This window comes from Myxocyprinus asiaticus, chromosome 5 (genome assembly GCF_019703515.2).
Source record: "Myxocyprinus asiaticus isolate MX2 ecotype Aquarium Trade chromosome 5, UBuf_Myxa_2, whole genome shotgun sequence".
NCBI classification, from domain to species: domain Eukaryota; kingdom Metazoa; phylum Chordata; class Actinopteri; order Cypriniformes; family Catostomidae; genus Myxocyprinus; species Myxocyprinus asiaticus.
In genome coordinates this window covers 56717685-56781491 of record NC_059348.1, presented here as the reverse complement: position 1 = coordinate 56781491, position 63807 = coordinate 56717685, and the positions used below count along the sequence as shown (strand labels likewise).

The 63807-nt window shown below is 39.2% G+C and overlaps 4 protein-coding genes across 11 annotated transcripts in view; 1 reads left to right on the top strand and 3 right to left on the bottom strand.

The window, feature by feature from the left end:
- The window catches only part of LOC127441319 (myomegalin-like), a 133123-nt gene extending 131759 nt beyond the window's left edge, over positions 1 to 1364 (bottom strand). Inside the window, exon 1 of the mRNA XM_051698579.1 lies at positions 1195 to 1364. Within this exon, the coding sequence (XP_051554539.1) occupies positions 1195 to 1244 (50 nt within the window). The 5' untranslated portion in view covers positions 1245 to 1364. The remainder of the gene's footprint in view (positions 1 to 1194) is intronic.
- A 2440-nt stretch (positions 1365 to 3804) lies between these two features.
- On the bottom strand, positions 3805 to 11625 carry LOC127441366 (uncharacterized). Of its 3 annotated transcripts, none has more exons than XM_051698698.1 (4): positions 11422 to 11619; positions 7419 to 7637; positions 6423 to 6689; positions 3805 to 4043 (listed from the first exon to the last, which is right to left on the bottom strand). In XM_051698698.1, exons 2-3 carry the CDS (start codon positions 7627 to 7629, stop codon positions 6448 to 6450), a joined length of 453 nt encoding a protein of 150 aa, XP_051554658.1. In that variant the 5' UTR covers positions 7630 to 7637; positions 11422 to 11619; the 3' UTR covers positions 3805 to 4043; positions 6423 to 6447. The 3 variants fall into 3 exon arrangements, with proteins under 3 accessions (XP_051554658.1, XP_051554659.1, XP_051554661.1); XM_051698699.1 differs by lacking the exon at positions 3805 to 4043 and having other exon boundaries at positions 4858 to 6689; positions 11422 to 11478; positions 11594 to 11625; XM_051698701.1 differs by lacking the exon at positions 3805 to 4043 and having other exon boundaries at positions 4858 to 6689; positions 11422 to 11478; positions 11598 to 11613.
- Positions 11626 to 31078: 19453 nt separating this feature from the next.
- On the bottom strand, positions 31079 to 36707 carry LOC127441347 (uncharacterized). Of its 2 annotated transcripts, none has more exons than XM_051698665.1 (2): positions 36360 to 36707; positions 31079 to 32920 (listed from the first exon to the last, which is right to left on the bottom strand). In XM_051698665.1, the coding sequence occupies exons 1-2, from the start codon at positions 36522 to 36524 to the stop codon at positions 31772 to 31774; spliced, it is 1314 nt and encodes a 437-aa protein (XP_051554625.1). In that variant the 5' UTR covers positions 36525 to 36707; the 3' UTR covers positions 31079 to 31771. The 2 variants fall into 2 exon arrangements, with proteins under 2 accessions (XP_051554625.1, XP_051554626.1); XM_051698666.1 differs by having other exon boundaries at positions 31079 to 32939; positions 36360 to 36490.
- Positions 36708 to 57898: 21191 nt separating this feature from the next.
- The window catches only part of LOC127441332 (protein fem-1 homolog A-like), an 8048-nt gene continuing 2139 nt past the window's right edge, over positions 57899 to 63807 (top strand). The window contains exons 1-2 of one of the 5 annotated variants that reach the window (XM_051698631.1): positions 57899 to 60937; positions 61551 to 63807. The exon at positions 61551 to 63807 is cut by the window's right edge and continues 1946 nt beyond it. In XM_051698631.1, coding sequence (XP_051554591.1) covers positions 58052 to 59905 — 1854 coding nt within the window. In that variant the 5' untranslated portion in view covers positions 57899 to 58051 and the 3' untranslated portion in view covers positions 59906 to 60937; positions 61551 to 63807. The other 4 variants (XM_051698628.1, XM_051698627.1, XM_051698632.1 and 1 more) reach the window with 4 other exon arrangements.

Below are 63807 nucleotides of genomic sequence, written 5' to 3'. Positions count from 1 at the left end.
ACGCTTAGAACATGATGTCTTCTCATCTCCCAGGGGATTATGGGATAATACAGCGTCCAGTCGATCCGCACTTCAGAATCTCACCAAAAATAGTCGGTCATCTGGGTATTTCTCGCTTACAGTTTTATGAATACTGAGGATTCGGACACACTACTCCGTGGCATACTATATAGTTCAGATCGGAATTATACATGTTCGGACGCAGGATTTCAATGTCCCCACCACAACAATTATGCATTTAATTTATAGCAATATATTTTTTATATGGGCAAGAAAAATGTTTCCTTTACAAACAATACAAAGTTTTAACAAATTATACAGCTATAAATGTAACAACATGGCAGTGAAATTGATAAACACTTTTACTAGAAAATGATGGCGTATGATGCAGGATATCACTGATCAGTTTATAATCTTCAAACCATTCTTTATTACTATTCATCCTCACAAGTTTGGCAGAAACTCATCTGTTAGCCTGATGACTTAAGCTTGACAACGTATTCAATGAAACATCCTTTTGTTGAGCCATCTCTACAATATTGTTATAAAAGTGAGCAGATAAAAACACCAGCAGTTGCATATGAAATGAAAACATTTACACTGTAAACCAGTTTTTCCTCTTTAATTGTGATCATCATCATCATCACTTACAGTCAGCAGCACTGAGATGTTTCAATAAGAATTCACAGTCTTCTGTGAACAGTTGTCATATTTGTAATTGTCATTTGTGCTGTTTAAATATGACGCATTCAACACTGAGACATGAACCCTCTATAGCGAGAATAACAATCAAACGATGAATAAAATACATTTTAGGATTTAGGATTATGGTTATATGGCATTATCTTTTATCTCATCTCCACAGAACTCTTAACAGCCCAATTATTGATCTCTTGATCAACTGAAACTGAAAGAGCCATCGATCCGCTTTGAAAACACTGATATGAGAAACAGCACAGGCTGAATGTAGAATATAAACAGATAATATTTCATTTCCAGATCATATGATGTGCACAATATCAACATTAATACACACGAACGGCTCGTGCTGTGTGTAATAAAGGCCTTCAGTGATGTAACTGATGCTGATGAGAGCGCGAGCACATGTACAGCTAGAATCAATGCAGATGTGTTTTTATTAATGACAATAAAGAGCTCTGAATAAACCTGTAATAAGATCAGATTGAGTCTCACCGCTCATTTTGAGCCCAGTTCGTGTCGTCCGCTCCGGCGGTCCAGTCCATTGTGAAAACACCGGGGTGACCGTGTTCGGAACCCCGTTCTGTCGATCAATCATCCATCTGTCCGGCTGTCATTATTCCTCTCACAATGAAATCATGACCGGGTCCGTTGTGTCCGTGAATGATTCTGACGGTTAGCGTGCAGTGATTCTCGATCTCGCGCCCCCTCCGGTTCGGTTGGGTCTCACGGCTGTCCTACATTCACCGGCCCGTTTGTGAATCTCATTTGACCTACATCAGCTGAATTATGTGCCCGTTAAAACCGATGTGTCATTTCCCCGATATTAAAACACTGTCTCCTATCCAGTTCCCAGCTTCATATGCAGAGACAACAATAAAACATTCATATCACTGCCATAATCCTATAATACTGTCCCACTGCAGAACATAACAACATTATATGTGTGTTCCAATTACAAGTGACTGTCCCAGTGTCCTTTAAAGACTTTACCTTCCACTGTGAGAGTTTTGGAGGGCACTTTTACATTATTGTTCATTGTGTTTGGATCATACAGCAATCAGAAATCATGTATGCTGTTTGGAACACAGTATAAACTGTAAGTTTGATATTTTTGACCAGTGGCGTGAGTTTGGGGCGGGGCTATCTGTTTGTTGCTCATTGGCAGACAGGATAATCCGGAAAGTTGTTTGAAAACAATACTTGTTGTATTTCAGCTTTAATGCTTCAGAACATTGCGTTGTTTACATGCATGATCTTACACAATTATATTTAAACACCTTTACCAGTACCGCCGTTTTACCTCTTTACGTGCACTTAAGAAAACGCCTTATTCCAGAGTTTTTGCAGAAAGCAGCATTCTGAAACATCATGTAAATGTGAATGCTGTTTTCCATTCATCATATACGGGATTAAGAGAAAGCTGTTTAACACATCTCTGCTGGAGAACACAGCTTGTGCATGAAAAACCCATATAATTAAAGTAATGTCGTGTAGTAGGAATGGGGAAATGAAGGCTCGTGAAGCTCTGAAGTGTTTCCCTGATTGTTCCGGGAAAAGATTCAAAGATTCATTTTAGGCAAGTATCTGGTGCTCCAATTATTTAGTATTTTTTACTACTTGTATGAAAGGATATATCATAATTAAAGAAGTTTCTAAATGGACCTATAGTAAACTTGGCCTGGATTCGAACATTCTGACACACAAAAGGTGTGTTCGACTTGAACTCATCTCAATTTGCCGGTTGCAGTCGGAGGAAGAGTTGAAAACAGAGTCGTCAAACCGGACACTTGTGCTTCTGATCCCACAGCAGTCACGGAAGATCATGCAATGTTTGCTTTCTTTATCACAGATGAAGTGGAATTCAGATTTTTACATAAAAAACATTGTTCATTTGAAAAGATTATGTGCTGGAAAGTACAATAAACGCCTGTATTATTTTAATACCAATAAAGGAGTCAGTTTTTTAATCATTTTGATTTTTTTTATGAATAAACATGATATTACTATGAAAAACATAATAGTGCATGATATAAACATGGTGAACTGTTATAAAAACACAGAGCTGTGAGAGACAGACAGCAGAAGTAGTTTGTGCATCAGCCGGCTGCTCTCCAATCGCTCTCGTGAAGCTCTGATAGCATACGTCACGGTGACGTGGAGGACAACATTTCTAACCGACATGCACTGCTTCAAGTCTGCGCAGCGCTAATGTAAAGTGTGCACGTGACTGGAGAGAAAGTGAGATTTGGTTTTTCGTCAATCAAGTGATTTTCTAAAAACAGTTCATGCTCACAGATCAAGGAGGGTTAGTCCATCTAAAAATATAAAAGTTCTGTTATCATTCACTCACCCTCATGTTGTTCTAAACAGGGAATAAAAACAGTTCAAAGAACAAAAACAAAAACCGAACTAAATGTTTTTGCAGAATGTAACCGAAAACTGGAACAAATTGATTTTCAATTGTTCTGGAGTGAAAACATTATTTTTTAATGCTGATAACTGGTTATAACCGGTTAATTTTGTTCCGATAATTTTTTCATGAAACCAAAGACCAAATGGTTTATCACAGTGTATTTTTGCAACTACATCTCTTTGTGTTGCCTGAAAAAATGAAACGTGTGTTTTGATCCTGAAGGAAACTGCTGCATCACACATTTATTTCCCTATTTGCCCACTGTGGATGTTCAATCTGTGAATGAAGACCTTTTTAACAACTATATATACAGTAATTCCTACATTTTCTGTACATGCACTAACTTATCCAGATACAAGGAAAACATTATAAGAGGTAAAAAGTATATTTTAAGTAACTTCTATTGTTAGATCTGATGCATTAATACAGATTTGATGCTGTCAGGTTTTGACACAGAAGCAGATCTGTAATTAAAATGATACTTAACTGTTAATTAACTGTATGCTTGATATGATTTCTATGCTGATAAATTCACCACATAGGAAAACATTTTATTGCTTATATTAACTTATTTTTGAAGAGGCAAGTGGATTATTTTGGACTTGTTTTTCCAGACCAGGTCACTTGTTTCTCTTGTGAGATCTGGAAAAACTACAACTTGTATTTAAATAAATACATATTTTACAATAAATGCACCTGATGAATGGTGTCACAGAGAAACTCATGGAGGCAGGGATATGGACTCAATCGCAGGGTTTATTGAACAGGTGAAAGAAGCAGTGATGAAAACAACAGGTGAGTCAATCCAGAAACAGTAGAGGTGAGTAATATCCAGACAGGGAAGTAATGTGAAGTAGAGAAGAATGGTTAACTCACAGCTGTCTTTGAAATTTGCAGGAAACTTAAGCGACACAGGAGAGTCCAAACACTGGAGGATGAACCAACACAAAACACAGATGAGGAGAACAGTAACAAGGTAAGTATATTAACAGGTAAGTTAGACAAATCTAGGAAGTCCGTAGTCTCAGGGGAACCATTGACGAGAACAGACAAAGAGTGAGTGTGAAAGCTGGGAATAAATGCAGTCCTTGATTATTCATTAATGATGTGCAGGTGCATGATCAAAACTTCGGGGAGAGTGAGTGCTGTAGTGAGAGAGAGGGAGAGAGTCCGGTGGATCCGTGACAAATGGACATTAAGTAAATTAAATAAAAAAAGATAGTTAACAAACTATCATTTTTATGACATTACTTTTAATGTTTATTTTGAATACATTTTTGGGATCCCTTTGACTACCATCACTGCTCACAAACACATGTCTGCATTGCCTAAAATGAATGTAAAGCACAATTGAAGGTTTGAATTCATTACTTTTATTAATTCAATTCCATTTATTTGTATAGTGCTTTTCACAATTACAAGTTGTTTCACAGCAGCTTTACAAAGAATAGTGTCTTACAAACCCCACAGTGAGCAAAACAATGGAGATTAAACTGATAAACACAAGCTGAACTGATAATATATATATATATAAATATGTTAAAAACGTTTATGATCTTACCATATTTTTGGTATAGGCTGATACAGGGTTCCCACACCTTTTGACATTTCCAGTTTGTGATTACTCGATAAGAATATTTTTTTAGAGATTGCACTTACAAAGGGCAATTTCTAGCTAATTAAATATTTTAAAGCTGAGCTGAAGTTGAAATATATATATATATATATATATATATATATATATATAATATATATATATATATTCGATAGAAATTTCAATTAGAAACATGCATTGCATAGATTAAAATCGAACCCTTCTGAAGAGCGATCATTTTAGAATTGTGGTTCAAAATTCAGAACATATGCTTTGCTTAATTTGAACAAATATTTAATTCATGTGGTGTGTGAGTCTCATTTGAGCCTGAACAAATGATATGATTAAAACTGTTTTTAAAAAAACATTTGTCAATACACAATATACATGTTATACAGAAATTACTCTTGGAAGTTGCAGTAATGACCAGCAGATGTCTTAACAACACAATGAATGTACATGTGCTGTGTGTCAATATAATGATACATGTTTAAAGCTGAAGTGTGTCATTTCTGTGCCACCCAATGGAATTGCAAAAATAAACATTGTTTTCTAACAGCTTTCTTACATTAAACGATTAAAAGAGAAAACATAAACCCACATCGTATATATGTGTTTTAAAATATACGTTAAACCTGGAAATACATTTTTAGGATTCTGCAGGTGGAATTCACCGTAAAGGGCTAAATAGTTGATCGGCTCATGATGCACGAATGGCTTTCATGTGCTGCATGAGTCTGTTGGATATACTGCAGTCTCGTCACATTTTAACTTTTTGTTTAACCTCCCATTCAGCTGATGAAAACACGCTGCTTCATCATGAGAATTACATCAAGATGTAGATGGAATGCAGGTTGAAAAAAAAAATAGCCTGTTCCTGCTTGCGTGCTACTGATTACATGATTACAATGACATAATATAAGAAATATTTATGATTCCACACAATTTCACGATCAGTAATCAAATAAGCAAAATTGTGACATTAACTGTTAACTCGTTTTGTACAAAAGGACAGATTTTCTTTCATTAAAGCACTTTCACAAGATGCTCTGTGGAATTTTACATGCAGGATCACAATTATATCATAATCATCGGGTTTTGCACACATTTTTCACTCAGACTGTTATATGATAATATCATATGTAATGAAAAATAAACAATTAAATTAGAAAAATGCAAAATAGAAAAATTTTCGCAAGTGGACTCAAAGTTTGGAAAATCACATTAATGAACTTTGTTTTTTGTTTGTTTGTTTGTTTGTTTTTGTTTTTTTGGTTGGGGGGGGGGGGATAAAAAATGGCACTCCTTGTCAAAAAGGTTGCCAACCCCTGGGCTATTCTAATGTAACTGTCAGCAGCCGATAACTGAAGTGGTCACTCCATGTAGAGTCTGTTCCAAAACAGCCGTGTCGATGAGTTTAAATTTTTAGTGAATTAGTGAGTCATTATTTGAGTAAAATAACAGTTCATTTAAATTCAGAAATATGTCAATATTGGCCTGATGGCTGCTATACAGTAAATATTGATCACATTGTATTGACTGTACTTTGCTCTCTAGACATCAATACTGTAATCAGCCATTGGGAAACTTCTATCAGTGGATTCTAGTTAGTCCTGCAGTGATCGTCAGTGTGTCACTGACATGAGACCCATTACTTGTGAATGTGTGTTAGTTTGTCGCTGCAGGAACAGAGTGCTTATAAGTTATTAATACCTTCCAGCTGTAGACGCTGCACTTTTTATACATTCTTGCCAAATGCAACGCGCGGTCCGGTTCGTGGCGGTCTCGGCTCAATCCCATCAGAGATGATCCAGATTGCGGGTGTGTATTTGCCCCCCTCCATCACCACTCGGATCTCCTCGGCTCGGGCCAGTTCCTCAAGCTCTGGACTCGTCTCAGGACACCAGTCCACCATGAACTTATCTCTGGTCTCACACAGGTGGATCTGAACCTCCTCCGGCTGCTCCCCAAACAGATAGTCTACAGAAAGACAAAGAACATTCTGGCATCATTTATTGACCCTCATGTCAATCCAAAATCCTTTTTTCGTGGAACACAAAAGGAGATGTTTCGCAGAATGTTCATGCTACTCTTTTTCATACAATGAAAACATAGAGTGACCAGAAGCTGTCAAGCTCCAAAAAGGACAAAAATGCACCATAAAATGTCATAAAAGTGGTCCATACGAATAGAACACTATATTCCGAGTCTTCTGAATTCATACGATAGCATTGTGTGAGGATCAGACCCAAATTTAAGTCTTTATTCAGAGATAACTTCCCCTCCACTGAAGCTCTCAAATCTCATTTACATTCAGGTTAAAAACGGCACATCAGTGAGTCATGCCAGGTTTTGCAGATGCCATTGATTCTCATGTGTGATAACAGAACAAACCATCACAGTTCAAATATTATGGATATGGGGACACCTGCACGTGAGAATTATAAGCCAATTATTAAACTGCCAATTTCTCTTCAGTTTTGAGTCTGCTGCTGTTGAGAAGAATGGACGCTAATATTGAAGTGTTTTATCCAGTCAGATTGATTAAATACACTGTGTGAATGAACTCAACACATCGTCTCTCTGAGTTCTCTGGGAAAGAACAGTGTGTCACACACAAACTTTAATCATCTGCTTGAGTAGATTATATTCCTCAGGTATTTGAATGTGTAATAATAAAAATGAAGATGTCTGACATCACATCATCACCTGCTAAATCGTGCACCAGATCTTTGATGAGGTGACCGATGATGGCGTAGATGGTCGCCACTATGACGATGGAAGCGAGGATGATGTAGAAGATGTGGATGGGCAGATGGATGTCATCTCGAGCAGGTGGGACGTAGGTTTTAAAGAACACGTCATTCTCACCTGAGGGGGGCTGCAGAAGGGGCTCCCGGGGGCTGGATGTCACACTCATATCCACAACTGTCCAATCACATTCAACATACTGATTTAGTGCTTATGACATCACTGATTACTATTATAGATGATTTCATGGACGTTATAAAAGAGGCTGACAGTTTCATAGCACACAACTCACAGTTTACCAATTAGACCAATTACAAAAACACTTTTTTAGCATAAAAGCAGTTTTAAATGTTAGTTTAATAGATATCTTGATATGAACTGAAAATGGAATTGAAATATATGCATGCATGTATGAAATATTTGACAAAAAGAGATTTGTTAGGTTTGGAATTATAAAACAATATAGTGAATATGAAGACAAAAACTGTATATGAGTGTTTCTTCAGCTTCAGACACTTTAATGTCCCAGATGTTCATTTTTACTAAATTTAGCAGATTTCAACGTCATTCTTTTTGTTATATGAAGGTCTCATTAAAACTGAATTGGAGGATCTCAAGGGCGCCATTCGATGGTCAGACGTGTGAACGGCTAGCTCTGCGCACTTTGCTAGTTTTAATAATATTTGTGTCACAAACAGGTGAGATTGGATACACCCTGATCCTTAATTGTTTTGGGAAGACAATATGTCAAAGAATTCATCCTCGGGCTCTGGAGATATTAAAAGACACTTGCGTGCTCGAGCTGATTCCCCTCAGCGGCAGGCCGGAAGCCCCGGACTCAATTCGAACAGTGAACCAAAAGAAATCCGGCATGAATTGATGAATGTGTCGGCAATGCTGGCGAAGGTCATTGCTAACTTAGAGGATCTTGCTGTAATACGTCGATCGATCACTTCTATGGTGACAAAATTCACTAAGTTGGTTACAAGAGTTGCGGATGTTGAGAAACGGATCATCTGGAGTCATCAGAGAGGGAATTAGCTGCTAATCCGCTAGCGACCAAGACAGACTTGCAGCACGTCAGGGAAAAACTGGAGGATTTGGAGAATCGTAATCAACGAAACAACTTCCGAATTGTTGGAATTCCTGAGCATGAGGAAGGCTGAAATATGGAGAAATTCCTAGATGAGCTCTTCCTGAGTCTGCTCGACATAGGCCATAAGCTGGAAATCGAGCGAGCTCACAAAGTTCCGGCTTGGAGATCCACTGATGAGACAGGCCCCGATCAATTTTGGCCAAATTTCTGAGATCATCCGATAAAGATCTTGTGTTACACGAGGCGAGGAGTAAAGGAAGGCTTTCTTGGAAGAATCACAGCATTTTCTTGTTCCCAGACTTTGGAAATTCGACAAGAGGGAAACATGATCGAATCAAGGAATGCAAGAAACACTCACATCAACGGAACATCACTTTTGCTCTGATGTTTCCGGCCAAACTGAGAATAGATACTAAGGATGGCCGTAGAGAATTTACATGCCCACAGCAAACGATGTCCTTCATAAAGACAATGGAGTGAGTAAGCCATTTGGTGATTTTCATGTTGCTGCCTAGTTGACCTGACTCACTGAACATACACTTGACTGTCCGAGGAAAATGGGCACTTTTTTCGTTTCTTTTTGTGCTGGTTCTGCCTAGCGGCTGGGGTTTGTTTTGTGGAATAACACTCCCTCGGGACAGTTGTGGATGAATCTGCACGTTCTTTGTGCTTATGCCTCCTGTGGCCTGGAGTTTGTTTTGTGGAATATTTCTTGCAGGACATTGGAGTGATTGGGGCATCTGTTCCACTCAGGTAATGACCGAATGGGCCGGCTCACTGAACATTCGTTTGACTTTTTTTTTTGTGTGTGTGTGCCGGTTCCGCTAGCGGCTAGAGTTTGTTTTGTGGAGGAACACACCTTCATGCAATCTACATGTTTTTTTTTGTTTGTTTGTTTTTTTGTGCTTTTTCTGCTTATTGGCTGGGTTTGTTTTGTGTAATTCTGTCTCAAAATTTTTTTATTGAAACACCAGACTTGAGCAATCCAATGGCAAAGTTGTTGCGGGGGTTCTCGTAGGCATACATGGACCATTTGAGTTTTCGTTGGCGCTGTCATGCGCTGGGTTAATGCACACATTTTCTTTTTTCTATGTTTTTTGTTCGGGGGGAAGTTTGGTGTTTGATTGTTGCACTAATGTTGGAATGTGGTCGTTATAATTTTATTTTTGACACACAATCTACTTTTTCTAATATGTCAAAATGTCAAATGTTAATATGAGTGTACTATCTCTCTCCATGTGGAATGTGAATGGGTTGGGGCACCCCATAAAAAGAAAGAAGGTTACTTCTTTTCTTAAACATAAGAAACATGATATAGTGTTTCTTCAAGAAACACATATTTCCCTGCAGGAAGCTGAAAAATTTGGGAAGATATGGGGTGGACATGTTTTCTTTAGTGCTGGCTCAAGTAAGAGCAGGGGAGTCATTATATTGATAAGTAAACATCTACAATTCAAATGTCTCAAACAGATTAAAGATAAATTCGGATGAGTCATTATTGTTTTAGCTGAAATTCAGGGGCAAAGGTTGATTTTGGCTAATATTTATGCACCTAACGCTGATGATCAGGGCTTTTTTATAGATCTTGAAGGGTTGTTGCAAACCGCTGGCACCCCTCATGATATAATATTGGGAGGAGACTTTAATCTATTGATGGACTCAGTCCTTGATCATAGTGAAGCAAAAGTGTGTAAGCCCCCTAGAACAATGGTGACACTTCACAGGATGTGTAAAAATCTTGGTCTTACAGATATTTGGAGACTTTTAAACCCATCTGGTAGAGACTATACATTTTTTTCATCAGTTCATAAGATTTATTCTAGAATAGATGATGTTGTTTGAAAGTATATCTTTTTTTATGTTTATTTATTTATTTATTTTTATGTTCTATTTGTTGGTGACCATTGTAGTGCGTGTTTGTGTCAGGGAATGTTCGGGGGGAGGGGTTTAATGTTTATAATTGATTTCATATTTTATGTTATGTTTGTATGATTTATGTATGGAATCAATAAAAACTGTTAATAACAAAACTGAATTGGAGACTGTTCATCAGGTCATCATTTATTTTTGGTACTTTTCAAATGCCTTTATATGTCTAGATTTGACTATTTTATCCTTGACTTTCAATATTAAACTATGAAAATACATTATAAAAATACTAATATTTAAAACTATGACCATCTAAACAAAGAGTGAAATAAACAAACCATTTCAATATGTATTGTGGGGAAATTATTTTTAATCAATTTTTCACAGTTGTGGCGTCATTTCCAGCACACCAAATAATTCCCCCCAATACAGTTTTGTCTAAAGTTAGTGTACTTGATAACCAAGTGGACAAAAGTGTCAGTGAAGAGCATACTTGAGATGAAATATGACACAAAACAAAGAAAATATCACTTGTGAACAGAAGATTTTTATCAATCAAGCTGTAATGTTGCCAAATTAAGCAAAAAGTTTACAAATATATTATTTAATAGTTTGTATATAATGTATGATATTCTATTAAACAGTACAGAATTTGAGATGTACTGGAAATGAATTCTCATAACTTGAATGACATAAATCTCCTGTGATGCATGAACACACACTGATGAACATTGTTAATAGACAAATTAAATCAACTAGTGATAGTGTGAACAAATGTTTTAACCAGACTTTACTTTCTAGAAGTCTACAGTAATAAAAGTGTCTGAAGTTAAAGAAACACTGATATATACGGTATACTGTATAAGCCATGTAAAGTTCAATTCATAACAACTTTGACAACAGTATAGTATATTAACACTTTCAAATGCAAGTATACACTTTAGCGTGCTATAAATGTGTTGTATGGTAGTGAAAGAGCTTTATCTCAGTACTCACCACTCGGCTGATAGTTGCTTTACTGGCCCACATGAAAATCACCATGATCTTTTCTGTCTGTGGAAATTATATTCATAATGATGCTGCTGATGTCTTTACACGTAAATAACTGAGTAAAGCTATGAATGAAATATAATAGATAAATACACAATATCATTCAACGTTCACATACACACTATATCAGAGGAGCTGTGACTGGCTGACACTCTGAAGGTTAAAGGGTTTATCAGCAGTTATTATCTGTCTTTGAGACGGCTTACAGTCTGGTTATGGTTATAGTTAGTCATGAACGGATCATGTGACTGTATAAACACTATATAAGCACATATCAGGAAAAGCATTGTGCTCAAAGAGATGCAGGTTTGAATCTGTTCTGCGTCACATTCTCCGTCTGTCACTCTCTGATTTCATGTTTCTCAGGAAATGCTGGACATAATGTTTCCTCAGTCACCATTCACTTCTGTGGTACCTATTTACAATGAAAGTAAATGGTGACTGAGGCGGTCTGTTCTCCTCCTTTCATGCTCCACAGAGAAATGAATACTGGTTTGGAACTATATGAGGATGAGTAAATGATTACAGATTTTCCACTTTTGAATGATCTAACCCTCTAAACAATCACTGCATATTTTGAAATGATATCTGGCCATAAATCTTAAAGCACTTAAAGACACAGACACCACAATCTGTTTGTTCTGTTAATGAGAGCCTTTAATTATCATATGCTACAATTATTCTACATCTCATCTGCATCATTTATGCCTTCAGTCTTATACAGTGCAGAATGTGGAACATCCCAGAATAATTTTTCACATTTTTCAATGACATCACAAATCAAATGAATCACATTGATGACATCACAATGAACAGATTACTCACCACACCCACTTTTCATATATTAAGAGTATGTTCAGAATTAAATACTAACTTACTTCTTAGAGAATACTGTGCAGAATACAGTGTTTTCTGTCGATTTAAAAATAAATAAATGAATGAAATGGTGAGCATTATTCCACAGTAAACATTTAAAACCATAGTATGCAGTTGCATGCTTATGTTCGGAATAGCATACTACCATACTAAAGAGTAAGAGTAGTAAAGTAGTATGCTCTTCCGATCTTAGACAGTATGTGGCATGCAGTTATCATCTTGGAAATAAAAATTGTTATTTTGTAATCTGATTTTGTGCCAAAATCTCTTTTAACATTTGTCAGTCTGATCAAGTAATGACTAGTACTTCCTGTTTATTCATCACACTGGAAATAGGAGGTCAAGTTGAGCGCTTTGCATTGTGGGATCCCATACAGAAATCTGATATAAAGCAATATATGTAGAATATATTTGATATACACTACCGGTCAAAAGTTTTGAAACACTTGACTGAAATGTTTCACATGATCTTAAACATCTTTTGATCTGAAGGCGTATGCTTAAATGTTTGAAATTAGTTTTGTAGACAAAAATATAATTGTGCCACCATATTAATTTATTTCATTATAAAACTAAAATGTAATAATAAAAAAAAGTTTTTGAAATTGATGATTTGCTTAGCATCTTCAAAGTAGTCACCCTTTGTCTAGAATTTGCAGACATGTACTCTTGACATTTTCTCATCAACTTCTTGAGGTATCACCCTGGGATGCTTTTTAAACAGTATTGAAGGAGTTCCCATCTATGTTGGGCACTTATTGGCTGCTTTTCTTTATTATTTGGTCCAAGTCATCCATTTCAAAAACTTTTTTTTTTTAATTTAATTTTAGTTTTATAATGAAATTAATTAATATGGTGGCACAATTATATTTTTGTCTACAAAACTAATTTCAAACATTTAAGCATACGCCTTCAGATCAAAAGATTTTTAAGATCATGAGAAACATTTCAGGCAAGTGTTTCAAAACTTTTGACCGGCAGTGTATATGGATCATATATTTCAAAATACTACAAAAATTGTCTTTGTAATATTCATAACATATATTTTCACAAATACTAGTGGAATTTGACTATGTGTATATGCTCAAATAAATGAACTTTACATTTATATATACAGTATGTTCATATATGGCCATATATCAGATTTCTGTATGGGATACAGTTTCTCACACAGTAAATAATCTGTGTATTCCATGCACACTGAAAATGTGTGCCCAGTATACATACTATACAACAGAAATAATAAGAGTATTATATTAGTGTGCTATTCTGAACATAATCAAACACTGTCCTCCATGCTTTGTTTTTCTACCGCAGCAAACAGAGCGCCTGAGCTGTAAAAACACATGTAAACTATGAAAAACTCAGAGTGATGTGATGTAATGATGCTGGATATTGGACACTTCAGATGTTCTGTGCTCGGGATGTTGGCTGGTGTTGAATCCTGGCAGCAGTCCGGATCGCTCTTCCTCCCTCCACACGCTCTCCTCCTCTTCCTCCTCACGGCCGCGCTCAGCATCAGTGGAATCAGTTTTAGGGCCTAACAGCCAATCTGCAGACAGATATTAAAAACACAGATCAAAACACAGCAGGAGGTACAGTGGCGTAAACTAGCCTAAAGCGGCAGATACTCTGGGAGTGGTGATTACTGCTTTTGGAAAAGGTCATGAGGCATCAGTGTATTACTCCCTGCTAATTCAGAGTCTGGGGGACGGAGCTTTAATTTCTATCAAGAGATTATGGGAGAAAGATTTAAACTTGGTATTGGAGGAGGGAGTGTGGGCTAGTATTCTAAAAAACATCAAGTCTGCATCTAGAGATGCAAGGGTGTGTTTGATGCAATTCAAGATTTGACATTGATTCTATTGGACCCCCTCTCGATTATATAGGCTTGGTCTTAAAGACACGCCCACCTGCTGGCGATGCCAATCAGAAGATGGAGACACAACCCATGGCTTTTGGAAGATTCAGAGTTATTTGTGTGACATTTTGGGCACTCAAATTTTACTTTGACCCAGACTTTTTGGGTATTTTGGGCGATGGGGCAGTCATAAATTTGGGGGACAAATATATAAAAAATTGTGTTCTGACCAGTATTTTGATTGGCAGACAAATTATTTTAAGGGGTTGGAAGTTGGATGGAGCGCCATCATTTCCGGACTGGTGTGCAGAAATGGGGAGGGTGGCAGCTTTTGAGGAGGTAGCAGGTAGAAGGCTGGGGTTTGGGGACTTGTTTAACAGAAAGTGGGGTAGGTATTTGCCGGTTTTGGGGGACTCTCGGGGAAGGGATGGGGAGAGAGACGTTTAATTATGTATTATATCTTAAAAAAAAAAAAAAAAAAATATATATATATATATATATATATTTGTATTTTTTTTTTTGTTTGTTTTTTTTGTGTGTGTATTATTTTATGTGACCACGGGGGTGTTCATTGGGGGATAGGGTGGGGTTGGTGTTTGGGGAGGAATATTAGTGGTATTATTAGTTGATATTAATATTAGTATTAATATTAGTTGATTCGGTGTGTATGTGTTGTGTTTTTTGAATCAATAAAAAAAATTTAATTACAAAAAGAACCCAAGGGTGTCATTAGAGTGGTCTATGCGACTCGTGCATCATGTTCCGGGTCTTCTGAAGGCATTTGATGGGTTTTGGCGAGGGACCACCCGCAGTTTGAATCATTTTGCAGTGAAAATTCCCTTGCATTGTTTTTAGCAATTTTAGTGCTAGTGTGAATGAGCTTTTCTCATAGCACTCATGAACATGCAACAGACGTCAAGATTTTTGCTGTGGGATTATTGAAATTGTGGGGGTTTTCTGCAATTCGTATCGTGTGCCTTCAGGGGACTTGGAATGTGTCCTGCAATTTGCGTGGACTATTTTATGATACTTTTGGCTCCTTTTTTAAGCTTTAAAGATAGTCTCTGCCATTGTGACTTACTCTGTTGAAAAGAAGGTCCGTGATATTCATTAAAACATTTCCTTTTGTGATCTACATAATAAAGTTTAAGGGTTTAAAAAAAACAACAACAACAGATCAAAACACAGCAGGAAGTACAGTAGCTTAAACTAGCCTGAGGGGTTAGCTGGCCTCCCAGCATGGCACAGCTGGTTAGACTGGTCTGTTTTGATGGTTTTAGAGGGATTTTGGGCACTTTGGTCAGACAGTTGATCAGAGTCGGAGACCAGAAGGCTGATCAGTGAAACCAGCTAAACACCAGCAAACAACTTTAGTATGATTTTACGCTGGACATCAAGTGGCACCAGAAATGTGGAGTTCACAAAACGAAACAAAAATGTCCTTAAAATCAAATTGTTTAAAAATTATTATTATAACCATACTATCACCATGTAATAACCATGTTTCTCCTGCAAGTGCATCTGTATTTCATGTAATCTGGGTTGTAATTTCTTTGACATTGTGTAGTTTTGCTGATGGTTCCGTCTAATTTGACCAGCTTCTACCAAGTGACAGATGAGTGAAGTTATTTTTATTCTTACAGCCAAGTCATTTCAAAGCAGCTGTACAGAAAATCATACCTGAGTTCAATGATTCATATAGTCCTGGAGTGTATTAAGGTAAACATATTTGCCGTGCTGTCCAAAGTGGAGGTCGAGCTCGAGTGCGGGCCTGGGATTGAGCTTTCAGACCCCAGCCCACCCACTTGGACGCACAACCTTTTACAACAACAACAAAAGATATAGGATATCTGCTTCCATAATCAGGTGTGCATGTGTACTATTTCATTTTCTCAAATTTCTCTTGATATGAAAGCTTCTGGGATTACTGAAGACAGCGGAGGCCCTTTGTATGAACCTGCTAATTACAAGCATTCATTGAATATTACGAGGTTCACCGTGTTATCACGCAGCGCAAAATATGGAGAGGTTTAGAAGATGCACTTTACTCCCAAAATTGATAACGGTGACAGCAATGCATGTGCAGTGCAACACAACTTGTAGTGCTGGTGAGAGCGCCTTTGGGTGTCAGATAGTAAGTGGAGACGAGGATGATGAGCCAATATATACTTACGATTTTCATGCAGTTATTGACTTTCTTGATTTTAATTCATACAGTTATCAGCATCAATCACGCCACCTCTTTGCTGTTACTAACTAGTCCACACAAATAACTTAATTTGTTTACTAATTAATCTATTCATCCATTTATGTAGACTATCTATTTTATGCATTTCTTTATTATTATTATTATTTGATTTGCTTAGAAGACATATGTGAGTAATGTGACTCTGCAGTTTAAAACTTAAATAGGCCAAAATATATTATTCAAATATGATTAACAAAGGAGGGTGAGAATGTGCAATGGATGATTCAAATAGTCCTAGTTTGTTTACATGGCATGTCACAAATTGCATGCTGCATAATGGCAGTCAGGCTACAAGTGCACAGTAGAGCTGGGCGATATGAAAGAAAAATGTTCATGATATTTTAAAAAAAAAATATAGCCATATACAATTACATCATTCTTTCATCTGTTCTTCAAAATATAATAAAGTGTGTTTCTCCATACGTGTCTTTGTTTATATAGTTCAGCCTACTGATGTCCATCATTTTAATCCTGTTCTTTGGGCATCTGTTCAGGTCCCAGCCAAAGAAACAAAACTTTAGGCTATGTGAGAGCCCCTTATGATGCACATCACATACATTCATGTTACATGCATTTTTTTGTGTCACTTTTATTAATCTCCATGAAGTTGAGAATTAATACATTTGAAACACCATCTTACTAAAGCCATCATTATTTCTGTAATTAAATTCTGTAATAGTTAATTCATTTCTGTGCCTCGACAAGGTTACAAACAACTTCTATGTTTGTCAGTATTTCCACGTTATTTTCATTTTGAGAAGACAAACTCCTGGACATATTTTGACCAAAGTTTCAGCTCCTTTGGACCAGACAGCTCCCGTAACGAATCACTTTATGTTCTACTTTATAACGAGCAATCTACTGTGCTGGTTTGGGAGACAGATGTTACTCCATCTTATAATAACAAGCAACATTCGATAAGGTGATCATAAACGCTTAAGTTGCAACGTTATCGGAAAACCCAGCCATTGTCATTCCTTTCTGCGCAAAGACGCCTCCTTTCTATGTAAATTATGCTCATTGTAGATTGCACATCATTCACAAAAATTGCCTGGCACTGTGGCACAGTTTAGATTGTGCTATTGCCGCAAATAAAAGTAGAAAGTAGTAAAATGCATTTAATTTAAACGAAATGTTTGTGAACATTTTCAACCCATCATTTCAGCAGTAATTCATCAAAAACTGATAAAATAATGGAGAAAAGAGTTATATCCAAATGCCATGTGTAGTCACACATTTTTCAGCATGTTTAATTGATGATTTAGGTGTCTGGATCACGGTGAAGATGAACAGTCTCAGCAGGGTGTGTCAAATGCGGTCTCCAGCATCCTCCATAGCGCTCAGTATCGGCCAGCAAAATTGCAACTGCGCGTGCAAATTGCGTTATGCACACTTTTTTGCAGGTGTGTTTGCACTGTTGGCTGATCTGCATAATTCCTTTAGTGAATGGGGCGCTAAACCAGTGCAGAGAGCACGTGCTAGTAAATAAGGCATTTACCGGGCACAATTCATTCTTAGTGAGTTTTTTTTATTTTTTTTTTATGATCGTTTATGATCGTCTTAACATTTCCCAAACTAGCACAGTAGATTGCTCATTATAAAGTAGAAGGTAAAGTGATTCGTTATGGGAGTGGTCCAAAGGTCCTGAAACTTTGGTCAAAATATGTCCAGGAGTTTGTCTTCTCAAATTGAAAATAACGTGGAAATACTGACAACCATGGAAGTTGTTTGTAACCTTGTCGAGGCACAGAAATGAATTAACTATTACAGAATTTAATTACAGAAATAATGATGGCTTTAGTAAGACGGGGTTTCAAATGTATTAATTCTCAACTTCATAGAGATTAATGAAAGTGACACAAAAAAATGCATGTAACATGAATGTACGCAATATGCATCATACGGGGCTCAATAATAACTTTGTGCTGATGTGCCAAAAGATGACAAAGGATTTCTTTGTTTCTAAATCCTAAACTAAATTTTGACTTTATTCTCAAAATCTTAGATTTTTCTTTCTTTTTTCGTGGCACTGAAACGCCGTCGTCGTTTTCTCCTCTGTTTTAAAAGTTGATAAGTCTGTTTATTTTGCTATAGGCTACTAACTAACATGATTATATGGTTAGTTGCATTTTTTTATTTGCATTTATTATTATTTTCACTTGCTGTCTGTGACCCGATTAAAACAGACCTGAGACACATTTTTGGGACACGACCCACTAGATGAGAATCACTGATATACATTTCTCTTAGCCACAATCCAAATGAAACATGAAGTGTCTCTTCAAACTGTCACAAACAACATGTTTTTATTATCAAATCACAATAAATGTCCAACAAAACAAAGGTTTACAGAGGAAGTAAACACAACACTGGGGTCACAGGAAGAACAAAATTCCACCAAAGACAGGTCACCGTGTCAGGGCTCAGCTCACGGTACCTGCCAGGTCATGTAGGAGGTCATTTATCAGGTGACCCACGATGGCATAAGTGGCCACAACGACCAGCAGCAGTCCGACCGTCACATACAGCACGTGCGGCGGCAGAGAGATGGCATCACGTGCTGGAGGCTTATATTCCACGAAGGGAGAAGAGTCGCTCAACTCAGACTGCAGCGAGTGATGAGAACGAGACACTAAATGACTGAGATACCACGAAACCCTCTGATCAGCTGCGTGAGAAGATGAGAACACAGAGTCCATGTCTGACGATCACGAGCGTCGCTCTATGTATGAACCGTTTTCACTCTCATGTGGATTTGATTAAACTCTCAATGTTAACCACTGATGCTAAACATCAAATCTGCTGAGAAAATGAGAATGAGCAAGAGACACAGAGAGAGAGAGTACGGTACTATTGCAGACTATGACATGAAGTCATATAGAAGGTAAAGAAGATTTGAAAGTTTTCTGATAACAAACAATATCTGACTAGATTAAAGAGGAATGATTGAGCTGCAGAACGTGGAAAGAAGATTAAGGCTGTTTTAATCAAACCTTGAACATGTGTGTGAGTGTGTGTGTGTGTGTGCCAGAACATTCCCAAGATTATGAGAACAAAGACAAGAGATCCTCAACTAATCCATTAAAGAAGAGAGTGGATGAATGGACAGATGGTAAAGTCAACATGAAACAGCAGTCAAAATCCACTTTATTTTATTAATGTGATGCATTTCTAGGTTAAACAGGATATTCAACGAGGGCAATATGTAGGGCGGGACTTCAGTGGGTGATGAACAGTGCTCTCTATATCAGTGATTCTCAACTGGTAGTTTGTGACCCAAAATTGTGTCTCAGGTCTGTTCTGATCGGGTCACAGGCAGCAGAGAAAAACAATGCTAAATGCATATAATCAGTGCAACTAACCAGCTGCAACACGTCTATATGGGTAGGTAGGGCAGAGCACCACCAAAACATTCATCCACTTGAAAACATAGATGCATGTTATACGTAAACTGCCTATAATGTAATTTGTTTGGTCATAAATATGTTCAAAATACCTTCAAAGAACGCCTATTAAAGGTTTTTATTCTATTTTTAAGTCATAATGCTGCCGAAGCCTCCATTACAATTTGTATTATAGCTCCGAGCATGTATGGCAGAAGATCTGCTCAGAACTCAACAGCAGCCCTCATTTTTTCCAATAGAAATCTGTGGTCTAACATGGAACTGCAACAAGCCCTAACTGAGACCTACAGAGTGCAACAGTCTGGTTCCGGAAGTAAAAATCCCATTAATTTTTTCCATAGACGAATTGTTTGTTAACGATAACTTATAAACCTTTAAAGACAGACCTACTGTGAGCTCTGATGTTGTTAATCGATGGTATATGCTTCTGTTGGAGACATCTGTCTGCATTATTTCAACATCATTGTTTAAATATCATGTTTAACAGCAGAATTCCTACAAGGAACTACACTACCCATGATCCTGAGGTGAGATCCACCAATCAGAAAATCATGTCCAAAGAGCTCCACCCAATCCCATGATGCACTGTGAATGACGCAATCAAGTCGCTCTCCCTACACTCTCAAACTACTTGTGCCCTCAATAAAGACGTTTAAGTACACAGTCTTGTACCTTTGTATTTTTTTTTACATTTTACAAGTATATTTTAGCACCAAATGCTTTTTTAAAGGCTCCGTCTGCCGGCAGGTCTTCCCCGCCTTTCTGGATCTGGGAGAGAAACACAACAACAATACTATTATTTAAAAAGAGAGGGAAAGGCAAACAAGGAGCGACAGCAGGAGAGAGAGAAAAAAATTTTACTCGCCAGTTCTCTGATACGCCATAGCTTGGTCTTTGGCCACTCCTCCACCCTCTAGTGGACGACAGCCACACCTCCCCAGGTGCTCTGATGGGGTGGATGGTAGTGGGGAGGACTCTACTACGGCGTATCCCTTCTCCTTCCCGGGTTTAAGGCACCAGTGTAACAAAGGATAAAAGTTGGGAAAGGAGGCGGTGAGAACCAGCTTGACAATATAAATAATAGTTTAATAATAAACTTTAACAAAAAGACACAAACATAAACACATGCAGAGCATTTGCCTGTAGTTCTCTCTCTCTTGAACTGCCACCTCCGGTCGCCTTTATCCCTCTCGGGCTTGATCAGCCTGATTAGGGGCCGGGTGTGCAGCATCACGGTCTGGCCCTGCCCTCCGCCCTGCCACAGACCCCTAACGCTCAGAGCAAGAATCTGCCCCACTTATACCTGTGCTCACAAGCCGCTACTGCAAACTAACCAGTTTCCTGTAGCTCAACTGGTAGAGCATGGAGCTAGCAATGCAACATCATGGGTTCAATAAATTGTTTTACACTGAATGCACTGTAAGTCACTTTGGATAAAAGCATCTGCCAAATGCATAAATGTAATGTAAACCACATAACTGCAAAGTAAGAATAGCAAAATAAATAGGCTTAATCTTTTAACGGGAGGAAAAAAACACTTCCCATATCTTCTGTTGTTGACATCAAAGGTTGTTTGTCCAATCAAACTCTACTGTATTTTGGCATAATTTCATCTGCCACTTGGTAGAAGCTGGTCAGATTAGACAGATGTCATCATGGACATGAACTCATCCTCAAAAACCATCAACAAAACTATACAAGGTCATATAAATTACCACCCAGACAACATTAAATACAATTACAGGTTTGGCACTGTGTTTGGTCCGATTTGATGTCCGATGTCAAATCTGTGTCATGAAGCAAAACCAGTGAAGAACCAGTTAACTACAGTACATGACAGGTGAACTGAGGCGAGGGGTAAAAAAAAAAAAAAAATAGATCTTGATGATGTCAGCCAACCAAGAATGTGTATTAAGAAAGTAACTATTAATTTCATGTTAACTTTAGAGCTGAAGTGTGTATTTTCTGTGCCACCAAATGGAACTGCAAAAATAAACATTGTTTTCCAACAGCTTTCTGAATTCCTAAATTTACCTACAAATGGCTTCCGTATAGTTGTCTCTGCATATTAAGCTGGGACAGAAGGAAGTATTTTAACACTGGAAAAGTTGCACAATTCAGCTTTAAGTATAAACACTAAATTAAAGCATTATTAAAATTAATTCAAAATTACAAACCTCACTCATCGGTTGCCTCAGAAATGTAGTGTACACATAAATAAAACAAGTAAAATAGCACAATGCACACGCAGTTATCTTACCTGTCTACACTCAAGAACTGAAAGACACACAACAAATCTAACTCTAAACTCCTCATACTACTTAGCCACACGGCTCGTCCCTATTCATCTGCGTCTGGATCTTCTGAGTTTAATCTCATGACTTCATGTATGAGGAATGTCCACTCCACAATTGTAATGAGGATGTTGAATGTGACGATCATAATCATGAGTGGGTGCACCATGATCAGATCGAGTCTTTCACTTGCTTCTTCTGGATATCTTCTAACATTTAGCTGTTGAGTGGCTTGTATTTAACCCTCACAATATGCCCTTCTAAAATAATCCAATGACTATTTGAAAACAACGTCATAAGCACCTATAAAACTAATCCAACAGTGACTATAACGAGCCCTTCTGGTCTACACATATTGTACTGCACTCTTCTGCACTCTTGTACTGCAGGTAATCCTACCTGCACTCACACACATCATTAACACATCCCTTGCCACTGGTACCTTTCCCAAAACATTTAAGCAGGCTCGGGTAACCCCTCTGCATAAGAAACCCACACTAATCCCTGCACTCCAAGATAGCTACAGGCCAGTCTCTCTTCTGTCATTCATAGCAAAAACACTTGAACAAGTCGTGTTCAACCAAGTGTTCTCTTTTCTCTCCCAGAACAGCCTGCTAGACAGCAACCAGTCTGGCTTTAAAACCAGACAATCTACGGAAACAGCTCTGCTGTCCATTACTGAAGCTCTAAGATGGGCTAGGGCTGCATCCAAATCATCAGCTCTTATTCTGCTGGATCTGTCTGCTGCTTTCAGCACAGTAAACCACCACATTCTACTGTCAACCCTCAAGGAAAAGGGCATCACAGGAACCGTGGTCTGCTGTTTCGAGTCTTACCTTACAGGTAGATCTTTCAGGGTGTCTTGGAGGGGAGCGCTGTCCAAGTCTCACCAACTAGCTCCTGGGGTACCACAAGGTTCAGTGCTTGTACCCCTCCTCCCAGCCTGCCTGGGAGACATTTCAGTTTGGATGAAAGAACACCATCTCCAACTCAACCCTGCAAAAACTGAACTTCTTGTGGTTCCGGGAAGCCCGGCGGTTCATCACAATTTAACCATTCAACTAGACTCGTCAATGATTACACCATCCAGGACAGCCAGAAATCTTGGTGTGGTGTTCGAAGATCAGTTGAACTTCTCGGACCACATTGTAAGGACTGCCAATCATGCAGATTTGCTTTTTACAATATTAGGAAGATCGGATCCTTCCTCTCTGAGCATACAACACAAATCCTTGTCCAGACTCTTGTTTTATCCAGACTGGACTACTGCAATGCTCTTCTGGCTGGTCTTCATGCATGTATAAAACCTCTGCAATTGATCTAGAATGCGGCAGCACAACTGGTCTTCAATGAGCTCAAGAGAGTGTACATCACGCCTCTCTTCATCGAACTGCACTGGCTGCCAATGGTTGCTCGAGTTAAGTTCAAAGCATTGATGTTTGCTTACAGAACAACCACTGGCTATGTGCCCCGCTATCTTCACTCACTACTTCAGGTCTATATGCCCTCCACAAGCTTGCATTCTGCAGGTGAACGGCGCCTCATTGGGCTATCTCATAGAAACACAAAATCACTTTCTCGGACTTCGACTGTGCCCCGCTAGTGGAACGACCAGATGAACTCCATCCAAGCAGCTGTTTCTCAAGCCTCTTTCAAAAAACACCTAAAGACACAGCTCTTTCGTGAGCACATGACCCCTTCCTAATAATGCACTCTGCTTCAAAAAACATTTTTTTAATTCTTCCTCTGTCTCTCACCTTCCTCGCTATGTGTACTTATCTAAGCAATTTTTTTAAACGTATTACAGCACATTGCTGCCTACTGTCTCCCTTAGGATGAATCGCTTCTATTGTTCTCATTTGTAAGTCGCTGTGGATAAAAGCATCTGCTAAACGAATAAATGCAAATTAAAATGTCTTTTATATGTTCTGTTGACACTTAAAGTGTCTGAAGTGGTTCAAATGATTGAACAACTTTTCTAAAGTGTAATCAAATGGAATTTCCCTGAACAACCACAGCTATCAATACAATGAAACACACAGGTCATTTTCAGGTGTATGTCCCCGTAACTTGCCACTGATATAATTAAATTAATCCGAACTTAGATTATTTGGTAGATTCTGAGAAAATCCAGAATTTGTCTTTGCTCCTGCACATTCAGTTCAACCCTGTCATGCTGTGACTTTTCCCCCTTTTATAATGTTTAATAACATTTAAAGATGTTGATCTTTCTGACATAATTTCTACAGGAGTGGCATCATCATTTTGTGATCAGATGGCAAAAACAGAGGTCAGTTTATATTACAGTCTTTTGATGGTGCTTGATGCTCCGCTCCTGATGCGCGCATCATCGTAGGATAATAACCGGAGCACAGTGCCATTTCATCAGATTTTTCTTCTTCAGGGTCGCAATTACATCTCTCGTGCTATACGCCTAAATCTTCGCTTCATTGATACTGCACACCTTCACAGCGAGTGGATTATTTTCTACTTCCCTGTTATGCTCCGACTAAGTTTGCTAAGTTTGTCAGGAACTCACTTCCCGCCTTCCCCACTGTTGTGAGCTGGGAACGAGATAATGTTCACAACAATGTTACTGTTTGTGCTGTTGTTGGCTCCGTACAAGATGTTTGTCATGTTTCAATAAAAGTTGTGGACCTCGCTGCAAATGCTTGAGGCTCAAACATGTGCACAGAAATCAGCTCATTTCTTGCTCTAATTTCAGGACATCTGCCTGGCTGCTCTATGACCATTATAAGTTAATTTCCCCACTGTGGTGTGCATGGAACTTCTGTACAGTGTTTCACTACCCGGTATGGCTGATGTCATTGTTATAATTCTAACCATGCTTGGTTATTGAGATTTCCCCTCTTTCCTATTGTTCAATACAAAGGTGAGACTATGTCAGCATCTTTCAATTACCCTACTGGATAGTAGGTGTTGCCGTGTGTGTGCAAAATGGTAACACGGCATGATGGTACACATTTTCCTATAATTTCAGCTTCTGACACAACATCAAACTGAGTGACTCGAAAGGGAAAGTACTGGTTACAACTGTAACCCTGGTTCCCTGAAAGTTGAGAAGGAGATGCTGCATCCACTTGCTGCACAACTGATTTCTCACTGTTAAGGAACTGAGAGATGCGCTCTCTTCCATTCAGTCAAAAATCCTGATGAAATGCCGCTGTGCTCCGGTTTATATGCCCGTGATGATGCGTGCATCAGGGGCGGACTGTTGAGGATCATCTGCCCATAGATTGGTGTGATTTAAGGCCATCAGAGATCGTCAGTCCTGGGAGGAGTTACCCATAGCATCAGCTTCTGATGCAGAGTCTCGTTCCCTCCTTTCAGGGAACCAGTGTTACAATCATAACCAGTACGTTATCTATTTCAATGAAAAGTTTTTAAATTCCAAACTTACTGTTACAGGGTTGAAAAATGCTTTAAGATTAGACTTAATAAATAACTATTGGTACTTTGCAAGGCTCGCTTTTAAAAAAATATGTTCAAACCAGCCTTAACTGGTTGGCTGGTTTTAGCTGGTCGCCAGCCTGGTCAGTTGGCTGGTTTTTAAACATTTTTCAGCTGGTAGGATCCCGATCTTTATAGCTAGGAGAAAAGCTAAGACCAGCCTGACAAGCTTAAAAAAAAAAAAAAACGGGTTCAAATTTTACCAAAACACCTCTAAAACCAGCTTGACCAGCTATAACCAGGCTGGGCGACCAGCTAAAACCAGCCGTCGAAGCGAACTTTCTAAACTGTTTATTTGTCTTGTTGGCAGGAGTAGCATCAGCACGTGCAGTGCAAAATGGAAGGGGAAATGCATTTACTCTTGGTGCCATGCGCCACACTGCAGCGGACACTTCCAGTGTACTTGACAGTGTTGCTGATAATAATGGGAAAGTTGTAAAAATCAAATGTAAACAAATCTATGTAACTGTCACGGTCCTGTCACTCTGTCAGTCTGGGTTTTTGTGTGGTAGGACCGTGGCATCATCGTTCTATGTCTGTCTTGTATGTCGTTTTCTGTCTCTGTGTGAACGCATGGCTTCGGTTGTGATTTTCCTGCTGCGCACTCCTCGGTTAGTCTCATGTTTCATGTTCGGAGCAGGGTGCCTGGATTCTGACTTCCCTGTCTGGTTCGGTTTCGGTTGGTGTCGGGATCCGTACATGCATGCTCTTTGTTCTATCTGTTATTGGCCTGAGTGCATTGTGCTTATGTCATCTTGGTGGCATGCACTCACGTCAATCGTTTATGTCTGCCTCTCGTGACCACAGACGCGCTTTGCGCTGTGCTCGCATTGCGCTGCGCCCGGGTCGCAACCTGTCTTCACGCTGTGCTGAGGTGTGGTCACTTCGGTCTGAGGTGTCGGGTTTGTGTGCAGCCGAACTCTCGCACAGGTGTCGCCTGTTGCGTGCATCACGTGGTGTTTGCCTCGCAATGTACGCTCAGGCTTTCTCTAGTGTGAGAATGCATGGCATTGCTTTATTACCATTGCCATGCATTCTCTCGTCTTATCTGTCGGTTGGCATGAGCGCATTATGCCTGTTGTCTTGGCGATATGTGCTCGTGCCATTCGGGTGTCTGTCTGGTAAGAGCATGTGGCTTTGTTTTGTTTCTCTGTTGCAACATGTCTCTCAGTCTTGCGTCACACCCCACCTCCTAGTTTACTTATTAGTTCATTAGTCACACCTGCCCTGCTTGTTAACCTGTTTGAATTCTCTCTCTATCTTAGCCTCCTTGTGTGTACTGTCCAGTGCCAGTTCATCTTGTTCTCTAGTCGGTCCAGTTTCCCATCTGTTGGTTCCGGTCGGTCCTGGACACAGCTCGTCTGCCCCCCGCCCAGCTTCAGTGGGTTTCCAGCCGTGACTCTGTTTTCCCCTATGGGGTAGTTTTTGTTTGCCTTGTTTTTTGTTAATAAATTCCCTTTTACTCTGCGGGTCCTGCCTCTGCTTCAACCTGTGAATATAACACCCTCTCTACATGCGAGCATCGCCTCAAAAGCAAATAGAACTCATTATAATCAATGACCCAGTCTACACTGGAAGCGTCCGTTGTGTCACGACGTGCTGAGAGTAAACCGATGTACCATTCCATTTTGAGCTGCATGTGCTGGCGCTACTCCTGCCAACAAGACAAATAAACGGTTTAGAATGCTTGCTTTGACACATCCAGCTGACCATAAGATGGTTGGCTGGTTTTTAACGGCAGCGCCTAGTTAAGACAGGGGCTGTGTTCCAGTAAAAAATGTTATGCCCTTCCCTCAATAACTTCCCTCTGTCTCATGGACTTGATTGTATGTCATTGCTTATGTTGCCCAAGTGCCCACTACTGGTGGAACCCCTGCAATGGGTTTAAGTGGAACACCCTAAACCCTTGATCACTTGGAGCATGTTGAGGGCATTGTGTGGAATTATTTAGTGATTTTTGCACCCGAGAAGACAACGTTTTCGGAGATTGATGCCATCACAGATTCAGGTAAAGTTTAGTAGTAGTATCAGAGGCTTATGTATAAATCTTGTCTGTTAAAAAAAAACACTTTTTATTAGAATTAATTGTTAGAGAGGATTAATCAAGTTTTACAAAAACAAAAATGGTAACATTACAACTGCTTAATTGACCGTACTTCACTTCCATCATACATTAGAGTTGGGTGGGTAGGTTAAGCGTGAACTGTGATGTCACAATCGAATTGCATTGTGGGATATGGAGCTACCTGTGGTGTACATATGAGTAGATCGAGGGTCTACCAGCAGAAACATCCCTCGCCCACTTAAGGAAATGGACTTCCAAAATGGCGGTGGGTATTCCTCCAAGGAGAAGTGCTTAGGGAAGCCAGTCAGTTGACGTTTAAAGTGAAGTGGAATGCAGCCAGGGTGTAAGACTATGGGATTCTTTCCATTTTTGTTTATCCGCAGTGCGAAAAACATAATTCCGATCATTTAGAAAAGTCATAGCAACCTGAGTCAGAACAGTTTGAAAGTCTTTATTTTTTTGGTTTTGGTTAAGGGAATGGTAACTTATAGTCAGTTAGCTATCTATTTGGGACCATCAAAATAAAGTGTTACCAAGGGAATAACATTATGTTGGCACTGTCAAACCAACATAAATAATATAGTAAAAGCAAATAGGCTACACAACCCAGAAATACTGATTAATGAACACAAAAACATGAACAAATCTCTTGATAGTATCAGTCAACCAGACAAACCATCTCTTACCGGTAAATGAATCTGCATTCCAGAGATTGAACTCTAATTCCCAGAAGCTGCTTCTTATTATAGACAAAATTGGACAAAAAACAAAAACAAAAAATGATGGCTGAAATGTAATGAACTGGAAAGAAAAAGTAAGTAATAATCTGATCCGACAGAGAAAGCTCTACAAGCCGCAGACGCTACATGACGTTCTTCACGCGGGTGTGACAGAAGATTTGCGTGGAGGTTCCTCAGTTTCTTCATCTTTGAAGAACACCTCCGACAGCAAGAGGGTCCAGAAGATGATGCTCATGGACGTGTTGACGACGACGATGAAAATCATGATGGGATGCATCATGCTGACTGCTGTTGAGCGAGAGTACAGATAACTTTTGCGATGAGGCGGCAGCTGCACAAGAGAGTGTGTGTGTGTGTGTGTGTGTGTGTGTGTCTCGTTCTGTCAGACAGATAATCCGCCTCACATTTCGCTTTCATAAGAGTGAACGGTCGCAAAACATATTAGCTAAAGGAAACGCATTTATACATTCAGGAGTTTGAACATCCAGTGCAGCGCTATAAAACGACTCTCAGTATGAACCCCGCATGAAACTATGATCACTTTAATATCCACATGTTCTAATATACAGGTCATTGTCTGTTTTCTGTGGTTTAAATAACTTTAAATGACCCTTGACCCTAATACACCCCTCTTCCCTCATTTCAGGAGAACAGGAGTCTGCTCAGATATAATCCGAGGTATAATCTTGTGCCAGACTTCAATTCAATGCTGTTCTTAATCTAAACCCTCATAAACACAGATGGCACATTATAATAAGCGTTGTTAATAAGGACTTCCTGTCTAAGACACAGTTTGTGCATAAAAACACACGTGTGCCCGATTACTGACACACTTTACTGTATTAACATCAGGTAAATGCAGGTCACACAGAGTAAAGTCATATATTTACCCTTCACTGAAGACTGACCTGTTTAAAATCATATAAAGACAAACACATTCAAATCCTTTTCATCTCTTTAATCACAATATGAGTGAATGCTAATTTCTACAGGATTCTGAGATAAAAACATTCATATACAGTATTGTGTACTTAAAACACTTATGTTCTAAAAAGATACAATGCAATGATTAATTACAGATATATAGGTGAAAAGTTTACATTCACTCTTCAGACCCTACATGTCATATAAATCAGATCCTTTTAAATCTACCCACTTTCACATTGTCGTCAACCTGTCCTGATGAAGCTATTTAACATTACAGATATTTGGGCAATTATTTCCCTTGATATTGCCATCACAATTATTCATTTTGAACGATTATAAAATGTACATTAAAACACTTATTTTGGGTGGGCAAATGCAATCCATATTTTTTACACAGTTTCAAAAACAAGCTAAGAACTGTCCCTTAATTATTAATATGTTATAATGAGAGCACTCTCAAGAGGCTTATGTACTAAATGAACATGTCTCAGATTCATTAAAATGCCCAAACACTGAAAGAAGAAAAAAAAGAAGTTGTAAATAGAAACTTTTGCTGCATCAGTAGTTCTTAATGGAATGCTGTAATGACACTTTTCACGATTAGTGAATTGCAGTAGCCGTAATTATAATCTCAATTATTTCTGATTAATTGTGCAGACCTAAAAGATATTTCCATATATTCCACTAGACAAAATAACTGAATTTACACAAATTTTTCTGTATGAAAAATGTTCACAAACCTTTGTTTTTTTAATGTCATGTTACTCAACCATCAATGACTTTTTGCATTATTTTGTGACAAAAATTAATTTCGACATCCCTCCTTTTCTTTAAATCTGTGTTCCAGTGAGACACTTACAATGGAAGTCAATGGGGTCAATGTTTGGAGGGTTTAAAGGCAGAAATGTGAAGCTTATAATTTTATAAAAGCACTTACATTAATTCTGTTAAAACTCATGTATTATTTGAGCTGTAAAGTTTTTAAGGTGTCAATGACATGATGCAATTCTTTTTTTTTATTTTTTATATCTATTACATTTTAAAAAAAATACATACAAAATCCAATTTACACAAAACAATTACGTGACTACGCCTCTTCCATGATGAGTTTTCAATTTCTGAAAATCCTGAAAAAAAGAACTGTTGGAGTAGTGCAGAATAATCTATTTTTATTATTTATTAAAAAAAAACAAGCGGTGGAACAACTGTTTTAAAATATGATAAATATTTTAAAACACTTTTGTCCTCCAAATCAAAGTCATGCGGTGCAGCCATCATGTAGGTCGTCATTTTGTTGTTTATGTTGACAAAAAACAAAACAGAGGAGCCCCTCATGATTGGGTGTGAAGTTTAAAAAAAATATTTTGACATTTTAATGAAAAGGCACTTTAATTGTTCAGGGCATGTGGTGTAATCTTGAGGAAAATTCTTGATATTTTTTACTCAAGAATTCATTATGTTTGTTAAAAAAAAAAATATATATATATATATATATATATATATATATATATATATATATATATATATATTAATGGTTGAGTACACTCTCATGTATTCAATGTGCAAGCAACGTATTTTAATACCTTTTAATTGATGGTTACACCACATGACATTTTTAAGTCTTTAAATAATTTTTTGTAGAAAATGCTTTAAAAGTTTTAAAAACTTTTGGAAACCAAATTGGACACAAAGAATACACTTCTATGAACTTGACGCGTATTTCTTATTTGTAACACCTTGGACAACATTATTTATCAATGACCCTTAAATCGTCGTTTTTGGTTAATGACGTTTCGTCATCATGGCAACGGTTGTAAAATTGTCTCTATCTTTCCACAGATGTGTTTAGTAAGTGATTTTATGACAGTAAAATCATGTTAACACACATATTGTTTATGTCTTGTGTCTATACTTTTGAAACAGTGAGTATTTTAATGTTTACAGATTATTGACCCCATTGACTTCCATTGTAAGTGTCTCACTGGAACATAAATTTGTGCTTTTATAAAGAAAAATAAATTAATCTTTGTGGTAATCAACATTATGCCTCAAATGCTTAACTTGTATTGAACCTGCAATATTCCTTTGAGACAGCTCAAAGTTAAAAACAAAATGCAATTTTTATGACTGCTCTTATGATTTAAAAGTGATTAATAACTTGCAGATTCTGAAGGAGTCTATATGAACTAATGAGCACAAGACTCCAGAGTGAACTGTCCGATCAGAAATCATGATTCATGATTGATTTCTGCACTGTGGGTTCATCACTATATGTATTTGTGTTGTTTCTGCTGCTCTGTTCAGGGCGGTCGTCGGTTCACCGATTTAACTGATGCGTGTCACCACATTCTGTCTAGCACATTTATTCACATAATAATTCTGTCATAAAGTCATGCTTGAGTGGGTCATCTCAACACGCTAACGTTCTCTGCTGGTTCTCCTGCTGCAAGAAGTATTCACAGAACAGAGCTCTGACTTCCTCTGCATCCGGGTCATCGGCGGCGGGCGACACCTCGTCAGCAGGCTGCGGACTCTCCTCGTGTCTCACCGCCTCTTCCCAGCGCTCATCAAACTCATCGCCGTGCACCTCACACACGTTGTGCAGGACGCAGCATGCCAGAATCATGGTGGGCACCACGTCCATGCGGCAATCGTTGCGTTTCAGCAGACACTGCCAGCGCGCACGCAGACGCAGGAACGCCTCGTCCACCACGCCACGCGCGCGCTCCAGCTTACGGTTGAGTGCCCTCTGACTCGCCGAAAGCTCGTTAGACTCGGGGTAACTCTTCAGCAGCCAGCTCTTGAGCGGATACCCCGCATCGCCCAGCATCAGGTAACCCAGCGGACGCCCCATGAAGTTCAGCGGCGGGTCGTGCAGCAGAAAGCCGCCGTCACACGCGCGTGCCCATAACGTGGAGTTCTGCAGGATGGCGGAATGTTCGGTGTTGCCCGGAAACCCCGCGCAAACATCCCAAAACTGGCCGAGGCCGTTGACGGCACCCTGCGTGACCACGGACAGCCACCCGCGACTGTTCCAGTAGTTATCCGTGTTGCTGGACGGCGCGATTATCGGCACGTGTAGGCTGCCGACCACGCCCACGCAGTGCGGGAAGCCCCAGCGGGTGGCGAACATTCGGGCTGCATCTTCAAGTTCATGCTCGCTGGGCGTGTGGAGGTAAAGCGGGCGTAGAAGCAACACGATGGCGTGACAGACGTCTCGCACGCACTTACAGACGGTGGAGCGGCCCACGCCGAATAACGTGCTGATGGTACGATACTCAACGTTTGAGGCGAGGCGCCACAACGCCACAGCCACCCGCTTCTCCAGGGGCAGTGCCGGGCGAAGTCGAGTGTCTTGCCGAATGAGGCGGGGCTTCAGTTTTCCGCAAAGGAGGAAGAACGTCTCTTTAGTCATGCGAAACTTCTCGAGCCAATCGGAGGGCTGGAACTCCCTCATGACCACCCGCTCCCACCAATCAGTGCTCTCAGTATTGCTCCACACTCGCGTTGGCCGTGTCGGAACGTCACTGATTGGACGAGATGTTTGAGCGATCATCATCTGGGAGAAGAAAATAATTCTGTGATTTGTTCAGTTAACTGCACATTTCATAAAAGAATCACGAGCAGAGAACAACAGATCTTCATACTGAATCTTAAAATGTGTCATTTAAAGTCAACATTAAATAAAAATGGACTCCATGTATTTTCTTTACACACATTCTTGGTCTTATTGTGAAAATAAGTTATTCCTCTTCATAATCTTTCATCAGAATGTAATAATTTGCTCCGCCTCTAAAATGATTTTCCTTGGAATGATTTTTCAACCACCAGTCAAATAGAGACACTTTACACTAGGACTGGGCGATCTGCACAAAATATTTTCACGATATTTTTATAAAACGATATATCGCAAAATCCAATTACATCATCAACCCCCTGACCTCACTGCTGAGCCTGTTATGTAAATGTATATGTGACAAAGGTAATAATATGTAATAGAAATAAATAGGATTAAAACATATTACAAAAAATGTCACATTCTTCGCTTTATGTCTTTTGCAGCCAGAAAGTTCTTGTGTGTGTCTGTTGTGTTTCAGCTGGTCACATAGACCCCGTTTACTCCTGGTATTAAGATGCGTCTCAGATGATCTGATCACATGTGGTCAGAGACACATCTCTGTTTACACCTGGTCACTTAAATGTATCTCCTGTGAACACGTGTGATCAGATTTGGAGGGGAGGGACTCTGTTTCATGACTACGTAAATCAATCACTATGTCAGTGTGTCACTGCGTGATAATAAACCGCAGCAAAGTTAGAAAAGACAAAGAAAGCACAAAAAAAAAAAAAAAAAGGCTGCGCTATTTCTCCCTGATGCAGCTGAAATTGAATCTAAGCACAAAACCAACATTTCCAACAGAATTGTCTGATATTTTAGTGGATTAGTTGAATTAACCTGCGCTGCAGATGTTCTCATAAGTGTCCATGCATGTTGATATCAGACACACTGAAGAAGATCCGTGAAGTTCTCGTGTGTGTGTGTATCCTCTTTTTAACAAGAATATGTTCACCTTCTCTGGGGTTTACAGCATTTCAGAATGAAGTAACTTTGACCCAGTTTCCACCTGGTATTAAGATGTGTTTTTGGTGATCTGATCACATGAGGTCAGCACTAAATACAAGTCTAAACGGGGTCTAAATCGTTTTTGTGATCAGATCACAAAAACCACATACGGATGTGGTCAAAAACGCATCTTCCGATCGCGTGTTTTTTCCTTTTAAAGCCGCTCATAACATGCAAAGTTTAAACTCTTGTTTTAGCGCAGCAGTTGATTGACAGGTGAGGGGAGGCGATTCGCTGCTTTCGGGACGCATTCAGGACGGATTAACGTTTACACATCAAATGTGATGCGTTCAGATGTGTTTTTGACCACATCCATGTGTGTGTGTGTGTCTGTCTGTATGTGTGTGTGTGTGAGTGTCTGTCTGTGTGTGAGTGTGTGTGTCTGTCTAACCATGTTTATACTACATTGTGGGGACCAGCCAGCGGTCCCCATGAGGGAAATGGCTTATTAAACATACTAAACGATGTTTTTTTTAAAATGTAAAAATGCAAAAAGGTTTCTGTGAGGGTTAGGTTTAGGGTTAGTGTTAGTGTATAGAAATTATCGTTAGATCTGTATAAAATTCTCCAAGTCTATGGAGAGTCCCCACAATGATATAAAAACATAGTGTAAGTTTGTGTGTAAGTCTGTTTGTGTGTGTGTGTGTGTAACTGTGTGTGTGTAAGTCTGTTTGTGTGTGTGTGTGTTTGTGTGTGTAAGTCTGTTTGTGTGTGTGTGTGTTTGTGTGTGTGTAAGTCTGTTTGTGTGTGTGTAAGTGTGTGCGTGTAAGTGTGTGTGTAAGTCTGCTTGTGTGTAAGTGTGTGTAAGTGTGTGTAAGTGTGTGAGTGTGTGTGTGTGAGTGTGTGTAAGTCTGTTTGTAAGTGTGTAAGTGTGTGTGTGTGTGTAAGCGTGTAAGTGTGTGAGTGTGTGTGTGTGTGTGTGTTTGTGCTCCTGTGAGGAAAGCCGTGATGCTCTGTATTGTTGTTGCTGTGTTGATTCATGAAGCGTTTAATTCAACTCAGAGTCTGAATTTCCACCTTTCAACTGGGGAAAGTGCAACGGAATGACACTTTATATCGGACATCTAACTTGGAAACTCGTGCGGAGATCTTCATTCATTTCGTCGAGATGCATGTGCGTGTTACTTCACGCAGGGCAGGGAGGTTTACGGTCAGTGACAAACATTTAACTTTTATTAAATAATATCCATTAACGAGTCAAAGTTCTTACATTAAATGACAATAAAACGTATTTAGCAAATGTTTTGCAGAGACAGGTGTTCAAAACACGGTTAATTACACTCTCTTTTGATTATCGTAATGATAGCATTGCAGTGTTGTATCAGTTTGGTTGCTATGAGACGTCTCTGATAATCAATGTACCCCTCAAAGTCACAATGTAATCAATCTCAAAATTAAGAAATAAGCTCCCTCTTTGTTTGTGTGTTTAGTTGTCAGGTAATTGTCACTGGATTTCGAATTAAGTGAAAAGTCACATCATGTGTGATCACTATCGATCATCGTTTTCATGATCGATCATTGCTGCCATGTCCGAGTACTTGTGCCCATCCCTAATATTGAATAACTTTTGAATAAAAGTTTTTCATAAAGACCGCAATGTTTCAGCATTCTCATTATTTTCACCTTAATGACATTTTATAATAATGTATTTTCCCGACTGGCTGTTATTCCTTAATTAAGAAATTTCTAACATACTGTTTTTATCTTGTTGCTGAGCCATAGTTCATGTATTATAATGAGTCATGAGAATAGGTTATAACTATATGTTTCATGCTAATCAGAGAACATGTCAGCAGTGAATGATTTGATTAGTTTCTAAAAACATAAGTGCATAATAAATACTGGGCTACTATTTAAAATATTTGGCAAATTCCCAGCTCCATGGTGTTGTAATTTCCCAATTTTATCTATCATCGTCTCTCACTCAAAATCGGCATCAGGTTTATCTGTCAGATATTGTCGATATTCGATTACATTGTCGTATCACCCAGCCCTACTTTACACCATCCAATCAATTCATCTAATCAAGTCCTGCATTTTCTTTGCCCACTGAATGATTGATTAGCATATTCATATACAGGGCTGCACAACTCATTGAATAAATAATCATGATCACATTTAGAGCTGCCAAAAATGTCAATTACAAAACTCATTTTCCATTGTATATACATTGTGCTTCAAATAATACCATGGTATTACACTAGTGCATGTTCAAACAACACGGTAATACAATAGTGCATGTGGTAATAATATAGTAATAATATAGTATTTGTCACAAACAGTGAATTAGCATTGTGCATGTACAATAAAACATGGTATTTGCATATGACACTTTTGTTAGTGACTTCAGTGCTGTAAATGTGTGAATATTCACCATAATCATCCTCTTGTGCCGCTGATGAAAGTACTGTCTGTGTGTGACGCGCCGCTGCACCTCGCGTCGCCGCTGCGCGTCTGCGTTGGTGACGTCGCGCCGCCTCTTCATCAGCATGTAACTGAGTGTGAACATTACAGAGCGAAGCGTCTCTTCATTTGACATGTTTCTGCCTTTGAGTTTTAATCAGAGATGCATTAGTGACGCGCTATATCATATGATCAACTCTATTCTGCGCTGTAAATCGATGCACATGCTGTTATTTAATCATTATTAGAGTTTATCAACTCAATCCTCGCGCTGCTCCTGCTGTTGTCGTCGCGCATCAATGTCGTGGGACGCGTTCTCGTGTGACGTCACGCCACAGCGACATCTGCTGGACTGGCGTAATGCGGGCAGACTTGCTGCCTAAAAGTTAATGTCTTAACTGACATCTGTTTTGAATGAATGGAACTCGTTTGTTTATAGCACGTCAGTCCGCTGTCGGTCATGTTTGGGACGCTCTCTGGAGGTTATTTACAGTCATGACAGTGCAGCTCATATCTACTTGAATGGGAAAAGACCGAAATCTCCTAAACGGTTGTTCAAGATTACGATCAAAGAACATTTTCAAAACAGCAATAAAATCTGACAAAACTGGAATCATAAATGGTGCTTCTTTACCTCAGATTACGCAAAAAAAAAAAAAAATAAATAAATAAATAAATAAATAAAAATGCAATTTTCCCATCTTTTATAGCTAATGCGCATGCGACTGACAGGCGATGTCTGTATCTAAAAGGTGATTGGCTCTTTTACCTGTAAGGCGGGACTTCCTATCTACATCCGTTGGCTGCAGTTGGGCGTTTCAGTTTCTCCCATTCATAGAAGTGTCCCGTCTCCGCTTAGAATTTAATATTGTATGTGCTTTACTTCTAGAGCTCTGACAGTCCTCAAAAAGAGCTGTATCCTTACACAAGCAGTTTATTCAGCATACTGAAGCATCTTCTCCATATACATCTGTTTCATTTAGCTCACATAGACCACATGTTGTTCACATCAAGCCATCAATAAACTTTATTCCTCTACACTTCCATTTCTCAGTGTGTTAGTGCCCTCTATAGGCCCTCCTCGGTACATCTCCTTAAAAAAAACTGGAAAAAAATATGCCAGTGGCTTCAAAACACCATTTCTACAAACACAACATTTCAACTTTTTTTCCCCCAGTACTTCATTGCAACAACGTAATTTAGCAATTTAACAATGTATCACATAACATTTTTTATTTTGTTTTGTTTTCCTTTTGGTAGAATTGTCATCCATATACAGTATGTCCACTCTCCACAGCAATTAACGCTCCTCAATAAATCTTTTGGGCTTAACAATTGTTCTCCTGAGCCTAACGGCATTCTCTGGTTTAGGAGACCATGATAGCGTACTATCAGTAACAATTCTTGCTGGGGTGCTCTGTCGCCCAACATCAACCTCACTGGATGTTCTTTTGGAGCTGCAGAGTAGTTGCTCCAAACACCCTCCTGGATCTCTATTTTTGGAACTTTCAACAAATCCCTCCAATTCCTATGAAGTGTATTCCCATACTCGGTGAGTACTTCATAAGATCTTGGCATTGTCTCTTTCAGAACTTTAGCTTTTGGTCCCCAGCTTCCATCACACCTGACCCGCACCAAATCTTCACGTTCTAATAGGCGTAATGGTTTTGCACTTTTGTTGTGTGCAACATTAGAGCTGCACTTTCTAAATGCAAGTTGGTCTGTGCTTTGTAGCAGATGTTCAGTCGAGTGCAACTTTGTCCTCAGCTCTCTACCCATTAGTAATTCTGCTGGAGATCTCCCACCTTCTAAAGGTGCAGACCTATAGTTTAGCATAGCAAGATGGGGATCTTCGCCAGCTTCAACCTCTTTCTTTTGCAGATGTTTCACAATCTGCACTGCCTTTTCGGCTAGATCATTTGATTGTGAGTAGTATGGACTTGAGGTTACGTGTTCAAATCCGTACTGATTCGCAAATCTTTGAATGCTAGTCCACTGAATTGTGACCCATTGTCACTGGCCAAAATGACTGGAATGCCATGTCTTGCGAAAATTGTTTTCAAATGTGAGATTATCCATTTCTGCCAATAATGCAAACTCTGGATAGTTGGAGTAATAATCCATAACTACCAGATAATCTTTCCTATTCAACTGAAACAAAATCAGCTCCCACTTTTCTCCATGGCTCGCTTGGTTTAAAGTGAGGTAACAGTGGCTCTTTTTGCTGCTTGTATCATTGCTGTTGACAAATATCACAGCGCTGTATCAGTCTCAATGCCCAAATGGCCTTCATGTATGAGCTTGGTCATTAATGGTCTTTTAGTAGTAGGGACTACAATCCTGCATCCTTTTAGAAGAACCCCGTCAACAATGGAAAGCTCAACCCTAAAATGCTGAAATGAGCTTGGTAGCTTCTCATCTCCAGGTGATTTTATGAATAACCTCTTGCAACACACTGTCACTTGCTGTTGCATCTGCAAACTCAACCCACTTTTGTGTGGACACAGGTACAGTACCATTCAAAAGTTTGGGGTCACTTGACTGAAATGTTTCTCATGATCTTAAAAATCTTTTGATATGAAGGCGTATGTTTAAATGTTTGAAATTAGTTTTGTAGACAAAAATATAATTGTGCCACCATATTAATTAATTTCATTATAAAACTAAAATTAAATTAAAAAAAAAAAGTTTTTGAAATGGATGACTTGGACCAAATAATAAAGAAAAGCAGCCAATAAGTGCCCAACATAGATGGGAACTCCTTCAATACTGTTTAAAAAGCATCCCAGGGTGATACCTCAAGAAGTTGGTCGAGAAAATGTCAAAGGGTGACTACTTTGAAGATGCTAAAATATAACACAGTTTTGATTTATTTTGGATTTTTTTAGTCACAACATAATTACCATATTTCCATTTCTATTATTCCATAGTTTTAATGACTTTACTATTATTCTAAAACATGAAAAAATAAATAAATAAATAAAGAATGAGTAAGTGACCCTAAACTTTTTAACGGTAGTGTATCTTGCCCACCACACAGTCCACATGAATTTGAACATCATGTTCTGTGCTGCTGATACCTGTGTGCCCCAAACATCAAGTGGTATTTCTGTAAGCGCAACAGAAGATGCTGGATGCATGGTGGCGCATCACCAAAGGCCTTCATTGAGATTGCAATCAGTGGCTTTTGATCGGTTTCTTTATAGCCATGATCAACCTTGAATGTGGACCACTTCCGGTATAAGCCACTTCCAGCTATTTTAGCTAAACAAGAATACTACATTATGCTGCTTTATATTACAGGCTGGCAATAAATGTCAACATATTATTATCATTAATTACGATTTTCATAAACACATTGGTTTTTCACTTTCACTTTCTTTGCACCAAAACTGCATCTTGTTTCATCTTGGCAAAACAATAAACGCATTTTACTCTCCGTTCTTGCCAGAGAACATTCTCTATTTCATAGCAGTGTATAGTAATCAGACACACATATCTCACATTCAGCATGGCTTATGAAACATCGCCTTTGGAAAAAATAAATAAAGATATCATCGGAGGTAATGCAGCTACATATGAACGGAGGTAAAGAAAGAAGCAGATTTTATTATCCTCTCTTCAATACAACAACAAAGCAACAAGTGAATGATTTACTTATTCTTTTACTATAAATGCTGACGTTAGAAAATTATCTGACATTGGCACATAATTCTGCTGTTCATCCTGTGGTTGTGTGATAGTTTATAAGCCCAAATCACAAAATTCTGGTATTATAACCTTCTAGTTATTTTCACTGCAGTCAATGCCAGTGGAACTTTCTCTCATTCGGCGGAAATCTAGCCGCTGCTTACTTCCGCGGTGCAAAATAAAGTGGATCATTTGGCCTTTGACTGTACTAAAAGAGTCACAAAGCAGTTGTAGTGCACATGCGTCGAACGCATTCCTTTTCGTTCGCGGTCAGAAAAGTATACTCACAAAGGTAATGCGGTCGACGATCAAAAACCTGGAATACAATTTGCATTTTCGAGACATGATTTTCCTCAAGATTTTATAATGGGGTTTTAGGAGTAAAAGGAGGTCTGTGGTAAATATTACTTGAAGAAAGTTGGAAGTTTTCTGTGAAACTGTCAAAAAAAAGTTAAACAGTCTCTGGTAACACAAACTACTGACTGTGTAGTATTGATATAAAACTGTTAAGAATAATGATGGATGTGTGTGTGTGTGTGTGTGTGTGTGTGTGTGTGTGCTTGTGTGAGTGAGTATGTGTTTGTGTGTGTGTATTTGATCAGTTATTATTATGTTTGTAGCCCTTAGTAATGCAGCAGCCAGTGAACATATTTCACCACAAAATCATAAGAAGAAAAACAGAATTGTGATTTTGCTTAAAGAAAATGATTATTTGATTAAGATTATTTGCATTATGATATTATTTTAATGAAATTTAAACACATTTAAAGACCAAATTTTCATTACTGTAATGTGAAAAAGGGTATTTAAATTGCGTAGTTGTAACGATGCTGGAAACAGGCAGATGAAGAGACGATGGTGAAGTGATGAACCCAAGTGCAGTTTTTATATACAATCGTGAATTCTAAAAACCCTAACTATAAACGTGAACTAAACATAAACATAAACTTGATTTGACAAAAACTAGTCTAGACATAGACTTGACTTGACTTGACTTGACCAAAACAACAAAGTTACATTCACAATACCTGACCCTGGACAATGGAAAACATGAGGGTTAAATACATGGACATAGGAGAACACATGACAAAGATAACAATAAACACAAAGAACTCTAAACAAGATAACAAGACAATCAATCAATGAAAACAAGACACATGAACATGGAGGGAAACATGAAATCACATGACAAGGGAACCACATGACATGAAACAGGAACTAGAATTTCAAAATAAAGGACATGAAAAACATGAACCAACAAAATACACATGACAGTAGTACTTTGTATTTAACAAAGTACAATCATTAATTACACAGAATGGTATTATTTGTTGTGCTAAACTTCATTTTTGCTGATTTTAGTTAAAAAAACATGTCAAGGGTGTAAATATAAATAATCATTATAAATGAATAAAGCTGATGTTAAAATAAATAAACTGATGAGCTAGTCTAAAAGTCAAAATTTTTGTCACCTCTGGTTTAATTGTTTTCATATGAAGAATATCAGTCCTGCAGTGTTTGAAATAATGAAATTGTCATCCACATCATGGGTTCCTCATCAGACACCTGACCGGCTAAAACAGCATTATACACATCTGAACAAAGTAATAGTACAACCTGTTATTGTGCTGCTATCATCAGGGAGGGTTCCTGCCCTCTGACCTCAGTAAAGAGGTGATCTTAAGGGTCATTCAGTGTACAACAACAAAACAAAGAACGGTTGGCAAGGTGAGTAGAAGGGTATAACTACAGGCATTTCTCCAAAAAGGGGTGGTCACTCCAAACCGCTTTAGAAGATATAGGGAGCCCCTCACCTAACTCTTTCCCTAACCTTAACCATGAGTGGAAGTGATGCCCCCTTTTGGAGTTGGCGCAACCCCCTTTTGGAGTAACCCCGCCCTCTTTTGGAGATTCCGCCCCCATTAGGAGGTCTGCGGCCTGCAGCAATACCTACTTGAAGGTGAGGAGGAAATGGAGTCAACACAACACTGTTTGCTATTAAAAAAAACATAATTTAGGATTACAGGAACACAAAGAATCACAAACGTCTGATCTTAACAGAAATACCCATCAGTTCAGATCAGAAGTTGAATGCAGCCTGAATTAAAGAATTGTAATGTACAGATGAATCATTCTCAAAGCTCTCCAGCAGCTCTGATTAATGAGTCTCATCTCTGAGAAAGACAGTCGGCTGTGTTCAATATGTGTAATCCTCATGTTCAACAGTGAATCAACATAATCCACATATAATAGCAGCCTGGGGAGTCCAGGACTTGTGGAGAGTCTTCTCATTGTGCTGTTCATTTCTGATTCAGGCTCCTGCTGACATCTGTAGAAGAACAGGACTGAAGCACATCAGATTTCATTTGCAAATCGAGTAGCATCTTCACAATAAGACCAACATATAAATTACAACTACAGTACTGATAACAGATGTCAAAGGGATAGTTCACACAAAACTGTCATTTCAGTCATTGTTTATTCACCCTTATGTTATTCCAAACCCGTATGACTTTGGTGAAACACAAAAGTAGATGTTTAGTGAATATTACCAGTGAATAACTACTTAAATTTGCAACTGTTCCTCGCATAAAGCTGTTGTATGGCTTCACAAGACTTGGAAAATAGCACACTAGTCACACACACACTACTTTTATGTGTTTTCATAGTTTGTTTTTAGTATATATATATATATATATATATATATATATATATATATAGTTGAAGTCAGAAGTTTACATACACTTAGGCTGAAGTCATTAAAACTCATTTTTTTAACCACTCCACAGATTTAATATTAGCAGACTATAGTTTTGGCAAGTCATTTAGGACATCTGCTTTGTGCATGACACGAGTAATTTTTCCAACAATTGTTTACAGACAGATTGTTTCACTTTTAATTGACTATATCACAATTCCAGTGGGTCAGAAGTTTACATACACTAAGTTAACTGTGCTTTTAAGCAGCTTGGAAAATTCTAGAAAATGATGTCAAGCCTTTATACAATTAGCCAGTTAGCTTCTGACAGGCGGTGTACTGAATTGGAGGTGTTCCTGTGGATGTATTTTAAGGCCTACCTTCAAACTCAGTGCCTCTTTGCTTGACCTCAGAAAAAAAAATTTGGACCTCCACAAGTCTGGTTCATCCTTGAGAGCAATTTCCAAACGCCTGAAGGTACCACGTTCATCTGTACAAACAATAGTACGCAAGTATAAACACCATGGGACCACACAGCCATCATACCGCTCAGGAAGGAGACGCATTCTGTCTCCTAGAGATGAACGTAGTTTGGTGCGAAAAGTGCAAATCAATCCCAGAACAACAGCGAAAGACCTTGTGAAGATGCTGGAGGAAACAGGTAGACAAGTATCTATATCCACAGTAAAACGAGTCCTATATCGTCATAACCTGAAAGGCTGCTCAGCAAGGAAGAAGCCACTGCTCCAAAACTGCCATAAAAAAGCCAGACTACAGTTTGCAAGTGCACATGGGGACAAAGATCTTACTTTTTGGAGAAATGTCCTCTGGTCTGATGAAACAAAAATGAACCGTTTGGCCATAATGACCATCGTTATGTTTGGAGGAAAAAGGGTGAGGCTTTCAAGCCGAAGAACACCATCCCAACCGTGAAACATGGGGGTGGCAGCATCATGTTGTGGGGGTGCTTTGCTGCAGGAGGGACTGGTGCACTTCACAAAATAGATGACATCATGAGGAAGGAAAATTATGTGGATATATTGAAGCAACATCTCAAGACATCAGTCAGGAAGTTAAAGCTCGGTCGCAAATGGGTCTTCCAAATGGACAATGACCCCAAGCATACCTCCAAAGTTGTGGTAAAATGTCTTAAGGACAACAAAGTCAAGGTATTGGAGTGGCCATCACAAAGCCCTGACCTCAATCCGATAGAACATTTGTGGGCAGAACTGAAAAAGCGTGTGCGAGCAAGGAGGCCTACAAACCTGACTCAGTTACACCAGTTCTGTCTAGAGGAATGGGACAACATTACAGCAACTTATTGTGAGAAGCTTGTGGAAGAATACCCAAAACATCTGACCCAAGTTAAACAATATAAAGGCAATGCTACCAAATACTAACAAAGTGTATGTAAACTTTTGACCCACTGGGAATGTGATGAAAGAAATAAAAGCTGAAATAAATCATTCTCTCTACTATTATTCTGACATTTCACATTCTTAACATAAAGTAGTGATCCTAACTGACCTAAGACAGGGAATGTTTTCTACCATTAAATGTCAGGAATTGTGAAAAACTGAGTTTAAATGTATTTGGCTAAGTTGTATGTAAACTTCTGACTTCAACTGTACATATATATATATATATATATATATATATATATATATATATATATATATATATATATATATACATTATATATATTTTTGTCAGCTCCTGGTCACTGTATGTTTTTATTGTATGGAAAAGAGCAGCATAAACATTCTGTGAAACATCTCATTTTGTATTCCACGGAGGAAAGTTATGTGGGTTTGGAACAACACGAGGGTGAGTAAATAAACAAAATTGTCATGTTTGTGTGAACTATCCCTTTACGTTAACCTGTCGTTACTCTCCTATGGGAACTTTAGTTCACCCAAAACAGAAAATTCAGTCATTGTTTACTCACCCCTGTGTTGTTATAACCCTATATGACTTTCTTTCTTTTTCTGAACACAAAGGAAGAAATTGTGAATAACTGTTGTGCTCAGTGATGTCATACAATGGCAGTTTATGGTGACCACCTCTTCAAGCTTCAAAAGAACACAAAATTATAATTCAGAAGTCGAATAAATTATTCCATGGGACTCATGATTGTTATGAAAGCATACGATAAGGTTTGGTGAGAAACAAACTGAAATCTAATGTATTATTTAGTGAAATTGTTGACCGACTGTTGTTCTCCTCTGTGTATTCATGAAATTGCACCAGAGTAAAAACTTGTTTTGTTTATCTAAAAACAGGTTTGCCACAGTAATATTAAATAACAGAACACAGCTTCACAAAAACCAGAGAACCAAACTTACTAAACATGTCTGAAGAGTTTGTAGTTTTAGAATGATGCATTTCTATGCCCAGCCTTATTTATTTGAAACAGAGAACTCAATCAAACAGAGAGATAGAGTAGTAATGTCCATCAGAGTATTTGTAATAGACCTCCGACTGAAGAGAGTGATACCTCCATGAAAACATACTGGCCAAAATCAAGTAGTTTTAACCGGCTGACTTTTTCATATACTGTTATGAGAATGTTTGCAGAAAATAGAAACCAAGTGATTGACAGAATGTAGGGTCGCTTGTGATGGCTGGTTAGAACAAAAACTCTGATTAACATAGAAAACATACCTTTTATCATGTGTCGTTTGCCATCAGGTTAGGACATGGAATTACTGTAACTGCCTTCAGCCTTCTCTGTCTATCTCTCTCTGTTTGATTGAGTACTCTGTTTCAAATAAATGATGCTGGGCATAGAAATGCATCTTTTCTAAAAGTACAAACTATTCAGACATGTTTAGTAAGTTCGGTTCTCTGGTTTGTGTGCAGCTGTGTTATGTTCTTTAATATCACTGTGGCAGACCTGTTTTTAGATAAACAAAACGTGTTTTCGCTCGAACGCCCCTTTTCGCAAGCGGGCTGCATGAACTGCCGGTCTCCTGCAGTTTCATGAATGCAAAGACGAGAGTAACGGTCCATCAACACTAAATAATACGTTCGATTTCAGTATATTTCTCACCAAACCTTATCGTATGCTTTCATAACAATCATGAGTCTCATGGAATCATTTATTCGACTTCTGAATTATACTTCTGTGTTCTTTTGAAGCTTGAAGAGGTGGTCACCATAAACTGCCATTGTATGACATCACTGAGCACAATATTTTTTCATAATTTCTCCCTTTGTGTTCAGAAAAAGAAAGAAAGTCATATGGAGTTAAAACAACACAGGGATGAGTAGACAATGACTGAATTTTCATTTTTGGGTGAACTAATCCTTTAACTTGTTGAACAACTGGAGGGAAACTGTGTGGCATCTCAGCAACTCATTACTGACTGTTTCCTTCCGCTTCACAGATGGACGTGAAGGCAACATATGGACAAACATGCTTTAAAACATCAAATGTTCCAATGAGACATCATTGACAGACATTGGAAGGTTTTTTAATGAAACTTGTTACATTGCACCTCTGTTGAGAACAGATCAAATATTAACACTAGATTCTTACATTTCCTGAGGAACATCTAAGCGGATTTTGCCTGCAATCTGAGGCTACGTCCACATTAATACGTTCTCGTTTGAAAAAGCGTGTTGATTTCGTTACGTAACGTTTATGCCTCTCATTCACACTGAAACCGTGAATGTTTAAAAAACACTCTCCATAACCACATACTTTGGAAAATGATGACGTTCGAAAACTGGAGTCCCTGCTTCAATGTAAGTCTATGGGATGAAAATGTTAAGTGTGATCAGTTAGTAAAGTAACAGCACACCTCTCTTCAACAACACACATGATATGAGGGACCATTCATGTCTGGAGCAGGTTAATAGTTCTGGGTTTGTAATAGTAATAGTTATGTTTGCCTTAGGAGACACCAGTAATCAACATCCTCTGATTAAATAAGATGAACAAGAAATAAAATGCCCTTAATATTCCATTTACAGCGCTCCAAACACACAAAGCGCATGTTTACAGGCTGGAGTTGAGATCTGCTGCACATGCGTATTTCATGCGTCTTCAGCCATGAAACATCTTCAACAATCAATAGCAGTTCATTGAATTATTCATAAGAGAGAGAGAGAGTGTGTGTGTGTTTATGTGTGTGTTTATGTGTGTGTGTGTGTGTGTGAGTGTGTGTGTGTGTGTGTGTGTGTGTGTGTGTGTGTGTGTGTGTGTGTGTGTGTGTGTGTGTGTGTGTGTGTGTGTGTGTGTGTGTGTGTGTGTGGGCAGGTTTAAGTGGTTTATGAGGACTTTTTTTAGGTTATAAACTGGTAATTACAAGGGTATTATGCTATAAATGTGGTTTATGAGGACATTTCTAGTGTCCCCATAATTCAAATCACTTTAAAAACATACTAAACGATGTTTTATTGAAAATGTAAAAATGCAGAAAGTTTTTTGTGAGGGTTAGGTTTAGGGGTAGGGTTAGGGTTAGGGGATAGAATCTATAGTTCATACAGTATAAAAATCATTATGTCTATGGAGAGTCCTCATAATGATAGCTGCACCAGCATGTGTGTGTGTGTGTGTGTGTGTCTGTGTGTGTGTGTGTGTGTGTGTGTGTGTGTGTGTGTGTGTGTGTGTGAGAGAGAGAGAGAGAGTGTGTGAGAGTGTGTGTGATATGACAATTGACATGCTAATAAACCTCTTCAACATCACAACAAGACAGAAGAAGAGAGAGAGAGAGGGAGAGAGAGAGAGGGAGAGAGAGAGAGAGAGAGAGAGGATTGACATTCATGAATTTATTCACTTAATAGTGACTCAAAATTGAGATCTCATTCACAACAGTTTATATTTTAAACAAATATATGTTTACACCTTTCTGTGTAATATTTTATATAGTGCAATTCAAGGGTCAATCAAGCACGCAATTATGATGAATTGGATTTATTTTTTTTCTTTATTTTTTTTTTTCTTTTTTTTATCCTGGCAACTTTCTAGGAATGTTAGTTTATGGATACAAAACTATAATTTAAAAATAATCATTACCTAATGTTCTGTATAAGCTATTTTTAGGTTATCACACACCTGCAACATTCTGGGAAGGATTGTTTATGGTTATGCAAAATAGAACCCAATGAGAACGTTCCTAAATTGTTGTAAATTGGTTCCCAAAAATAACCATATGGGAACCATACGCTAACGTAAGGGAATCGCTCTGTATTTGCTGGGACTACAGTAACCACCCAGATAGCACGCGTACACCTCCGAGATGTCTGTATTAGATATTTTCATATAGAATGCATCACAATCTAATTAACATCTTCTAAACATCTTAAAAAGATCTGATTTACAAACAATCTAAATCATGAACTTCTCAAAGACATCTGCTGAATGTCTTATTGATATCCGAGAGGAAACATCTTACAGACTTACTGTACATGAGCAAACAACCTGAAAAATACATCTTACAGATGTAAACACACACATCAAATAGACGTCTGGGGATGTACATGTGCTAGCAGGGTAATGTTTAACCATGGCATCTGTAATAAAACCATAGTAACCACAGTCATGATTACTACAGTACAGTATAACTATAGTAAAACCATGTTTTCCACCAAAACAAGAACAAAACATGATATTTAAAGTCACATAGCAAAAACAGATTTATTCTTCCGCAGTGGTGTAGTAGTGTCTGAAGAAGTGGGCATACTGTGAATTTATGAAGGATTTAATGTGATTCACATCTGCACCTTGAAGAAATCTTGTTTAATTCTGAAAATAAAAAATGCTCACAGTTCTGAAGAACAGAGTAAATCTCACAAAACCACTCAAGAACATAATCACTAGCCAAGAGACGCATTACAGTAATGACAATAGACAATAAAGTAATGACAATACTTTTTTAATTATCGTGAAAACTATGTTACGTTGCAAAAAATAATGGTAGGCTATAGCCTACCAGAATACTTAATCTAACAGTCCTGAAAACAAGATTCATTTTTTTTTTAATGGAAATGTAATTTATGATTTCTTTTGATTTGCTGCTGCTGTGATTCGTCACGACTGATGATTCGTTCGTTCTATATATAAACACGCACTCGTTCATTTTCCTCCAGACGAGCTCCGGTGACGTGCACGCGCGGTGGGTTGGGAGGGAGCGCGCGCGCGGCTGATGCTCGTTCATGACTCGCGCCGTCCGTCCCCATCACCTGTTGATCCGATGATGAAGGTGAGTAACATCAGCATCAGCACAGAAAATAACACTAAAACCCGCTTTAAAACCCGGATCCACACCCCGAGCAGTCTCGAGAATCGTGTCGTGTTGTTTGATCGAGGCGTTTGTGAGATTGATTTCAATGGAGACTCAATCAGGTCACAGTCGGAAATGATTCATTGTTTATTTCATTCATTCCAGGTTTGAAATGCCATGCTTTGATTCTAACGCACACTTTTGATTCGGTGTCAGTTCGCTTTTATTTGAATGCTCCGAGAGAAAGTAAGGCAGGTTTTAGGAGCTCAAACTTTTGTGCAGCAGGTGGCGTGTGTCTGTCGTTCGAGCGGCCGGAGAAGAGCGCAGGAGGTCGGTGTGAGGAGCTGTCCACTCCCGCGGTGCTGAAAGGGCGGTGTGAGGAGCTGTCCACTCCCGCGGTGCTGAAAGGGCGTTTGCCACTTCATGCGTCTGTATGCCGGTTCAAATGCGATGGGTATAGAGGTTATGTTCGACTTGTGTATCATTAGTAATATCTGTGAAGTCAGTCATTTCTATTACTGTCGCTCAATATTTTAGTGTTAAACGTTCAGGATACAGCAAAGCAAAAAAAAAAAAAAAAAAAAAAAACTAGTGTGCTTATGTGTTTGTTTTATTAGATGTGCTACATAAGTGTAGACTGTGTGTGTGAGGGGTGATAATGTACATTCAGCCAGTCATTATAACACAATAAATAAACCCAGAGAGGGTGAACAAGACCCCGACAGGAAGAGAAGGTATTTAACGAATAAGTAAACAATTGTGCATGAAATATTGTTTTGAGTGTAAATGATGTTTTTATGTGAGAAGAGAGTGAGTGTGGAGTGATGTGAGAGATGTGAATCAATGGAGCCTGACAGTCATTATACACAGATATCTGAGCACAGAATACTGCCATTGACCAATCACAATCAAGTATTCCAGAGAGACGTGTAATACCACAGTTTAACAGGTAAAACTACAGTAGGAAGAGAACAGCAGCGTATCGGTATCTTTACAATTATGTTCCATTCATTAATATTAGATAATGCATTTAAGTGCCATGAACGAACAATGAACATTATACTGTATATTTTACAACATTTATTCATCTTTGTTAATGTTAATTTACAAAAATACAATTGTTCATTAAATTAATATTAACCAAGGTTAATTGATGCTGTAAAAGTATTGGTCATTGTTAGTTCATGTTAACTAATGTTGTTAACTAATGGAACCTTATTGTAAAAGTACACAAATCAACAGTGCTGGATAAATTACTTCTAAAATGTAATCTGGGACTGATTACAAAATACACAACTAAAATTGTAATTAGGAATGTAATACTTACTTCAGGGACCAGTGACATCATGCGAAAAGTCGCTGGCGGTGTGAACGGGGTTTAATATTGGTGTTTTTTCTTGGATATAAGGTGTTGATTTTTGTAAGGCAAAGATTTCAGTTATATTTCCCCCGTGTCTCTTTGAAAGTCCAGTTATGTTTGTATGTGGTCAGATGAGAAACAGACTGTAGAGTCTTTAATGTATGTCAGGCTATCACATGTTTTTCGGGATGTGGCACATATACTCTTTTAAAATGTAGAATCTTAACAAGTAAATTATGCATTAGTTTTTGTTGTTGGCTGATAGATATTGTAAATAATATGTAATCAGGTCATCCATAAAAAGTAACTAATCTGATTAAACCAATTTAAAACGCTTGCTTTTGCTATTTGATTAAGTAATCCAGATTACATGTGGTGCAATATTATCTTCTGACAGTCCCAGTCTCAGAGGAAAGTGTCTTTCTATCAGGAGCCACAGGTTGATTCTCAAAACCCCTCCCCCACACCTGTCTGTCTCTCTCTTTCTGTCTCTCTCTCCTTCTGCTGCTCCAGCTCTGTTGCGTAGCTACCAGCCTGCCTGTGAAACACAGCACACATGAAGGACACTGTGTGTGTATGTGTGTGTGTAAATATATAATAGCAGCCAGTGAGCCACACGATTCTCATTATGAGACGTTGACACTCTTGTAGATTCACACTAGGAGAGAATCACTGGGAAATTGGCACGACTGGTTTTCTTCTACTGGCACACGACCAACACATGATGATTATAAGAGTCTCTCTCATTCTGCTCTCATATCACCTCTCTCTCCCTCCCCCATCACCAGCTCTCTCTCCCTCCCCCATCACCAGCTCTCTCTCTCGCTCTCTCAATTTCAGAGTACTGTTTTGACATGATTGTTACAGTATTGACAAAGCACAATACACCCACCCACACACACACACACACACACATTAATATAAAATAAAAACATTGTTATATGGTGCCAGTAATTATAGTAAAAAATAACAATATAAAATAAAATACAGTAGTATAAATCTCATTCTTTGTTTGGCATTACAGTAAAGCAGTGGCGACCCGTGCATTTTAAGTCTAGGCCTTCAGTGCGATTCATGCCATTAAGAACATCATTTCACAATTAACAATGGATGGACATCATACATTATGTCGCAGCCACCTAATATTACCAATTGACATTTTAAAAACACGTCTACGCACGAAGGCCAAAAGTTGAAAAGATGCTGAACACTCAAGCCAGCTTAATCTTAACTGCAGCATGATTGTTTTGTGAAATACATTATTAAATAAGATGCGTATCCCAAACTGACATTCAAAAATTATAATTTTTAATATGAATCTTCCAAGGAGTCCAACAATACCTGGAAAAAGCTATCTAATAATATTAGTAATTTAAATGTCGTTTGCAATAAATGTTGTTTTGTCAGGGTACTCGATTACTTTTCATAACTTGATCCGACACTGAATGCTCAAGCAGAATAATTTACGCTTAGAAAATTCCTCATGTTGCTATAATAATGGAAAAAGCATTTACCAAATTACTTGAAGTGAAAATCAGCACCCCTTTCCTGTTTAATAAATTAAATAATCACACGGTCATGCAGAACATCTTGTGTTTTTAAATCCATAAGGATCTCTTTCTCAATGCTGATAATGGCAGTGATGACAGACGACTCGACAGCAAGATCTTGCGCTCTTCACTTTCGAATTACATTACTTAATGCATGATTGCGTCACTCAAGTCCAGCTAGAAGGCCTTGACTGGGACTTATCTAAAAGACACCATGAGCAAGTAAATCAATCTGATTGGCTGATGAATCTGACTTTAGATACCTATTCACTGCACTGTTGAGGGATTCAGTGGAAATTCTGAAGGCCTAACGGTGTAGAGCTCAGACTCATGCGATATGAAACAGACGTCACGCTTCGCTTGTAAGCATCGAGGAATAAATCTCGATTGGATAAACTTTTCGTTTTTCCCTATTCGTTTGTAGATGAATTAGGAGTGGAAAGCGATTGAAAAAAAATGTCCCCAAAACATGAAATCAGCCGAAAGTCCACACAAGAAAAAATGGCTTAATAGACAAACTAAAGAATAACTTTATGAAAAATACAGTAAAGTTTGTGTGAGGGTTATTTAGGTTTAGGCTTGGGGATAGAAAATACCATTAACTCAATATAAAAACAATATAGTCTTATATTGTTATTATATAATATAGTACAATATTGTATAAAATAATATAGTGTAAAAATAAACTCCAAAAGTTTGGAGAAATGTGTATGTTTTTGAAGGAAAATTATAACTTTATTCACAGAGGATGCTTTAAAGCAGGGGTGTCCAAACTACGGCCCGACTGCTCTGATGCGGCCCGCTAGAGCTTTTGGAAATAGAACAGAATTTGGCCCATTATTGAGAAATTATATGAAATTCATATTCTGAACACTGGGTGTCATTATCACATACAGCCACATTTCACAGCGCATCATCTCTACTGGTGCGTTCTCTTTGCAGTCGCCACCAGCTTCATCCACTGGAAGAGTTCAGGAGATTGGAATCTTCCAGATTTCCACGGATAAAGCACCCTGCAAAAAGAATGATGTGTTTGTTATACGACTGGTATTGGGTTAGATACTCATGTACTCGTTCTCGAGAAAATGTCCCGATACCACGCATTGTGATTCGTACAACTGAGCAGCACGAGTGGCTGCACCGAGTTTATTGAGCGTGCACAGACACAGACGCGAGCCGAGCACACTCTCCTTCAACGTCCTTTAGGGTGCTGGGAAGTTTAATTAAATGTTATGAATTGGTCTGTTTTGGTGTTTCAGTGATTTCTCAGTGCCATTTAAAGGTGAGGACGTAATAGAGACCGCTCAAAACACTTGCACATCTCTGGCTGGACTAAAAGTGAGTGCAATCATTACGATCAAATACAAATCGTATTTGTTGGGGGGCCTAGGTGAGTATTGATGCTGACTACCACCCCTGGAGTCACGAGTTCGAATCCAGGGCGTGCTGAGTGACTCCAGCCAGGTCTCCTAAGCAACCAAATTGGCACTGTTGCTAGGGAGGGTAGAGTCACATGGGGTAACCTCCTCGTGGTCGCTATAATGTGTTTCTCGCTCTCGGTGGGGCGTGTGGTGAGTTGTGCGTGGATGCCGCGGAGAATAGCGTGAAGCCTCCACATGCGCTACGTCTCCGTGGTAACGCGCTCAACAAGCCACGTGATAAGATGTGCAGATTGACGGTCTCAGACGCGGAGGCAACTGAGATTCGTCCTCCACCACCCGGATTGAGGCGAGTCACTACACCACCACGAGGACTTAGAGCGCATTGGGAACTCCAAATTGGGGAGGAAAGGGGAGAAAATCCAAAAAACAACACAAGTAACAACAAAACAGAAATTTTGAATTACTAATAAATAAAGAGTGTTCACACTGAGTTTGCTTTTTCGGTACGAATGTTTGTTCCAAACGAGCTTTTCTATGGTAATAATTCATTCCTATGATGCTATGCACATCGGGTCCGACAAATCGTCCGCCGACAATCCAAAGTTGTTTTTTTACAGAGTGTTCTGATTTTTTTTTTCTTCGGACTGTTATGAAAACAGACTGACCAATGAGATAAGAGCTTTTTGTCATTTTTAGAGTCGTTGCAGCTGCTCAATCCAGCAGGTTGGTGGCGCTAATCAGCTGGCAAACACCGACATACATGCAGCTGATACACACTCCTGAAAATTATACAATTAAAAATAAATAGTTGCAGTTCATGAACCCATTGTACTGCAAACATAAACCCGGTCTTGTCTTAATGTACATTATTTAATATGTATATCACTGTGCCAGATATATTCTTATGGCATTAAAAATAGCAGCGAGGTTCAGCAATTCGTTTGCACTGAGCTCGTAGAAAATCCCTGAAAAAGACACTTTACATGCAATATTTTACTGTAGACAAATGAATTGCAGAACAACACTGCTATTTTTATTGCAAGTGTAATATAACAAAGTGTTGCAATAATTTTAATAAAGACCGAGAGCCAGGGTATTGTTTGATATACTTTTAATACTACGCATCATATTTTATAATACACCTGTTATTCTTAATGTACATTATTCCACATAAATATCCAACAGCGCTCTTTACTCATCTCACTCACATAAAAATCAGATTATATACTCCTCAAAATGCATCAACACCATCGAAAGAACATAATGAAACAGTTATACCAAATTAGGTCAATAAATGCTTATAACAGCTGAAGGTGCGGACAGGAGACTGCTATAACAGCGCCACCTACTGTACAGGGTTGAATTTATTTACGTTTTTAAATCGTTTTTAATTCTTTACGTACTCGATGTGAATAGACCTTCCATCAGAGGTTCGTCTCACAAAATCATTACGGATTTGGTGTGAACAGGCCTTAATACCTTGAATCACGTCATAGCAGGAAAATGTAACTTATTCTGATTATTGTTATGCATCACACCCAAAACTGCAGTGACACTGAATGGACGTTAAAAAATAAAAATGCTTAATCCAAGGGCATTGAAAGTAACAAGCTATTACCCAGTATAATATCTGTTACATTACTGCATTGTCAGAAATGAAGTTTTCCACAAAGGGGCCAATAATTGACCTCTGGATTTAACTTTCATCCCAGAGTCTTCTCTTCACAGATGAATCTCTGTTTCTCAAACTAGAGATGTTCTTGTCCACTTCCCTCTCTGTCTGGTCAGATTCCCGTTAGTTTCTTCTGTCAAGTCAGTAGCGCATCGAAGAAACTTCATATCTCAAAAGAACGACAGACTAATGAATTTATACAGAGATTTGTTTCTTTTTGGCCATTTTTAAAACCAAACTTTGACTTACAAGTGTACTCAATACTTCAGCAACTGAAAAAAACACACGGTTTTGTAATGTCCTCACTTCAATAATTAGCACAACTGTTTTCAACTTTTCTAATAAGATAAGTGTTTTAAGTACCAAATCAGCACATTCGAATAATTTCTTAAGGATCACGTGATGCTGTCTGTGAGATGACACACTACATTACTGTTTATTTATCTGATTTCTCTTTCTCTTGTAGGCACAAAAATACCAAAGCAGGACGTGAGGAGCAGCGAATTAAAGCTGGAACCTGCTGCCCTGCATTGCTGTGTGGAAGACTAGTGATTTTGTTGTTAAACTGAACAAACAGACCAACAACAAAACCCAGTCTGCCTCTCAGCACAGGGCACATCAACACCAGTGTGAGTGTGAGTGTGTGTGTGTGTTTGTGTGTGTGTGTTTGTGTGTGAGTGTGTGTGTGTTTGTGTGTGTGTGTTTGTGTGTGTTTGTATGTGTGTGTGTGTGTGTGTTTGTATGTGTGTGAGTGTGTGTGTGTGTGTGTGTGTTTGTATGTGTGTGTGTGTTTGTATGTGTGTGAGCGGGTGTGTGTGTGTGTTTGTATGTGTGTGTGTGTGTGTGTTTGTATGTGTGTGAGTGTGTGTGTGTGTGTGTGTGTGTGTGTGTGTGTTTGTATGTGTGTGTTTGTGTGTGTGTGTGTGTGTGTGTTTGTATGTGTGTGAGTGTGTGTGTGGGTGTATGTGTGTGTGTGTTTGTGCGTGTGTGTGTGTGTGTGTGTATGAGTGTAAGTGTGAGTGTGTGTTTGTGTGTGTGAGTGTGTATTTGTGTGTGTGAGTGTGTGTTTGTGTGTGTGAGTGAGTGTTTGTGTGTGTGTGAGTGTGTTTGTGTGTGTGTGAGTGTGTGTGTGTGTGAGTGTGTGAGTGTTTGTGTGTGTGTGTGATTGTGTGTATGAGTGTATTTGTGTGTTTGTGTGTCTGTGTGTGTTTGTGTAAGTGTGTGTGTGAATGTGTGTTTGTGTGTAAGTGTGAGTGTGTTTGTGTGTGTGAGTGAGTGTGTCTGTGTGTGTGTGTGTTGGTGTGTGTGTGTGTGAGAGTGTTTGTGTTTGTGTGTGAGTATGTGTGAGTGTGTTTGTGTGTGTGTAAGTGTGAGTGTGAGTGTGTGTTTGTGTGTGTGTTTGTGTGTGTGAGTGTGTTTGTGTGTGTTTTGTGTGTGTGTGTGTTTGTGTGTATGTGTGTGTGAGTGTGTTTGTGTGTGTGTAAGAGAGAGAGAGAGAGAGAGAGTGTGTGTGTGTGTGTGTTTGTGTGTGTGAGTGTGTTTGTGTGTGTGAGTGTTTGTATGTGTGTGTGTTTGTGTGTGTGTGAGAGAGAGAGAGTGTGTGTGTGTAAGTGTGTTTGTGTGTGTGTGAGAGAGAGTGTGTGTATGTGTGTGTGTTTGTGTGTGTGAGAGAGAGTGTGTGTGTGTGTGTGAGTGTGTTTGTGTGTTTGTGAGTGTGTGAGTGTGTGTGTGTGTGTTCATCACCATCAAGAAGCATCAGTCCGTGCAGACATCGTTTCCGTAAAAGGGAATTCAGTGTGTTAATGCTTTAACTACGAACGTCCTGAGATTATACATGTGTTATTTTATTCTACTGAGAGGCCTAGTTTAAACACGCATTAACATGCTTTAGTCTTATTTCTTTGCTTTGATTTTTCACATGCCTTTTGTCTGATTTATTTTGCTTTTTGGATTTCCACTTGGGCGCCCCCTGTTGGTCAGGGGGTGTTATGTGCTGCACATTCTGCATTCCTAGATTTGTTAGGTGCATTCTTGCCTCAAGATTGATTTTTTACCCATTAAAATGTTTTTGTTTATTACTGAAATTCCTAATGTAATTGTATGCAAGCACTCTGGGATTTTGTAATAAATGAATAAATGATATCTAAAGAGCCTTTCTGCTTGTTAAGATTATAATGCTTATAAACAATAAAGGTGTGTGAGTGTGTGTGTGTGTGTGTGTGTGTGTGTGGGTGTGTGTGTGTGAGGGTGTGTGTGTGTGTGTGTGTGTGTGCTTGTTGTTTTTCTGTTTGAGTTAATTGATTAATTTAAGTATTCAAGAGCATTACAATACATCACTATCAAATAATTTTGTTTCATGATCATTCGTACAGTAAATGTAGATAGCTTTTGACTTCATACTGTTTATTATATTATCCAAAGGTACACATGATTGATGATTGGACACTTTATAATATTAATAAATTAAAAACAGTAGCAAAAATAAATACATAAATAAAAATACATTTGATTACATATTGTTTATTACAGGGCCAATAATGCGCGATCATAAAAATTAAATACAACACACACACACACACACACACACACACACACACACAGCTGGGACAGTATAACAATACAGTGACTTCATTCATGCCAGACAAGTTGTTCATGCATTCCGTGTTTACATCACGCTGCCCGAGCTTCACCACTTGAATTATGGTGAATGTAGTTCCGTGATCCGTTCAAACACACGCCTTTGAACGACCGAACCGTTATTTATTTCCTACATTTCCCACAAATCAAGACTGCCGTTCGACGTACTGACTTTCGCGACGCCCGACAGCCATTGTAGTTCTTTACGCGCTTCCCGGAGTATACTGACCGGGCGAATGAACTACAAGAGCCAGCGCTCCACACTTCAGTGGTAAACATAGAGCTGTCAAACAACATCGACGCCATTTCGATTTCAGCCTTAAAATGGACGTAAAATGCAGCGCGAGGATGTTTCCCCTCTAAATCAGAAGCGACACGCGCTTCCCGCGCCTGCACATTCAAACGAGCTTTAACGGACAGTTTGTGACGTCACATGCAAAGAAGATGGACATTAGCACGGCGGTGTTTAACGCGGCGAGAGACGGAAAACTGAAACTCATTCAGAAGTTGCTGTGCAACAAAAGTCCCGAGGAGCTGGAGGCGCTGGCGGAGGAGAAGACGCAGGGGGGGACGCCGCTCCTCATCGCCTCCCGGTACGGCCATCTGGAGGTTGTGGATTACCTGCTGGAGCACTGCAAGGCTAACGTGGAGCTCGGAGGCTCCGTGAACTTTGACGGCGAGACGATTGAAGGCGCTCCGCCGCTGTGGGCGGCCTCCGCCGCGGGACATCTGCCAGTAGTGAAGACTCTACTGAAGCACGGAGCCTCCGTCAATAACACCACCCTGACCAACTCCACCCCCCTGAGGGCCGCATGCTTCGATGGTCATCTGGAGATCGTTCGATACCTGGTGGAGCATCGTGCGGACATGGAAGTGGCGAACCGCCACGGTCATACATGTCTGATGATCTCGTGCTACAAGGGCCACAGGGAGATCGCCAAGTTCCTGTTGGAGCGAGGGGCCAATGTCAACCGTAAGAGTGTGAAAGGCAACACCGCCCTGCATGACTGCGCCGAATCCGGGAGTCTGGAGATCATGAAGATGCTGATGAAATGTAACGCCTGCATGGAGCGGGATGGTTATGGCATGACCCCGCTGCTGGCCGCCAGCGTCACCGGTCACACCAATATAGTTGAGTATCTTGTGCACCAGCCCTGGGCCACCAGAGAGGAGCAGATAGACGCCCTTGAACTTCTTGGGGCAACATTTGTGGACAAGAAACGTGACCTGCTGGGTGCCATGTGCTACTGGAGAAGAGCGATGGAGCTGCGGCAGGCGGGCGAGAAGGCTGGATTTCTGGCCAAACCCCCTCCGGGTCCCCCCGTCTCTGCGTACGACTGCGCCCACGAGGTGTGCACGGTCGAGGAGCTGGAAGCGCTCATCACAGACCCCGATGAGATGAGGATGCAGGCCCTTCTGGTGAGGGAGCGCATCTTGGGCCCCTCGCACCCGGACACTTCATACTACATCCGTTACAGGGGGGCCGTCTACGCCGACTCGGGCAACTTCGAGCGCTGCATCAGCCTGTGGAAGTACGCCCTGGACATGCAGCAGAGCAACCTGGACCCGCTCAGCCCCATGACTGCCAGCAGTTTCCTGTCGTTCGCTGAGCTCTTTTCCTTCGTCCTACAGGACAGAGCCAAGGGCACCCTGGCCACCCGCGTCACCTTCCAGGACCTGATGGCCGTCCTGGGCAAGAGTGTACGGGAGGTAGAGCGTGCAGTGGCGCAGCGGGACAGTCCTCCAGAGGCGCTGCAGTTCACCAAAGCCCTGTCCATTATTCTGCACCTCGTCTTCCTGTTGGAGAAACTCGACTGCACTGCAGAGCAAGAGCACCAGAAGAGGCAGACGGTCTACCGGCTTCTGAAGCTCAATCCCCGGGCGAGGAACGGCTACACGCCCTTGCACATGGCCGTGGATAAAGAGACCACATCGGTGGGCCGTTACCCTGTGGGCCGTTTCCCATCTTTAGTTGTGGCAGGCTTGTTGCTGGAATGCGGGGCAGACGTCGACTCCCGCGACTGTGAGAACAACGCGCCACTCCACGTCGCTGCCGCCAACGGCTGCCCGGAGATCATGGAGACACTCATTCAAGCTGGGGCACATTTCGACGCCACCAATGCACTACACAAGACGGCCTACGAGCTGCTGGATGAGCAGAGCAGCGGGCGACACGTGCTGCACCCCCTCAGTTACGTCACCTTGCAGTGTCTGGCCGCCCGTGCTATTGAGAAACACAGACTTCCCTACAAAGGGCTCATCTCAGAGGAAATGGAGGCGTTCATCGAGCTGCACTGACCTCACCATGCAAACACCCCATTTTACACAACATACCTCCATGAAACACCCCCTGGCCTGGCCTCACCTTATGCACGAATGCTCAGGCCGGGTGCCAGTCTAAGCAATAAACCCAATCTAATTACAACCGTACTGTAACCAAGTGGTGTGGACACTCGCCAAACCTCCTGCTGTCTGTCTTCAAAGGGCTCGTGGGAAAATGTTCAAAAGACAACCTGTGGACACTTCCAGGAAGTGCCAGCACTGCAGAAAATTATTGTCTTACTGAGTATTTTTGTCTCATTTCCCAGTAAAATATCTACACACTCTTAAATCAAGATAAATGTAATTGTGAATCAGAATGACATAACCCTAACATTTTTTGTTTTCAGAGAAATCTAACAATTTAGTAATGTTTTATGCTTGAAACAAGTAAAAAAATGCCCATGTGGTAAGAAAAAAAACTTGATTCAAAGGGAAAACAAGTTTATTTTTCTTACCCTATTGGCAAATAGTTATTTCTTGTTTTAAGCATTAACTGCACCAAATTTTGTTTGATTTCTCTGAAAACTTGACTTAATATCTCATACCATTCTGCTCCTCAAGGAAATTAGTCTTGTTTTAAGGATGTTTACATATATTTACCAGAAAATAAAACTAAAGTGTTCTGTAAAAAAAATTTTCCAGTTAGGATGTTATTTGCTCTTTGGGTTTGATGTAGGCCGTGATCTCCTTCCTGTTTTTTTTATTTCCTTTGTGAGCAGGAAATGAACAATTTTGCCTGTCTGTATTGGTTTGTGTTGTATTATTGATGAGGTAAAGGCTCGTTTTAGGGTGTAAATGAATCATTAATTGCACGTTTACCAAACGGGCATGCTCAAAGCATTAATGCAAAACTTTTCTATCTCTAGTTTTAATTAAGTCTCTTATCAAATGTCATCATAACATGGTTTAATTCTGTATTTCCCCCCAGATTTGTGATCCTGATGCAGGGGTTTGAAGCTCACGGTGCCAAACGCTAGTCTTACATGATGATCTTTTCTAACGTTGAATGTATGCGGCTGTGATTCTCTTGTGTTTTTGTTGTGTGAATGCGGAGCGTCTGTTTCAGGAGGTTAAACGGACTCTGTGGGTTCTAACTCGGCACTTTATCCCCCGTCTGTGAGAACAGATATTATTGAATTGCTGACGTTATATTGATATCTATGCAGTTTATTAACAGAGGTGGATTTGGAGTGACAGATTTGGCAACCCAGGTTGTTGTTGTTTTTTTCTTTACAGGCTTACGTGAAAAGCTTAATATGCATTTAAGTCTTATTCTAATTGCCTTTAATTGTATTTTCTCTTTACCATATGAGTTGGGATGATTTTTCTGTCGGCCTGTCTGTCATTGTAAACACCACCTGAATGAAAGCACTTTGAAAACGTTAATACTTTGCTTAACCTCTAAAACCAGAGACTTCTCTCAGAAACTACAGCTGATTTGGTTAATTTAAGACAGTTTACTACAGAACAAAATGTGTTTGGTGATACCTGAATAAAATTCAAGTGTCCCATCTGTGTGTCTGTTTGTTGGTTGACTGTAGACGTTATCCATTTTTAGTAGCATGTATAAAAAGACATAACCCGTGTAGTTTGGCATTGATTAATGCAAGTGTCTTTTCAGGTGTGAATGAATGCGGCTCACATTCCTGCAGTGACGTCAGACGTGTGACATCATCAAAAATGCTTCCAGCTGTTATGCAAGTTTTTCCTTTATGACAACTTCATATTAATGAGTTCTGCCTAGTTTATGTTGCTGGGATGTTTCTGTCGTGAACTGTTTCTTATAATAATAAGTTGGGGATTTTACTGTGTTTATGTAGAATGCTGCTGCATACTGGCCTGATCGACTAAAGATAAAAATGTCGTGATTTTACCCCTTTAATTTGAGCATGCTCAGAAGGTAAGTTCAGTGTAAGTCTGGGGTTACATATTATGATTTACATGCATCTCTCCATGTTGTATGTAAAGCTGAATTATGTAACTTTTTCAGTGTTAAAATCTTTGTTCAATCCCAGCTTGTTAGGCAGAGACAGTTGTAAGTAAGCCATTCTTTGGTTTATTTTCTCAAAAACTGTAAACTGATTACATTTAACATGGACACTAGAAAGCGGCTTTTTGGGAGAAACGGCGTTCTTGTTTACATGTACTTTATAAGCGGCGTACTCTTTACTCCCGTATACATGCGGCTCAGTCAGTATGCAGCTTCCTCCACAGCAACGGAATTTTCCCGCTATGCTAGTGTAAATAACAAACATGGGATACGAGGAAAACTTTGCTATTTTATTCTCTGTTGCTTCACTTTATTTCCAGAGTTGCTGCTGTGTGTGTTTCCTTCACTTTCTATCGCGACCTGCAGCAGAATTGCGCTGCAATAGTGGTGTTTCCCTCTTACGTCAGACTCCGGGATTCCCCCGGTGTATGAGCACATATACATGAACGTGAGGGACAGTCGATATTTTACATTGATGTGTATAAATGGGTATAGTTTATAGTTTATGTGATTTTCCCACTGTACTCCCAGAAATGTTGAATTATTTCCATTGTGTTGATTTGTTGTTGGGCTCCATCCTATGACGTTTGTTATCCGGTCTGTTCACACACGCGCACTCTTCAGAACGCCGCTTATGCTTTACATGAGCACATTAAGCTGCGTTCTCTGAGAGAAACCTGAGTGTGTTAAACCGCTTTCTCTTAATCCCTTAAACGGCAAAAGGAAATCAGCATTCTTGTTTACACGACGTTTCGGAATGCCGCTTTCTGCTAAAATTCTGGAATAAACCGTTTTCTTAAGTGCATGTAAACATGGTCAGTGTGTATCTGTGGCGCTGTTAAAGATGCTCTGTTTAGAGTGACCGCTTAGACCCGCCCCAACAACATTACATATTCAAAAAGTTGTTTTGAAAACGTTTTTATAGAGAAATACTATTTTGGCAGATTTTCTTTGTTTTTTTGCTATGTAACATTATTTTCATTGCAATTAAACACATTTCCCTTAAAACTCTCCAAAAATCTAATTCTCATTACTGTAATGGGGATTCATAGTATTTGCACACCATGGTAATATTTGTTGTTGTTGTTGTTGTTAAGCTGATTTAAAGAGTAAAAAAATAAATAAAAAATTTCTAACTTTATTTTTAAATGACTGTCTTACACAGATCTATTGAGAATAGTGTGAATCGAACAAACTCAAAAGTACAACGTCCGGACACATTTCAGTAATGAGACGGGGCAAAATGTGTTTCATTCTCAACATGTCACAATAAAAAAAAATGTAAATGGGACTAAAGGCTGGATTTTGGGATGAAATATGAACTGGACATGTTTTAATGAGGTTCATCTGTCTCTCAGATGTCCTCTGGTGCAATAGTTCTGGTCTCGTCTGATGTTGAAATTGCGTTTCCGTTGACCTTATTTCAGATCAAAATCTCTTCTGTCTCCTTTTCCACTGTCGTCTACTTTATAAAGATCACATCTAATTTCCACATCTTGAGTTTTCTGGAGTTTTTTTTGTCTACAGAAATTTATTTGTAAAGATGTTTTTTCATTGTTTCATCAGCTGAATGATCAACACCAATTTAAACAACAGTAGAACCCACTGAAGAGACTTTACCTTTATCCCTCACAGCCTCGTTTACATCTCCATCAAGAATTAAATATTGCCCAACTCTGAATATACCTCATAGAGCTGTATAATATGATGTGTTCACTAACACACACACACACACACACATGTTGGTGCAGCTATCATTATGAGGACTCTCCATAGACATAATGATTTTTATACTGTACAAACTATAGATTCTATCCCCTAACCCTAACCCTACCCCTAAACCTAACCCTCACACACACACACACACACACACACATCATGTTGGTGC

Bases quoted from the DNA above. Each gene is read 5' to 3' on its own strand.
- LOC127441366 (XM_051698699.1), bottom strand. From the start codon at position 7,629: ATGAGTGTGACATCCAGCCCCCGGGAGCCCCTTCTGCAGCCCCCCTCA. The intron at 6,690-7,418 runs GTGATGATGTGA...GTCTTTCTGTAG, and splicing joins TCTGGTGCACGATTTAGCAG to ACTATCTGTTTGGGGAGCAG.
- LOC127441347 (XM_051698665.1), bottom strand. From the start codon at position 36,524: ATGTCAAATGAAGAGACGCTTCGCTCTGTAATGTTCACACTCAGTTAC. The intron at 32,921-36,359 runs GTGAATATTCAC...TTCTTCTCCCAG, and splicing joins GGCACAAGAGGATGATTATG to ATGATGATCGCTCAAACATC.